The 68788-nt window shown below is 42.3% G+C and overlaps 2 protein-coding genes across 5 annotated transcripts; both read right to left on the bottom strand.

The window, feature by feature from the left end:
* Nucleotides 1–12264: 12264 nt before the first annotated feature.
* Nucleotides 12265–35853, bottom strand: LOC116239426 (monocarboxylate transporter 2-like). Of its 2 annotated transcripts, XM_031609514.2 has the most exons (5): nucleotides 29423–29475; nucleotides 28863–29122; nucleotides 20781–20924; nucleotides 16146–17021; nucleotides 12266–14340 (listed from the first exon to the last, which is right to left on the bottom strand). In XM_031609514.2, the coding sequence occupies exons 2-5, from the start codon at nucleotides 29077–29079 to the stop codon at nucleotides 14048–14050; spliced, it is 1530 nt and encodes a 509-aa protein (XP_031465374.1). In that variant the 5' UTR covers nucleotides 29080–29122; nucleotides 29423–29475; the 3' UTR covers nucleotides 12266–14047. The 2 variants fall into 2 exon arrangements, with proteins under 2 accessions (XP_090004533.1, XP_031465374.1); XM_090148407.1 differs by lacking the exons at nucleotides 28863–29122; nucleotides 29423–29475 and adding an exon at nucleotides 35559–35853 and having other exon boundaries at nucleotides 12265–14340.
* A 9209-nt stretch (nucleotides 35854–45062) lies between these two features.
* KBTBD8 (kelch repeat and BTB domain containing 8) lies at nucleotides 45063–55231 on the bottom strand. Of its 3 annotated transcripts, none has more exons than XM_090148406.1 (4): nucleotides 55141–55231; nucleotides 52958–53168; nucleotides 51330–52444; nucleotides 45063–48678 (listed from the first exon to the last, which is right to left on the bottom strand). In XM_090148406.1, the coding sequence occupies exons 2-4, from the start codon at nucleotides 53104–53106 to the stop codon at nucleotides 48215–48217; spliced, it is 1728 nt and encodes a 575-aa protein (XP_090004532.1). In that variant the 5' UTR covers nucleotides 53107–53168; nucleotides 55141–55231; the 3' UTR covers nucleotides 45063–48214. The 3 variants fall into 3 exon arrangements, with proteins under 3 accessions (XP_090004532.1, XP_031461937.1, XP_090004531.1); XM_031606077.2 differs by having other exon boundaries at nucleotides 55055–55188; XM_090148405.1 differs by lacking the exon at nucleotides 55141–55231 and adding an exon at nucleotides 55003–55085.
* Nucleotides 55232–68788: the final 13557 nt, after the last annotated feature.

The following is a 68788-nucleotide window of genomic DNA, read 5'->3' as shown; positions in this document are numbered from 1 at the left end:
TAGAGGTGAGATGCTACCCGGGGGCTTGACAAGGGGAAAGAAATCACTCTGAGTCTGTAATGTCTGTAATGTCATCCCTCATTGACAGAAAGCGTGTCATGGCTATTGAAATGAATGAATATTTTTAATACTTGTGAACAAGTAGCATTAAAGCTGATAATGTGTGTAATGTTTTGCTCTACTAATGTTTTATCCTGAAATGCTTGCTGATGTGGCAGTTACCTGTTTCCTAGCACTTTACTGTAAATGTAGAAGTTGAGAATCTATGCAAGGCCATGGGTATCTTAAGGGCACTAATTATTTGGCTTACAAATATAGTAGAAAGATTTTAATTGGGAGAGCTGCTCCACATAGCAGATCTTCATAGCTCCAGCTAAAAACCTGACCCTGTTCCCATCAGCGTAGCTGCAGTCAGGTCAGGCTCTGAATGAAACAGCTGTGAAACCAAGTATAAGTTTTCTGACACTGCAAAAATCAGCCCAGACTCCAAGACATGAGCAGCATGGCAGCTCAAGTGCTCATTCACAAAACAGGGCACAGACCTTCCTCCTCCAGTTTTCTTTCTGCTGTGGCTGGGGCAGGGCTGCTTCTTCCAGAGTCTTTCCAAGAGTCCTTTGGGTAGGTGCCACCATCCACCTGTGGGGACACTGCAGCCAAGCTGCAAAGGCTGGCACACATTGTGTCTCTGATCTTCAGCTGAACTCGACCACCCATCAAAGTGGCACGAGTCATATCTGCAACAGGCTGTACTCAGCATTGGCATCTTTTCCAGGTAACAGTGATAGGAAGACATGTAACGGCCTCAAATTGCACTGAGGAGGTTCTCGTTGGATATTAGGAATAATTTCTACTCAGAGTGATGAGGTATTGGCAAAGGCTGCCCAGGAGGTGGTGGAATCACCGTCCCTGGAAGTGTTCAAGAACCATGGAGATGTGGTACTGAGGGACACGTTTGGTGGGCAGAGGGGGTGGGTCAGCAGTTGGACTTGATGTTCTGTGGTCTTTTCCAGCCTAAGTGATCTATGTTTCTACATTGGAAGGCTTGTCCCAAAAACCCATCAGTAAAAACTGCTCCAGGCAAGGGCTGCCAAGGGGTGTCCAGGAGCCTGGTCTCTCCCTTCCATACACTGCTCCTTGTGTACTACTGAGCAGATGCAGCTCATTTTGGAGCTGACATCTGGTGCTGTCAGAACACATAACTGGTGCTGATGTGCAGTGCAAGCTGAATACTCTGACCTTCTTGGTGCATTCATTTGAGATGATAGTGTGTGCATTATAGAGATAAAACAGTCTGTGTGGTGTGTGTGCTTTTGTTTGCAAGGGTGACAAGGAAAGAGTAAATGCACAAAGGGAAGACCACCAAATGTGGCTGATGGAAAACCTTGCTAGCCAGCTGAACCAGGGAAGAGATGAGGATAAATGGAGGATATCATATTCTGATCAATACAGGTGTTTCCTCAAGCTGGGATTACCAGCACTGCTTCTGGGCTCACTCAGGCTTTGCCCAACCTGTACCAACAGTACCTAACCTGGCATCAGCTTGAATGGAAACTTGTATGTGGAGCAACAGCTGAAGGAGCTCAGTTCCCCCTAAAATGCTGTTCCATTTCCAATTCAGTGCAGACAGCCCAAAGGATTCCAAAATCACTCAGAAGGAACAGACAGAGGCGCATAGCAGCACATGCAGTGTGATTGTGTGAGCTTTGCTTGCTTGGGAACATAGGCTAAAAAATAATAAAATGCAGAAGCCTCGTTATCATCACAGCTGAACAGTCCTTTCTGACATATTCTATTAAGTCGCTCCTGTTTCACTCAGTTTTTGCATTACCAGCACTCCTTTCTGAGGATGACCTTTTCCATACCAGGCTGTATAAAGCTATTGCCATTCTTCATTTAGAAATTTGCTAAAGTGTGTTTGCAGAAATCACAGATTTTTTATTATTATTATTTTTAATTCTGATGACTCTTCCCTGATGAGGAAAAAGGAACAAAGAATTATGCTATATATATATATATATATATATATATATATATATATATATATATATATATGTATGTATATGTATATATACATATATATATATATATATATGTATGTATATGTATATATACATATATATATATATATGTATATATATATATATATGTGTATATATATATATATATATTTAACAGGATGTTTTATCAGGCTGAATCTACCATTGAATCTAAGTAGGAGTAGTTCTTCCTATTCTGTGTCAGTGAGTTTATTTAAATGTTTCCTAAGCACAGCTGTAATGGTGTTTATAGCACAACATGGTTTGTGGGGAAAGCTCACTTCCTCATTGCATTTAAAAAAGTAAATGAGGAAGAATATTATTAAAACATTTAAAGAAAAAGGGAGATGTTAATAAAGTGCCGAGGGAGTTGTCATCCTATATTTTGATGAGACAACAGAATACCTCATTTACTGGCATTATATCAGTTATTTTGCAGGTTTGGGGGTATAACTCAGACTTCCTATCTCACGGGCAGCTCTGCTGTCTCTCCACGGAGCAGGAAAGGAGGTGGTGGATTAATTGCTGCTCTACTGTACCTGCACCAGCACAGCCCTGCAAAACACAGAAGGTAAATAAGTTTTAGCCTGACCTCTCACTGTATGCAAGATTTGTTTGGCTGCATGTTCATGAAATACTTGTTCCATGCAGTCTTATTGCCTGCTCTGGTAGCGTTACTTATTACTTAGGTCAGGGGACTTTGTTGGTGTAGGGTATTTTGCTGCATAAAGAAAGCTAGCAAACTGCAACCTTCATCACTGAAGGAGTTGTTCCAGCCACTCTATCACTTATCCAAGCCATGCTACCCTTCAGTGGAGTACCTAAGTTTTGGTAACTGCACCAGGTGCTCTGAGCAATGATGCTTATTAGTGCTTCATGATCCCTCTGTATATGCCTAAGATAGATGGATGAAACTGTGAAGCTCTAATTGTTCCTCCAGCAGCTCCTGCCCAGCCCAAGTGCACCCCTTCCCTGCACCTGTAAGGTCTCTGTGAGAGCAGAGCTGGGCTGGTGACAGTGACATTGAGATGTCATGCTGTGTGTCCAGCAAGGAGCTTGTGCACAACTTTCTTTACAACACTGGCTCCTGGAAGGCTCACTTCATGCCATTACAGTGCCAGTGTGTCAGGGATGCACAGTTTCTGATAGCTGCGTGCAAGGGGGGAGAGATCACTATAAACCACTGCTTTTTCTTTTAGTGAGTGATGGTTTCCCCTCTCTCAGCATCTGGCTGGCATCTCACAGCATTGAGCAGACTTGAGCCATCAGGTTCAGCCCTTCTTTAGAGCTGAATAATCTTCAATATTCTCTGTTTAAACGTGTCTAGGAGAGACTTATTTTGTGCCACAGCCCTTTCCTGTGCGATGGTTCCCACTGATTGCAGCACTCAGTTGCAGAGCAGCTGCTGTTGGAGCTAGAACTAACCGAGGGCTTTGTCCCAGCCACAGAGCAAAGGAATGGCACCAGTAAGTCCCAGCATCTCCAGCACCAGGCAGGTGCACAGCAGGAGTGCTCAGCCCTGGCTGCCAAGTGTCCGGTCTGGTTTGAGGCAAACCTGTTTTGTTCACCCATTTCATTCCATCCCGTAACAATGAATCCCCCTAGGATGGAACACTTAGACCTGTTTCTATTTGGTCAGAGCACATCAGTCTGTTGTTCTTCCTGACTAATCAGATAGAGCGGAAGCTAAAAGAGTCTCAGTTTGTTGTTCCATTTTATTCTATACATAATCACTGCTGCTCGTTTGCCTCTAAATAGCTGCATAAATACACATTAAATGCAGTGACATCTCTTTTGGGACTCGCTCCAGGGCTTCCTGGTTATTTTCTCTCTTAGAAAGAGATGAGGTTCTCAGATACTGCCATGTTTCTTTCAAAACCCTCTGTGCATGTGTGCATGCAGCAATGGATACCATCACACTGCGCCCACACTTCTCCCCTGCAGTCGCAGAGGTTATGGTGACATTAAGTGAATGCATAAGAATCCCATGTGCCCACGTGCCACGTGTGAAGGGAGAAATAAGCTCTCAGTCTGGGCAGTGATGACAGCTTTTCTCAACCAATATTTCTTGTGTTGTTCCCATCCTGTTCTTTCTGGGTTCTTTCTTCCCACCCTGTCGCTGATTCCAGGTCCCATTTTGTAGGGAGCACGTGGGGTTAGAGTATGACCTGCTCCTCACTTTGCTCTGGTTTCCATCACCCATGTGCTGCCACTTTCATCTTTTCAGAGAGTCTTCCTGTTCACTGTGGAGCTAACAGGCAGACATCAGCATTTGCAGCTTTAAATCTTGAGGGACATGCAGGTGCAAGGATCTGAATTTCTTGCCAGCTGATCTTTACCTTTCTGGTAGCCAAACAGCCTTTTGGTGCTGCGTACACCAACCATCAGCTCTAGAAAACCATGATTACAAAAATCTCAGCAGAATTCATAAAGAAATTAATCCTGGATGTATTTCTATGCTTCCTGAAGTCATTTCCCAGGGATGAGCAGGAGGAGGAAATTTTCCAGAACCTGAGGAGAGGAACTTTCAAATTCACCCATTCAGGTTCTTGCCCAGCATCGTTTCCAGGGCAATGCCAACCTGCAGGGATGCTCAGCTCCTCAGGGCTGTGGCACTGGGTGGCTCAGAGCAGGAGGATGCTGAGCCTACATCTGTCCCCAGATCCCACCGGTGCTCTTTATTTAGGAAGATGATCCCAGTTATTAGTAAAGCCTGAGGGTTCCTCAGGGACAAATCCTGAGGATGAACACCTGGGACAAACTTAAAACTGAGATTCTGTGGCAGAAATGAAGATGGAACCCAGTTCCTGGTGCATCACATCCTTTTGTGTTTTGCGTTTTCCTGTCTATGTGATAATTTGTCACTGTTGCCTCCTGATGGGGCAGTGGGTTGGGGTGGCAGTGCCATTGTAGACGAAGGAGAAGTATTTTTTGCTGTTCTGTTTCTGCTCCCCTTCCCAGATTTGCATGTAGCTGAGGTAAATGTAATACCTAAAGATGTAGCACGGTGATAGCAGTGATCTGACAGCAGATAGGAGTCTGGGGGAGAAAAGAAGCCTAAGAGATTATAATAGAGCACAGTTGTGAAAATTAGCAAAATCAAAGTAAGCAGTCTGGGAAAAGAGCAGGAGAAAAACACGCAGTTTCTCTACCAGAAAACGTATCTCTTTTGCTATCAGCTAATGAACGACAACCAAGTTGAAATGGGGGGGGGGAAGGCAAGGGGGAATGTGAAAGTGCCCTGCAAAGAGCGTGCGCATCCAGAGGTAAAAGAAGTTCAGAACGAAGCAAGAGAAGAGCGGGGCAAGGCTGCCCTCTAGCGGCGGCGCTGAGCTCCTGCCCGCAGCTCCGCTCGGTGCGGACACGGGCTGTTTGCGGGGCTGCCCGCTCTGAGCTGCTGTTCAGAGCTGGGTGGAAATTTGGCCCTGATTGATTGATTGATTGATTGCTTTGGTTGGTTTCAGCCTCTGAATAACGCTGTTCGTTTCGTGTGTTCCATTAGCAGTTGTTGCTGAATGGCTTTACTGACAAACTTTGCTTATCACCAAGGTTAGAAAAGATCATCCTGTCCAACCTATGTCTCGAGAGAAAAGCCTACAAAGTTATTTCAGGAAATCATTTTGTCCATCACTATCATTTAAAATAGACAATGATTTTTATTATTTTTTTTTCCCATGTACACTATCACCTTTCTTTGATTAAAGAAGATATAACTAAGATTCCTTCAAACTGACCTAGCACAGTCCATTCAAGAGAGTTTTGCATATCCCATTGGGAGCATTTGTCATTCCACAGCTAACATCGTGTGGGAATTCATAGGAAAGGTGGGTTTGTTTGTTCTGTTTCTCAGTTTCTGATGCTGATTTAATCCTCCTCCCACTTACCTCACTAAGATCCCCTTTTGTAGGTGAGTACCATCTCGTATTATGCTTTCATTCCAGAAAAGCTGGCTTTTCCTGCCTCTTGCTGACATCTTTCCTATTTTTCTTTTCCTAGAGCAGCACCTCTTAAGTGATAACTGCTCATCTCAGCCCTTCCAGATGAAGCCTGTGTGTCATGAAGCTGGAGACAATCAGATGCCCATTTGAGTGGATCTTCAGCCTGGTCCATGCACCTCTCTAGCAACACATGTCCTGCATGTCCTGAAGCCACTGTTCAGCCCTGCACACAGAGGAAGAGCCTATTCCTGAGCCTTGCTGTGGGATCTTCGCTTCATGCAGTTGTTAGAGGTGACAAATGCATGCTTTGATACGCTCTTCTGCTTTTCTAGATCTGCTTTTTCACACACATCCACATATCCAGATTTTCTATGCGTTGCCCAGAGCTGTCCTTCAAATCAGGTGCATAGGAGCTGTGGCCCAGCAGCTTGTCCTCTTGTGCAAAGCCTCTGAACCCACACTGCACACATTGCACAATGCAGGACCTCACCTCTGTGTCCAGGGGAAGGCCCTGCCCACCTGCACCCGCTGTCATTGCTCAAAGGTAATGGCTCCTGCTGAATGAGCCCAGGCACATCTCTCCAAACAGTGCTGAACTGCCTCCAGGCTTAGAGGTACACCACACTTAGATGCCTTGAGCATGTTTCCATCTCTATTTTTATGCATTAAGATCAATTTCATGAACTTTGCTCGGTAAGATGATTGCCATCAGCAGGAAGAATGTAGTAAATTAATTATAGATGTGTGTTAAATTACTTTCATTACCACCTTCAGTTCTGGGAGGGAATCATGTGAGCAGGATGACTGATGAAGCAGTGTTTTTACACGTTCCCCCAGTAATGGGTATTTTTATTTGACTGCCACTGTTGTTTCTCAGTCCAGAGAAGCTGGCATTACACATTAAAGGAAATGGAGGTTCAGTATAAAATTAACGTCTAAATATTGCCAAACAGCTGTAGATAAGGCAGGAAAACAGTCTTTTCAGGGTCTTCTATAGACATCCCAAAGTGATGTACGGAGGTGGGCTGAGGGAGGATTCATCCTCTCTACATCAGACACATCCAGCTACCAGAGGGAGAGAGCCCCTCATGTTCGGGGTGTTCCTTCTACACACTGTCAAAGACATCACAGCCAAACTAAAAGTCAAGACGTGGGGAAAGTTATTTTCCATATTCACCTTATAACAACCTTGGTGCAGGGTATTTTCCAGGGATTAATGACCAGGCCAGTTTAATGGCTCTCTGCTGAACTTCAGGCTATCAACTTTTCACAGCCTATCATTAATCCCTGGAAAATATCTAGGTTCATGATAGATACGGGTGAAAAATAATACACTGTGTGAAGGTAAGTATATTGCTAGTATTTCATCATATGCTGGCCATAATTACTAACTTTAGATACACTTCAAAATGCAAGTAAATTAGCTACAGCTTAGTTACACAGTAACTACAAAGCTACTTCACTGCACATCTATTTATATAGTGTGTAATTACCATCTTCTCTAGTTGAAAGTCGAAATGATGATATGATTTTCCTTTGTGTTTTGTACTGTACTGTACTACATGATGCTGTATTTTGAAGTATGTCTTTAACAGGTAGGTCAGAGGACATACATCACTGAGTAAATGAAGTCAGTATGGTTCTAGGCACAACGTTAATGATCTTTTCTGTTTTAAAAAAAAAAAAAAAAAAAGGGCAATAGTTTGTTAATAATAAGGAAAAGAAAAAAAGATAAGCCTAAACTGTATGGCTGTTTTCCAAAATGTTGAGCTTAGTGATAGGATGACACTAACATTCTATGTGTTTGGGATTTTCTAAGCGATCCCATTGGCAGAGGTCTCCAAATGGAGGCTTTTCTCCAGAGGAGTGGTGTTTCTTCTGTTTAAATATCATAATGGAGATGATTTTTGCACTCCGTGTAGGGGAAGACCCACATGCTGTAGCCCACCCTCCAAGGCAGCAGGGAGGTTTTGCATCTGGTCTTAATTAATCAGCACAGTCTTCCTTATTGATTTCTTGGATGAGATATGAGGTCTCATTCATCTTTCCAGTATCAACCCATAAGATCCTCTGTCAGACAGACTCCTGACAAGCTTTCTGGACAACACAACACTTCATGCAGCAGCATGTGTGCTTGAAAATCCTTCCACATAATTACCCACTGTGGCATTAAGTTGACTTTTAGGAGTAATACTAATGAATTTCAAAGGAATAAGTGAAAAGGGTAATCACAAATCATCCCCCAAGTCATAAGCTAGGATTGATCATGTCGTTGCCCTGGTTGGACTCTTCCAAGAAAGGAGGTGGTCAAGAAACGTGGAGATGTGGTACTTATGGTCATAGTTTAGTGGGCAATATTGGTAGGTGGACAGTTGAACTAGATGGATGTAGAGGTCTTTTCCAAACTTTATGGATCTATGAAAGGAGAGCCCAGCCATGGAGATCCCTCTTGCCTCCACTTTTAAGCAACCCCACAGTCTCTTAACACATTCGTCCTCACATCACTGGGGAGTGCAGCCCCTCAATGCAAGGCTTCAGCTTGTGGGTTTTCCCTTTGGTGTGTCTGAAACTGGGATGTGGGTCATGGAACTGCACACAAGGCAGGGACCATCTTGGAAGCCTGAATCAGAGTTCCTTCCCTACTCTGACTCTGCAGGAGCAGGCCTGATGTGGTTTCCATTAGACTTGTACAAGTGCCAGAAAGAAAAAAAGAAAAAAAGAAGGAAAAAAAAAAACCACCAAAAAACCACAGTAGTCTGCTGGGAAGTTAATTAGACTTGGCAAGTTTGCTCAACAAGCACTTATTATATGTAGTAGTAATGGGTGATAGGTTGAGTCTGCGGTTGTTTCACTTAATAATGCATGGATCTTCCTAGATATCCTAAGGATCTCTGTCTGGAGTCATGTTTGTGATCAGATGGCATAACTAATGGCCGGGGCTGATTACATGCTGATTAAAAACTACTTAAGAATCTCGTCTGTCCAAGAAGGGGATAAAAAGGCCTGCAGTACAAGGGAAGTGCTTGTCCCTATGTATCTCCTTGCAGTGGTATTAGTGCATCAGCTGCTAACAGCAGGCATAGATCGACTCTGCTTTGCACATCAAAGGGAATGCAGGATGCAAAAGGAGGCTGATGTGTCTGAGCTCAGTCAGAATTAGATCTGGAATGACCAGAATTAGACCTCTGGTGAATTAATACCTCCGATGAATGAATATCTTCCCTTCCTCAGAAACTGATGAATTTGGCTAGGAAAGCATAAAAGCAGTGTTGGGGGTAGGTGGGTGGTTGGACTAGATGATCTTAGAGGTGTCTTTTCCAACCTCAGTGATTCTGTGATTCTAAAATCTGCTGTGTGTGTGTGTCTCATTAGGTCAGAAGTAAAATAGAGCTGCGTTCACCAAAAGACTTGAAAATATATACAGGCCTGCTGGGACCTCCCCTAACCTTTCCCACATCATTGGCTGGGACGCTAATTCAGCTAAATGCAAACTTCTGGAGAGATTTCAGTAAGCCTTAAATGGTCCTTTGCTTACAAAAACAGCAAAGCTGAGGCGTCTGGGACAGCTATGGACACTTACAGCCAAATATCTGCCACTGACTTTCCTATATTTTCATATAATTTGGTCTTTCTTACTCAAGGATGGCTTGCAACTCTTTCTTTACTGAGTTTATAGTGTTTCAAAATTGCCAAAATAGGGGCAAATGAGCTTTTGAAAATGCAGTACACTGTGACAGCCACGATCAGTGTGAAATTAGTGTGTCCAGGTAAAGCGTTCTGTGAGAGAATAAAGGACAGCAGAGCAAAGAGGAAATATTTTCAGTTCAAAATTATAATTAGTAGTAGCGTTGAAGAGATGTAAAGTATGTTTCAAAAAGCAGTAATATCTAAATAAGTAAATACAGTGTAAAAAAATGGATTTTTCAACAACGTCCAAATATCCTAACAGCTTGACTGTCAGGCTAAAATCCATGTGTATGCCTGTATTGTTAAATATGTGTGGATTGTATTATTTGTATTTAACAGAAATTATACAGTGCTGCTACCTGTGATGGCATGCTCTTGACCTTGGTGACAATGATGTTCCCATTTACCTGTGTGTATAGGTAATATAAAAGATGATATACATATTATATTTTTATTTATATATATATATTCATATTTATATTCTATATATAATGTGTGAATATAGACACACGCACACACATATATAGAGGTCTCTCTCTCTATATATATAGAGTCTATATATATATATAGACCTCTCTCTCTATGTATATAGAAGTGTAGCAATACTTCAATAAGTGCCAAAGCTGATGGCAGATCAAGTCTTTGTTTCAGAGCTGTGTTACTGCTATGGGAAGCTCTGCTGACACTTATGAATGCCAGTCATCAAAACACTCTCACATGGTTCTGATAAGCCTAAATAATGCTCTTTTATAGTCAATGTCACTGTCACCGTGGAGGGCACAAAAGTCATCTTTTAAATTCGTTCCTCAATGTAATCTGAATGCGCCTGTGTTGTCTACCAGGCATTTTCTGAACACAGTCAAATAAATTTGGTGTCAGCTGCCATGGGAACTGTCCTGAATAATCTCATGTAGAATAACACAATTCCATATTTCAAACACATCTATATGGTTGCCAACCTAGAGATTCGTGGCAGGGTTTTGTGTGCTAAATTGGCTCTTTTTTCTTTCTTTCTTTTTTTTTTTTTTTTTTTTTTTAACTTTGAGGCCGTGCTGAGTGTTGCTGCCTGGTCTGTTGGTTGTGGGGAACAATGGCTCAGCATCGCAGACAGGTTCTTGTAGAAGCTCTGGCAATCCTGGGAGCAATATTCACACCTCTCGACTTGCTTACACTGGTGCTTTCCGGCCTCAGAATGCATGTAAGCACACTGTGTTGTCTGATTTGCCTCCCAGATCACTAGATTAGATGCACAGGCAGCTTCTACTCCTTCACAAGAGCTCTCTTTAATGGATATTTTGTATCACAACAAACATTTTTAATAACTGAAAAATGTTCTTAGGAAAGTTGGAGAGTTTTCCAAGCCTGGATTACACCTTAAGCCTGCAAGGTATTGAATCCCAAGGATTTGATTCAGCAAAGCAGTTCTGGAGCTACTTGTGCTTAAAAGTACACAGTTATTTGGCATTGCTTTGCTGAATTGATCAGCAATATGTTGTGATCTGAAGTTTGAACCCACAGTGGGAAAAGGAGGCAGGGTGACAGGGAACAGGCAGGCAACCAACCTGAAAAACAGCTTTCATCTCCAAAATTACATTAAGATAGTCTGGCTTCCTATGTGATAGAGTACTTGTTTCTGTGACAAGAGGCTTGGGTGGGTTAAGTGAAGTAAATGCTTAATATAAAAGACATTTGAAGCCATAAAGCACTGGTTATTCAGCACAGCATTTTTCTGCTCCAAGTTAACAAAGGTGTAGCTCTGCCAGAGGATTTTCAAAGACAGCTAAACAAACAAGCAAACAAACAAAGCCTCTCTATTAGAAATGTTATCTGTTTCAGCGAAGTTCTATGACCTAAAAAGCTTTACTTTAGGCAAAGAGCCTTAGCACTAGCTCCTGCAGTAAGGAGAGTGGAGGATTTGGGTCATTGTTCCTAGAATTAACTGATGTGACCTGGTGAGAAGATATGAAAATAATCTTGTCAAATCCTCACCAGGTCATTCTCAGCTACTTTCAGACTTACTATGGGCTCCTGCAACTGGAGGTGTGAGTCAGACTGGCTCGAGTCACTGAAAATATGTGAATATCTGAGAAACTGTTGTAAGGAGTTCCTGATGCAAGCTCTGGGGTAAGAGGCTGCAAATCAGAGTTGTATTACTATGTACATGGAGCTCAGGCTAGGGGTCCTGCAAGGATAAAATACTTAGCAAACAGAAAGACAGAGTTGCCCTATGGATTATAATGAATAAGCATCAAATCTTTATTTTTTTTTTTTAAGAGATTTATTAAGCATATCAAAGTATCCAGAAGGTATATTAGAAGATGTTCAGGATCTCCTATTAACAACACCTTTCTTACTGAACATCCATAGATATATTTGGCAGAAATAAGGAACATTAAAAAAAAAAAAAAAAAAAAAAAAACAGCAACAAAATGCTAAATATATTGTACAAATTCTGGTTGTTTTGTTTTGTTTTTCCAAGAAATGCAATATAAGAAATAAATTCAAGTCCTACTGTTGTCAATAGATAAAGACCATTATTCTTCAGTGGAACAAAAGTTTTCACTGTAGGACTTTTCTATCAGATATGAGTGATCTCTATTTAAGAGGACAGTGTATCTGGGGGAAGATTTTTACAAGTCATTCTTCATAGCATGTATGTAAGTGATAATTAAATACAGTTATTGTGTGATAAAGACATGGGAGGAAAAAAAAAAAGACGACTTTATTTGATCACATATGGGTTCCACTGCTGCAGAGAAAGGTGATAGCTGGCCTATGGACAGCTGATACCTTCAGGTTTGGGTCTTCTACCTCCAAAGTCTCTGTTTTTATCTGTCTACTTGGAGCTAAACTCGAAAACACTTATGATTCAACTATGGGATGCCATGCTCAGCATCCACAGCTCTCAGGCAGTGGCTGCTTATTACAAATTATATCAGTGCTTGCTGTCAGACCCCAGATCAACATTATCACCAGCAGAGGAGAGATTCCTACATGGCCTTAGCTCCACTTCTGCAACATTGACCTGGGGAAGCAGTATTTCCTGCAGCAGGATAGCATGAGGCCACCAGGTATCTATCACCATTGGTGATAGGTGGATGGTTGGACTGGATGATCTTATAGGTCTTTTCCAACTTTAGTGATTCTGATTCTGTATATTGCAGCACCAGCAATGGGATGGCGACTGGCTGGGAGGAGGCAGCTGTGTTCAGATTCCTTCCAGGCTGAATGCACAAAGTTCCAGCTCTAGGACAGTTTTTTAAATCATTAAGCTTAAATAGAACAATGCACAAAGGAGGCAGGCAGTGGTTTAATGCACACTTGCTGGTATTTTCTATTTTCCAGCAGTAGGATGCCTGTGCTCACCTGGCAGGATGTCAGCTCCCTTCCTCAGCTGCTGATTGCTTTCTTCTGTATATGGCCAAGGCTCCTGACTCAGGGCAATGGATCCCATTTCAGCTATAGCATGTCTAAGCTTTATTCACTGACTTGATGCCCATTTCAGTTGTACAATTAACTAGTTGTAATTATTGCTTCACCAGGGTGTTGTAAAAAACTAAAAACTGGAAGGCACTTAAATATTGGTAATATGTGATCTCATAGGAGAAAAACAAACAAACAAACTTGAACAAAGTTTAAGAAGTTTAAGAGTAAGTTTCTGCCCTTCCAGACAAATGACCTGGAATAAGGACTCCTGCAGCATGTTAGCTTGATGTATTTCCCCTGAAAAATGCCATTTTGCTAAATGCAGAGGTCCCTGATAAAGTCCATGATCAAGCTACCATGAGCCACTCCGAGTCAGCTCCTTCCTAGCATGCTCTGGCCACAGGGACAGGCTGCTTTGCTGCTAGAACAGGCACGTACTGCCCTTGTGTGTTCAGTTGGCTCTAGCTTGTGTATTTAAGATGAACATCTGGTCTATTTTCTTTTTCCATGAGATAGAGGTGGTACCAAGTTCCTGGGATAATTCTGATGATGCAATCAAAAAGTCAGAGTGTTTGGACTGCCTGGTGAGTAGATACAGCCACCACAGTGCTCAATGCAAAGCCCTTAGAAGCTGGTGGAAGGGCTCAGCATTGACCCTGATGGTCATTGCCCTTTTCACCAAACAGGGAATAATAATAGGGTAGTGGTTACAGGCCCTCTGGAAAATGGGAAATATCTGAAGAAAAATGTTTTATATGCTTTGGTACGTGGATGGATACTGCTCTGTGTGTCCCAGCACTTTATAAGAAACTAAATTTGTTTCTGTTCTAGTCTTCTCTTAAGACAAAGAAAACACATGGCAAAGTACAGGGCAAAATTTAGAAAATCTGATGTGATTTCACAGCTAGTGCCAACATAAGCAACATGGAGGTAATTCCCTGTCCAGCCAAGAGAACAGGTTTAAACTTCATTTGTGCCATTTGCTTCTTTCTTTAGTCCTTCTTGTTCCTCTCTCAGAGGTTCCAACTCAGGTCCATCCTGTACGTGTTCTTTGTTCCAGTTATTTCTGCCTTCGTTTTCTGTCCTTACAGGCTTAGTATCCTCTTCTTTTGCCTTTCTTTTCTTCTCTTCCTTGGCAAGCATACGGTAATTATAGTAGTTCATGATGAACAGGAATGTTCCTGCCAGGACCATCACAGCCCCACATTTAATGAACATATATTTATAGTCCCCAAAAGTATCGATAAGTGTTCCTGTAAAAGACATATTAAAAAACAAAACAAAACAAAACAAAACTTAGAGATGAAAGAAGGACTATTGTGTTATCGGTTCCTATCTGTAAAAGGACACCCTTGTGGCTTTAGGATAAAATAAAACATTCTCAGTACTTCTGATCTCTTCCCCAAGCGCTCTGATCCCACAGATACTTCACACGTGCTCCACTTTACAGCCCGTGGGTAGTTAACGTTGATGTAGGTAACACTACCACAAGTTTGTACAATGAAGTGGAATGGGATAGTGGCAGCTTTCTGAAAACTGTGTGTGAGATGGCACCTGGCCACTGGGTCTGGTCTCAGACTGGTGACAAAGACCCATCAGTTTGTTCCACCATGGGTCGTTCTCCAGCATTGGAGGGGACTCAGCTTTTGGTCACAGCTGCCCTTCCTGCGTTTCTACCTGTGACCTGAGGATTAAAGTGCACCATGTGGAACTGGAAAATATTAGTTCCAGGGAAAGCAAAAATGATGCTTTCAGTGTCAGATAATTTCAATGCCAAGACAAATGTGACAGGTTCCTTTGAAAGGTTAATGCCTCTGTTATGGAGTAACAGAGTAATTGAAGGGAGATGGCTTAATTGAAATGTCAGTATTCTCCATTATGTCAAAACGTAATGCAAATCTTATTGGGATTATGATCCTAAGCATTAATTCCCACTTACTGGAGCATCACGGACCATTCGTAACATCCCAGATCCTAATTAAAGAAAGACCCACTCCTAACCTGGCATTCATAGTGCAGATAGACCTCCTTGAAACTGGCCCATCATCCATTAGCTCTCTGACTTTTTGGAATATGTTCTCCTCCTTAAAGTGAGGGATCTTAATTACTTCCTGACTGACCCTTGACGTGAAAAGCTGATGATTAATTATCCCACTGCATAACACTAACAAGGGATTTTGTGGCCACCAAATACATTTCCTGATCACAAAAAGAGTAGCTTTCAACTGTTTTTGGTCACCAGTTCTTCCTGAATCACTCTTAGATGTCTTCATACTGTTTTCAACGCACAGTGCATTTCATTTGGGTGATGAAACATCAACCAAATGTTAATTGCAATTTTTTTTTTTCCTTTTCTGCTAATCAGGATGACCTAGAGGTCTCCTAAATAGGTTTCAATGAGAGTTTTAATGAGTAGAGTATTGGAAAATACAACAGTAGGATACCTACCTCTTTTCCTTTGAGAATAAGATAAAGCCATAAAACACACTGGGAACAATTTACTTAGTTCATTGAAGCAGAACCCTGCAGTAGGTTATTAAAATGCCAAAGAACCAATAAATTTGCTGCTTATTAAAGTAGCAGGGAAAACCCTACAAAACTAATATTACTGATTATTACATAGAACTGCTTTAGCTTCATTAGCAGTCTCTGGTCATTAAGTTATTTTTTCCACACGGAAAACTATGTAGCTCAGAAAATGTTCATTTTTAAATTGTGTTTTCTGTGTTTGTCATTAATTAAATAATGAATCTCTAAGACAGCAAGAGGATACAGCTGCTTTTGTCACACTGGATGAGCTACATGGTAATATGAAAAATTGAAAGGCTCTGCATCGCTCCCCAAACTGTTGACTTCAGCTCCAGTACTACACAGAAAGGAGTAGAGGAGAATTACTGGATGAGACACCTAAGGTTGCCAGCAGAAGAAAGGAGGGTGGGAAGAAGAGAAAAAAAAATATTTTGAATCACTTCTCACAAACTGTGCTGGCGAAAAGTTACATAAAAACCCTTTGGGGGAGCAACTACCCAATGAAAGCAGGAGGAGGAAGGGCACTCACCTCCGATGGGTGGTCCCAGCAATATTGTGCAGCACTCCGCTATGGTGACCAAGCCAACAGCGCTTGTGAAGCGGGAAGCTCCCACGAGGTCCATGAGGGTTTCAAAAAGCATGGCACAAACCATGCCGAAGGCCAAGCCAAAAAAGACAGAGTAAATGACGAGCCCTGTGTAGCCAGAAGCCAGTGGGCACAGAAGATGGCAAGTGCCATTGAAAGCAATGGAGAAGCTGAAGAAGTATTGAATCCGTGGCCTCACCCACTTGCTGTTTGCAATGATGCCAGTGGTCGGCCTGGCAACCATATCCACAATAGCAAGAATTGAAAGGAGGAAAGCAGCTGAATATTCATCAATGCCAATGTGCTTTGCATAGGGTGCCAGAAAAACAATGGGGGCAAAGAAGCCCAGGAACATGAGCACATTTCCAATCAGGTAAATCAAGAACCCTCTGTGCTTAAAGAGGGAAAAATCAAGGTACTTATTGACTTTTTCACAACAGTCCCTTTCTTCCTCCTCTTCTGTTTTGGTCTCCATATGGATGTTAGTGGGACTGTTCATTTCTATGGCATCCTTAGTGACTTCTTCTTTCAGGACCTCCTTCCCTTCCTCAATCGACTGGGTTTTGACTGAGACTTTGTCTGCACTGATGGGTCTGAAGAGAGCTCCAGCAACACAGCAGTGTAATAAAATTGCCCCAAGAATTAAAAAGCTGCCTCTCCAGCCATAATTGTCAAAAAGGAACTGGTTGAGAGGAGCCAAGGTGCAAAGCATGACGGGGCTCCCTGCCATAGCAAGGCCATTGGCGATAGGTCTTCTCTTCAAAAAGTATCTCCCTATGATTATCACTGATGGCTGAAGGTTGAGAGCAAGTCCCAGTCCTGAAAGAAAGAAAAACAATTGAGATATACAAAGAAAGCTTTGAGACCCGTTGTGTCTTCAAATCATTGTTCTAGGCAAATTCACGGAGAACCAGTAGCTCTTCACTATGAAAGTCTGGTGCTAACCACCAAAGCACATCCTTCTCATGCAAACTGCTGCCAGCGCTCCCTCCATGGGTGGTGGGCACCAGACATGCCCAGAAAGGTCACATCAGACTTCCCAGATGCTCCTCGTTCGGTAGCGTGAGCGAGCCGTGTCTGATGCATAAGATTAAGAGGTCTGCAAGTACACAGCAAAACAGCTACTGAGGATACCAATTACACAGGACCGTAGAGTGTTTCTTCTAATTAAAATTTATTTTTACTACATTTAGATATATAAATGATATTATAAATCTGCATTGCTAATCCAGCTTCTCTTGCACAGCTAAAATCTGAAAGAAACACCAAATGCAGTGATGGCCTCACTCTGTGGTTCTATTTAAGAGCACTAGTGAATGTTAATCTGTTCTTTTTACACATTTCTAACATTTGTAGTATTTCCTTAAAATATTAAATTTGCAAAACTCCATCAAAATGACATTTTAAAATTATGCCACATATTTTTCACCCTATCATCTAGGAAAGAATGAGCCACATTGGAACAAAGCAGAAGTGTAATCCTTGAAGTGATTATGCCAGAGAACATGAATCCTGAAAATAGGGTCATGCAGATTTTTTTCTCGTTCATTAGTCTATATAATTAGTTTGTTTAACTCTGCAGTACATAATTAGGCATATTGCTTTACAGAAGAGAATTTAGAAAGGTCAAGGTCCTCAAAATTAATTAAGGAATGCTATCATTAGTCACTGATAGGGTAGAAACCAACTGATGCAGGAGAATTTGACTGATGTTAGCTTAAATTTGAACAGTTTTACAAAATTATGCTTTTTGCTAAGTCTCAGATGTGTATTTTTTAATTACTTGCAAGTTCACAACACCAAAAAGAAATCAAAAACACATCACTGAAACTAGCCTTGATAGGAAACAGATTCTCAATATGAATTTCTGGTTCTGGAGAGCCCATGCATTTGGTAGGTCATTAGGAAATATAGCTTATTCCTAATTTATAAGGGATGGGGTTCATGCCTATAAGGAGGACTGACCCAAAAACTGTGAAGGCAAAAGACAGCATTGTGAGGGAGCACAGCTGGAAGTGCTAAGAAATGGGAATTATTTTCACCCAAGAAGATGCAGCACAGTAGACTAGAATCTGCTTGAAGTCCTTATTCCCAGGCTGGTAGATATGTGCAAATATTGAACCATCTTTTTTGCAGAATCTTTTTTAGATCTATTCCATATCGTGAGGTGAAGGAAAATCAGACTGGATGCCAGCTGCCCACTTAGCCAATAATCAACTTGAATCTTTTATTATATGAACATTAATTTGCCAGTCAGACAAATCTAATTTAATATTACATCATGCTCTTCCCATTAATTAAATTTGGAGAGTTTCAAATTGGCTGACTGGAATTTCAATTTACTTTAACCTTTTGGCTGGCTTTAGGTGGAAATATTTATTTCCATTTTATTCCAGCTTTTTGAAACTATAGTAACTTTGCTATGATTGAAGTTGTTACTCAAATAACCACATTTTCTCCCCAGGAATATGACAGAAAGGTCTATTGATGGTGTTGCATGAACAGAACCAAGCCCGTGCTTCACTGAACATCCTTTCCTAGATTAAATTCATCTTCCCCAGAAGGAAGTAATGGTGCTGCACGAGTGAGATGAGTAGCTATTGATCTTGTTTTTCCTTTATTAGTAAGGGAAGACCCAACCAGGTATTTAAATGCTCAGCCTCAAGAGCTGAAGCAAAGACTCAAGTTTCATATTTCCGTGTACTTCACCCTAGATTCCATTTTATTTGATGATGGCCCTGTTGATAGAGATTAAATTGAAATCAGAACCAGTCCATATTGGCTTGTGTTTAGCTTTGAAATCTGCTTCTGCTACCTCAGTTATGTGCCTGAACATCTACCCAATGTGTCCAGGCTGGCATCCATCCAGACCCACAGCTTGGACGCCCCATTTCTTTGTCTGAGTGCTATTGGGAAACAAGCAATTAGTGAGGAAGAGAACCTGGGTTTTACAGCACGTGCAGGGAAGTGCCTCATGCAGCCCACAGCTGGGACAGAGCTGCTTCAGAGCTGCCTCCATCAGCATTCTGACAGGAGCCTGGCCCCTGCTCTGCATACAAATGGAAGGAGACAAAAAATCAAGCAAGCAAGCAAGATTGCCTTGTCTAATCCCTGTACTGTAAACAGGCACTTCCCGCTCTGCTCCTCTGAAGAGATTTCTATCAATGTGCCACAGGCACAGGACTGAGGTGGAGACCTCCCAGTACCAACTGTCCAGTTGTGCCTGCATCCCTGGGCATTCCGGGAACACAGACCTTGACATCAGCCCAGAAAGGAGGCTGGAAAATGTGTGATGTTTACAGGCTGCTTTTTAGCAAATCACCCCTGCAGAAGGCTCTCTTCTCGTACAGCAACACTGTCTCGTGTGATGAGCAGGCAGCTTCCTAATTGCCCTTGAATGCTTCCATGTTAGGCCTGACCAGCAACAGCACTTCAGGCATAATTAGAGGCATCAAGCACGTTAGCAGGATTACAAACCTCTTCCTCTCTCCGTCAAATTAATATTCCTTCCCCCGCACAACACCATGCCTGGAAATGATGGGTTATTAGCTAAGACCTCATCCATACAGCCACCCTCATATGCAGCACACAGGAGAGAAGGCATCTCCAATGAAAAATGTGCATCTCTCTGAGGAAACATCCCAGCTCTACCAACAAGGATTTAGGGTTTCCACGTGCTCATCCAGCATTAGGTAGCTTGCTAGAGGATGCTGTTTTTTGTTGGGGAATAACACAAGTCCATGTATCACTACATTTTGAGATGGAATCCTACATGAGGGTTTGTTCAGTACTCTGCAGATTTGATAAAGCAATGCGGGTCCATCCCGATTTGCCTTGGTAGCGCCTGGTTTAATTGATTTTGAAGGGTGGAGTCACACTTTTCACGCTCAGAGAGCAGTAACACCTCATGTGTCTGCATTGAGCCAGGGAATGCTGAGGTAAAGCATATACCTTGCAACCTCAAAAGCCAGTTTTGAACTACTGGGCCTATGCATTCTCCTAATAGAGCTTCCAACATGGAGATTCATATTTCACTACAGAAAATTCAAAGGATAACTTTAATAAGAAAATATAATTGTTGTGGGTCTAATGTATATTATTTTCAGATAAAGACTTCCTAACCTGGCACGCAGGCAAATGCAACGTAAACCAAAACAACTCCCTGTAATTTCATTTCATATGTCTCACAGAGGGAAGGTAGCACACAATTCCATCAGAGCATGGGTGCGATCTTCACAGATGCATTTGTACCTGGGAGGGCTTGCCCTGCCCTGGGCAGAGCACAGTCAGCCTGCATTGACTTCAGCAGGAGCTGAGTGGCCCATCCTCACCATTGCCGCTGGCTGACAGCACTCAGCTGCAAAGGAATACATCCCTGCACGCGATGGTCAGCCAGGGACATGGAGCTAAACTGGGAACAGGCTTCGTGCTAAAGCTCAGCTGCTGCAGTCAACAAGCCAAGAGCCCCCTGCCAGCTTTGCACCACCACGTTCCCGTTGCCTTTAGCCCAAAGGAGGATGCCCAAGCCATCAGAAATGAATTTCAAGTGTGAGTCAAAAGGAGATGCTTGCTTCTTACCTGTAATGAAGCCCACGCATATGTAGAGCTGCACGATGCTGGTGCAGAAGGCAGCTGAGACCATCCCAATGCCACACAGCAGGCCTCCGAGGATAACCACAGGTCGGCTGCCATAGCGGTTCACTAAAATGCTGCTAATGGGACCTGGGGAAAGAGAGAAATGAGGTCCTTGAAGTGGGAGTGTCTGACAGAAGGCAGGTAAAACCAGCAGTATCAGTACCCCTGACAGCTTCCAGTGTAACTTCAGGAAGAAAACAGAAAAAGAAAGTTGATGTGCACTGCGTGGGGATGGCAGTGTGTCCCATGCCACACAGAGATGATGACAGTCCCTGCCCCAGGAATGAACAGCTTCATCACAGCAGGCAAACAGCGATACTGGGTGAACACACAACCCCAGCACAGGAGCTCCATGATTTATTAGGATGCTAAACCACACACACAGAGCAGTGGTTCATATTATGAGGCTGATATCATGAACATTGTTGCATTTTTAATGTCTCTACTTAATGCAATTCCGATACTGCTGACCAGGATTGAAGCTTGAGCAGAACAGTTAATTAATTCTTAATAGCAGCCTCTGTCGGCAGAAACAGTTCGGGATGATGGATGAACTGGTTCCAGGGAACCAGTTTGGTCTTGTATTTATTAAAGAAGTGGTTCAGGAAAACATAAAATTATGAAAGAGAGAAATGGCCTAACAAGGACTGCAGATACCAAAAGGAAGCATTTAGATCTGAAGAAGTGAAACAAGACTGTGGCTTTGGGCAGAAGTTCTTGTTTACTGTAGCCCAAGTTAGCAGTAGGACCTGTAGAAATCAGAACTGCATGTGTTGGAAGGACTGTGGAGCTTTCAGGTCACAACTCCTGCTCGAAGCAGAACCTATTTTGCTGACTGGTTATCTAAGAAGAGCACAAAGCTCTCCCCTGGGGCAGCTTCCCTGAAGGCAGTGTCCAACCACACAGCTCCCTGCTCTCCTGAGCAGTCGGGGGGAGGGGGAGGATCTCAGGCAGGCTTTAGTGCAGATCTGGGTGACCTTCAGCTAACAGTCTTCATCTGCTATCATCAGCGTTATCAGCTTTACAGGGAGATAATCAGCCCCATTTGTTTGCCTGCCTGGGTGGAGAGCTGTAGTCTCAAAGGTGCTATCAGCCCAGGCTGGGCTGTGCCCACAGGGAATGATGAAGAGCTTAGGAGCAGCCTTAGTCTCTCTCCTTTGCACCCAGAAACCTTAACTTCAAGGCACCGTGAGTTTGTTTTGCTAAAGCAGCACAGCATATGGGATCACAATCCATGCTTGTGAGCAGCAGCACTTGGGCTCTCTGACCAATTCACCCACATCACACTGGTGCTGAAGACCTCAAAGATACCAACTGTAACCAGGAAGAGGAGAAAGCCAGGAGTAGGGCATCTGCTCTGAACCTTTCCAGACACTGGAGAATCCACAGCAAAGGTCACAACAAGTGCCCAGCCTGCAGGGAAAGCATCTGCCAGACCAACACCTTATGAGACACGGGAGAATCCAACACATGGCCTCAAACAGAAGGGAAACCAAACCTCCCTATGCTGCTCACAGGGCAAAGGTTTCATAACAGTCCTGAGCAGACCTTTTAAATGCACTGAAGCAAATCACGTTCTCCAAATTACTTCCACTTAAGTCATCTGGACCTACAGAAACGTAGAGGCGATTGTCCATAGTCTTTAAAGGAGCAGCCTTTTAGAAGCTGTCCCATCTCTCAGCAGAAACTCCAGCACGCAATATGTCACATAGCTGTGCACACTTCAGCACACAAACCCTGCCAGTGTGGGCACAAATCACAGACATGCACACCTCCACCCTGCCCAGGTGTCTGCAGCGATCATTGTCACCCCAACAGATGCCAACGCACCGCTCCTGCCCTGCAGGACCCACAGCACACTGCTCATAGGGATCAGCCATCAAATGTGAGATCAGACAGCAGCGTTCTGGGGAGTTGAAGAGAACATCAAATAGCTCACGTCAGGGAGAGGAATTAAGAGGAGGGAACAACAAAGCCAGGACCGCAGTGGTGGGAAATGGGAAACAAGATTACTACTTTGCTTGCAGCTATTGCAAAAATTAAAAGTGTGACAGCATCTGGAAACAGAGTGGAATTGAAAAAACAGGACCTGTCATTTACCAGTTTTTCTGCATACATGAAAAGAATAAAGATGCTGTGCATTACCACACACAAACCTACTATGGGAACTTAGATCCCAAGGCACCTTTGCTTGCTCACACTGCCCTAGCATGCAGGAACCATAGGCTCCTGCCCTCAAACCCACCCCACCTGTCTGAGGAACTAACAGGGATTGGGCTGATTTTGTTTCTTAATTGCAGAGCCAGGTGAGGACAGAACAAGAGAAATAGCCAACTAAGTGCCCAGAAAGCTGCCATTTGCCCAGCCTGACCTTGCAGAGGCTTGGCAAATGGAATGCTGTTGGAGTCCCTGATAAGCCATTCTAAGGAGCAAAAGCCATCTTGGCTGCAGAGCATGTCCCCAGGCATGGCACCGTGGGGACCTGAGCAGCATCACCAAGCCAGCATCCTCCCTACAGAATCCCCATCGCAGCAGAGAGCGCATGGCAATTCCTAGTGGGGAAATTGGAGGTAAGATTCAATCATTGCCTTGCACCACACTGTATTAAAAGGACGAAGCTGCTGACACTGGCTGCCAGCGGGGAGAAGGGGTGGCATATCTCACCCAGAGAACTCTTCACACCATATATCCCCTGAAGATGCTGCTGGGACAATTGCACTCCAGGAAGGCTGACATCGTGCGGAGCGCCGTCCCCAGCTCATATAAATCATCCTGGTTTAGTGCCCTTCCTGCACAAAGCCTCTCCTTTCTCATACCTGTGACAGCTTTCCATCGGCTGTCAGCTGGGGCATGGAAGGCTGTGTCAGAGGTTGATCATGGCTGCATGCAGAGCACAGCAGCTCGCCGCTGGGAAAGCACGCAAGCCCCTGCCTCATTTGTTAGCTTGTCCAATTACTTTTCACCTTGAGTTTTGTGTTTGCAGAAGTGAAAAGGACCCTGAAGAGGAGACTGTAAAACCATGAAGAAAATGCAAAGTGCCCCGGGTTCTCCCCATCTCTCCCCCACAAAGTCAGGCCTTTTTGTCATTTCTTCTTCTTGAGCCACTGAACTATGGGCAGGCAGGATGTAAAGCAGATGTGGCACTTAACAAGAAATATCAATCCAGAGTGGCTTAAACTCCTGCAAGTGTGACAGTGCTCAAGAAATAGACACCTGAATTGCTTTTCTATTTTTCTCAGTAAGCCTTATGAATTTTTTATGGCCAGCAAAACTTCTAGTGTTGGTGCAAAACACCAAAGTATTTTTAACGAGCATTCTACTTCAAGTGTTCTTCTCTCCCTTACCTGTGACCACATACGTATTCCTCATTTGTATTTGTAAAGGCTGCTTTGTGATTTAATTTTAACTTTCCTCATCGTCAGTGGAACCTGGCTGGGATGAACTGCTGCTGAAATATTTCTGCACCAGGCTCAGGCAGCCTTTAGTCGAGAAGCCTTTATGCAACGTGGGCTTATCCCAGGTTTCACAACAGTGACCTTCTGACCATGCAAACACCGTACAAATACGGCTACCAGGACCACGTGATGGCCGTGCAGGTGATAAAACAGCAATGCTTCAAAGTGCGCTCTGCGTGGGGCAGAGATGTGGGAGCAGCTGTGTCCCCAGGACTGGGGCTGCAAGCACAGCTCAGCTTTTCCCAGCTTTCTGAAGAGCTGTGGCTGTGCAGACGTTGGTCAGAGCTGCCCAGATGATAGTTTATGTTTTCCAATCTGCTGTGAAAACACAGATAATGTGCAGAGGCTCAGCCGGACAGGACTGGCGGGGGCTATGTGGAGTCACTGGGGACAGAAGGAGGGAGCGTACCCAGCTGGGAGGAAGGGAGGGAAATCATTTATACTAATAAACCAAAGCCTATTATTACACCAGTAGTAAAACAATGGCAGCAGCAGGCCTGCAATTTCCTCAGTAATAATCTCATTCCCTTGGTGGGATAACAGCACTGCCATTGGCCTCATAATTTATCCACCAGGGTACCAGGCCTTTGTAGCAGAGCAGCCTCCTCATTACCCAGGCAATGAAAGAAGTGCCCTGTGTTATTAACAGGCTGCCAGGACACACGAGGGGCTGAGGAGCACGTGCACCCACCAGACACATCCTTGGAAAGCCAACGACCCTACACATACATTTTGCAAGGCAGCATCCTAAGGTTAAAAGAAGAAAAAGAAAAATAACAAAGCAGATAAGATCCAAGCTTGAGAGAAACAAAGCGTCCTCATCCTTATCCAGCAATCTTATCTGATCTGTGCCCTGGCATTTCAATTCCCAGCCCACACTACTGATGCACTGCAGAGCAGCCACAGGCCAAAAGCTCCAAAATCAGGGCTGGAGCCAAGGTCCTTTGTGTCATTTTGTATTTAAGCAATTAAATAACTGCTCCTTCAAGGGGACAGAACGGCAGGTGCCAAACACACAGCTGCTTGTGCTCAGTGCTTCCTTGGGCTGCTGGGTTGGACCCCAGCACATCACAGCTGCTCAACTTCAGAAGGTCTGGATTTCTGGATTTCTTTCACACGACTTTTGTAGCTGAGCTTTTACTTCGGCAGAACCACAGCTTTTTATCCCTTCCATCATGAAGTCCAGCTCCACATCAGCTCCCTACACATGTATTCCTTCAGATTAACTTCCCTTTTTACACCCTACTCTACCTGGGCAAGTTCTCCAAAGTCTTTGTCTATCTACCAGAAGCTCTGCATAATTGGACTGAGAGAGTATGTATGTTGGATAATCAGAATCATTAAGGCTGGAAAAAAACACTAAGATCACCAAGTCCAGCCATCCAGCCATCCCCACCATGTCCACTGACCATGTCCCCCATTGCCACATCTCCACAGTTCTTGAACACCTCCAGGGATGGTGACTGCACCATTTCCCTGGGCAGCCTGTGTCAGTGCCTCAGAAAATTTCAGAAGAAATTTTTCCTAATATCCAATCTGAACCTTTCTTGGTGCAACTTAAGACCATTGCCTCTTGACAAGTTGGCATCAATTTTCTTGCACCCCTTCCTAGAGAAACACACGAACACATCCTGTACTGACCAAGGGAAGAAGCCTTCACACACATTAACTTCACATTTTGGAGTGAATTATTACTTACTCCTGGGCTTAACAACTGCCTGCAAAACATTAACAATTCCCCAACCAAAAGCAAAATCCTTTGCTTTCTTCTAGTTCATATTAATCTCTGTTTTTATTAAGTCTATCACATCTCTGTTACTCCTGCCCAGTGACCTTTCTAGCTCCAATGAAGGACAAAATGATAAAGCTTTGTGACGAAGTTCACAAACACAGAAATATTTCACCCAAACCTATAGTACTATTATTGCTCCTAACCAGAACAGGGCTATTTAAAAAAATAAAAAATATAAGTACATACATGGTGACCTTGCTGGGTTTGAGCACTTTCTGAGAGTCAGGAGAAGAATCCATAGCATCATCCATTATAGAAATCAAATCATCTTTCACCTGCTTTCCTTAACTAAATAATGATGCTGCTACCCCACGTATTGCCTCGATGTGGGAAGATGCTGTGCTTCAATAATGTGGGGAAGCTCCTTCATCCCTGCTGGGACTCTGAGAGATGGCCACAGTGAGCAGAAGGATGGCATGATTCTATGAGCCAGCACTATACAATGGAGCACCTGGGCTTGGTCCCCAGTGTCTGCACGGCCACCACAGGTAACACTGCAGTGTGCCACTTGGGGTTCCCTCTTGCTTCAGCCTATGCAAAACAGCCAGGCAGAACAATGCACATCCAGTTACAAAAAGTGATGGAAAGACCATACTGCAGCCCCTCAAACATAATGCAGAAGGATAAGCCCTTTGCTCTTTAGAATCACAGAACCATACAATCATGAAAGTTGGAAAAGACCTCTAATATCATCTAGTCCAACTGTCACACCCCTACCATCAGTATTTCAGCAGGACACACAGAACACCGTCCAGTTCCACTGGTTGGGGCCCCTCCTGCCCTGGAGCTGTGGCTATTTTCAGGCAACTGAGTTGAGCAGAGAAACATGTGTGAGGTCTTCTGGTAGCAGAGAAAGTTTTGATGAGGTTTAGACCAGACCAGAAGGGAACATATGCAGCTTTGATTAAGTTAAGAACTGCAGAATCAAACTCATTATTAATATAGCTTGACGCCACTGCATGTTGTAAGGTCCTTTCTAAACCTGTCACTGCAATTTATCATGCCAGCAATGTAATAAAATACAGCTATAAAATTTTGGATTAAATGCTCAAGGTCAGCGGATGACTTTCAACTTCCCAATCTCTTGCTTGCTGCTGTAGCTGATGCTCTATTAAGCACTTATAAGCTCTGGGAGAAAGTTTCTTTGGAGAAAAGACTCAGTTGTGGGGCATCTCCAGAATTAAATCTTCAGATGTTTCATTCAATTTCAAAACAATAAATAATAAATAACTAGAGTAATGAATACTGGCTTCGGGATAAGGTTTTCATTTTAGAAAGACTCTGATTTTTGTTGTGTTTGCAAGAAATGGCTCCCTGTGCCTACCTTTGTAAGACAGGCAGGCGATTCCCTAATATCTGTAGAAATTTGGAGATGTACGAACAGCACCCTGAAGATCTGGGGAGTACAACAGCAGGCATAGCAAGGCAAAGATCAGGACTCAACTGTGCTCCATAGACACTAACAGCTAGTGGTAGTGTAAGGCATCACTTCTGCCCACAGTTCTCACCTCCTTAAAGCCTTAGAGAAACCCAGTGCTGCTACAAGAACAATGCTGCTATTTCATGCATAGGTTGCTCTGAAAGTAATGCCCTCTATTTATTCCTATGGAAATTACAGCAGATACAAAGAGCACAAAAGCACTATTTGATAGAGAAGAGCACGGGGCTGCCTGCTTTGCTGCACGCTGATCCATTTTACTGTTTGTTTGTGAGCGATGGAATTGTTTTCTGCAGCCTCACTGTGATTACAAAATGCAAACGCACGCTCTGTCTACAGCAAGGAGTGCCCCCCCAAAACAAGTCCCTGCATCAAAGAGTTTGCCAGGGAAGTGAAGGACTGATTCCTGGGGATGTTTGCAAACAACAGCTGCTATCTGCAGGGCATTGGGACTCCTGGGGTGCACTGCAGCAGGCTGATGGCACAGCATAGAGGACTGAGCAAGCTGCTCTCTTTGTCTGCTACATTTCAAGCGGAGCAGTGGCACCAAGACTTTGCTCTGGGTTGTAACAGGGAGGATCACAATAGGTTCTGAATTGAGCATTGCTTCCGCTTCACTATAAAGCATCATTACTTTCATTAACAACTCTTCCACATTGCATTATAGGGAAGAAAAATACACAATTTTGGTAACAAAAAACATTTCCAGGATTGATTTAATAACCAAGATAAATTCCAGTGATGTTTCCTGCAATCAGAGAGCATACTTTCTGTCTATGTCCAATTGCAGACTTTATTAAAGGCAGACCAAAGCTCTCGCTGAGTTGGGAATGTGCTATCACAATGCTTAAAAAAAAAAAAAAAAAAAAGAGAGAAAGAAAAAGCAAAGTTGTGTACTACTTTGCAACTGATAAGAATGATTGACCCTTGTAATTCTATTGCTGTGATTATAACCCGCCACAAGAAACAAGCAGCTGCTCTCCTCTGTGCTCACCCTTGGCTGAGCCCCCATCATTTTATACTGCCGTAAGTTATCTGACTTCTGGACAGCAAAGCACCACTACCACCTCCAGCTACATACCCTGTACTGGCTGTACTTTGTTTGCATGTCAGAGGCAAGAGAAAAACCCCATCCCAAAGAAACACCCCTTCATTCAACTACGCTCTGCGTGTGGACACGTTTCCCTAAACAACATTGGAAAACGCAATTAGAAAATAAATTTGCTGATAAAGCAGCACAGATAGGAGCTGGTGCTTTCCTTGCGTGCTGCCCTAGAGCGGAGATATCCGACTGATATCTGTCTTACAGCAAACCCAGCAGCTGGGGCAGGCGTACTCACCTGCGCCGTACGTCGTGGCCAGCATGATGGAGGAGACCCACGCGATCTCGCTATAGGACGTGCCAAAGAAATCCTGGATTTCTTTGTAGAAGATGGCTATGCCTTTGGGGAAGGCGTATGCAAAGCCGATAGAAATGAAAGCCCCGAAGACCACCACCCAGCCCCAGCCACCATCCGGGGGGCCGGCGACTGGCCCCGCATCGCTGTGGGGCGGCATTGCCACAGGACGCGAGCGGGCACCTGGTGCTCCTTGGGAAGCCCTGCAAAATAAAAGTGCAGATGGGCAGGGTCAGTGCTGGCGGTGCTCCCCAGGCTGCACTGACAGCACGGCCCCAGTGCAGCTTCCAGCTATTGATTTTTGGTGTGGCGAATATTGCAAATATCAGCTAGGGTTAATAGTGCATCTCTATGGTGTCTTGGGGAGTTGGCCAACACTGGAAATCCCAGTGGATGAAGCTAAGATTCAAAGTGATGTCTCCAGCCTGGAGCAGCCCCTAGTGGGAGCCCCCCAGGGCATCCCCAACCCCGTATGAGACCCCACAGCCCTACGCAGCACCCACCTGCAGGAGCAGCTCTGAGCTCTGGGCGGTGCTGGATGGGATGGGACAGCCTCCTGCACCACACCCCATGCTGAGCCAGCAGACCAAGCCTCCTTTACACATAATGCTGCTTTTTTTTTTTTTTTTTCCTCCTTATCTTTTGTTCCCTACCCCTACAGCACCAAGAACCAGCACCCAACCACCCTTTTGGGGTTAATTAAATCACCCATAGTAATTTAAACAGGAATTATTGTTTCTTCATGTTTCTATCAGCTTTCTTTCCTTCTCCTTACAAAGTTGTGCACTGTTCTCCTGTACTGCTACAACACAACAGTGCTTGGCAGATGGACACCCGATGTTTGGGGGAAATATCAGTGCTGTTTGCTCTTGCTAGAAAGTTGCAGTATTGCTGCCAGGCTCAAGTCTTGCTCAGCCTTGCCTCCTCCTGGCTCAAGTAACAGCCTGATGGGTCTCAGAGGATATTTCTCAGCCCCAATTTTGTGCAAATTCATATGGATTTCATAGAATTGTAGAATTGTCTGAGTTGGAAGAGATCATTAGAGGCCATCTGGTCCAACTCCCCCACAGTGCACAGAGACACCTACAGCTCCATCAGGTGCTCAGAGCCCCATCCAGCCTGATCTTGGGTGTCTCCAGGGATGGGGAATCCACCATCTCTCCAGGCAACCTGAAATAGCCACCTCCATTTGTATACAAACATGAAAACTGGCATGATTTGGGCAGGTTTGTCCTTTGGGCTTCCCCAAGGACACGGGGAGATGGACCCACACAGCATTCCTTCTCATTTTATCACCACAAATTGCTAACTTCTGGCTCAGGTGCAAACATGCCAACCACTAATGAAATAAGGAGGAGATCCCCTCCTCCCTATCCCAGCCTCCCTCCAGCACTACTCACACAGCGTGTGCCACCATAAATCCCACTTTTGTACGCAGGCAATTAAGAAATAATGGAGAAGGGAAAGGAATTGTTGTCTGGCTCTGTCATTTTCCTGGTGCTGTTAAGCTTTAAAAATCCCCTTACAATACATCTGTAAGATGTTTTACACGTATTACAGCCATTCCTTTCTCCCTATAAAATTGAGTAAACTCAAGCAGAGAAGAGTCCTTGACTCCCAAGTGTGGGGCCACAGCACAGTGACCTGGGGAATTTTGTTGTGGTGCAGCCCAGCACTACTTTATGATCTTCAGGCATTCACACAGCCTGCTTTTATGGTGCAGCCCTGCAAACATGAAATCTGCCCTCACAGAGGACAGTGAAACCTCCCCAGTATGAAAAACCCTGCCTGTGGCTGAACAGGAGAACATGGGGATGGGATGGTTTTCTCCAAGCAGGCACAGCTCCAGCTTTGGCCTGGGCTAGGAAATGAAAGAGGTTCCTTCTGCAGAAATGCTAAATTTGGTGCAATTTAATGAATTTCCTTTGCAACAAACACTAGCATGGCATTTTCTGGGTAAATGTCCACAGAAACTGGATGTAAAAACAGAACTGGAGCGGGAAGTCATAGGTAAAGGAGATACTGGAACGGGAACAAATGATTTTGAACAAATGATTTCTAAAAATCCCTGAAAACCATCCCTTTTTGCATTGGTGTTGTTGCTCTGACAAGATGGGCATAAGCAGAATGCGTCCATCTGAGAGAAAGGAGGTGGGTAGTTCTTCCAACACCAAGCCTGCAGCAGAAATCCTGGGCTGGAGAGAGCAAAAAGGGCTTCCTTGCAATGCAGGGAGATGTGGGGCAGGAGCTCAGCCCCAGGGCTGGACTCCGCTCCTGCATCCATGGGGAGCAGCCACTCCCTGCAGGGCAGGTTTGTTAATTTGTTGGCAGGCAGCAACAAAATTGATTAAAATTGCAAAATACTTTTTCCACTGACTCATTTCCCTATCGCAATCCTCCATGTAAATATATGATAGCTATTGTATTCCCAGCACTCAGCTCCAGAGCTGGGGAGAGAAAAGGAGCAAAAGGGAAAGGGGCTGAGAACAAGCCTGGGGCTGAATCTGTTCCCCGTCTACCCAGATTTTCCCCCTCCGCCTATTTTCCACTCTTTGCAGTCCTTGCTGATATTTTAAGTCTTGATTTTTTAAATCAAGTGTCCTTTGCTTGTTGAAGCCTGAAGAGTGACTAGTGTTGGCCACCTGAGTATTTTCCTTATCAAAAAAAAAAAAAAAAAAAGTAAAAAATATGGGCTCTTCTGAGAATGGAAAGCATTTCTTTTCATTTTTCCAGACTGGATGGAGCTTTGAGCAACCTCATCTGGTGGAGGTGTCCCTGCCTGTAGCAGGGGGGTTGGAACTAGATGATCTTAAAGATCCCTTCCAACCCAAACCATTCTACTATTCCATTCTTTGCAGGCCAGTTTGGTAGTTGGAAAGGATGTTACCTGGAGTCTTTTGCTCAAGGTGTTCTATTGCAGTCAGAGGTGGAAGCTACAGCTCTGTAACTCAACAGTACTTTTCTCTCATTGAGCCTTTCAAAGTCAATTAAAGGTTTTAGAAACTGCTAACTCTTCAAGAAAAGAGGAAAAAAACACCAATCTGCCCCTCTGTCTGCTGTGGGAGAGCACCTGGAGAAGTAACTGCATTTCTTTCAGTGCCCGTGATTCCCGTTCTCACAACACGGTTGTGTTTCTCAAAGCTGTATGCTGTCACTTTCTATTTACTAACAAAATGCAGTAGTAGTGAAGACCAATCAATAACAGAGGTTAAAACTGCTCCTCCATTTATGAAAGAGATTATGAGCAGCACTAGTTGCACAACCAAAGGGCTCTCCCTGCTGACACAGACACAACACTGGTACCTTCTACAGCACAGTGTCTTATGAAAGAGATACCTCAGTCCTCCAAAAATACACAAATGCATTTATTTTCATAATAATTCTTTGTTTTCTAAGGGATCAATCCATCCTAATATAGATCATTATTCAGCAAAACCCACCATATACAGAAAGCATCCCCACTAAAGCACTGAATTCCCAGAAAACACAACCTAAGCCCAAAAGTGACACCAATTCTTCTGCCTCTCCCCTTTGCAGGGTTTTAATCAGTAGCCCAAACAGAAACATTTGTGTTGGTAAGAAGATGGCAACAATTAATTTAAATCTAATAACTGGAATGTTTTCACTGGGGAATTAAAGCAAATTATTCCTTTGCTATTGCATCTTTGTCTCATTTACATCTTAATCCCAGTAGGGCTTTGCTCTGATATATCTGGAAAATCTCTGTTATAAGAGAAAAACAACATAGTTGGAGTCCTCAAAGATGCAGAGTTCAGCTATTAACATCAATGGCAGATGTCATAGAATCATTAAGGTTGGAAAAGATCTCTAGGATCACCTAGCCCAACCATAAACCCATCCCCACTATGCCCACTAACCACATCCCTCAGTGCCACATCTACCCTTGTCCAGCCATACCTAGCACAAACGCCATGCTTTTCCTAAATGTCACCAAATGCAGAGCTGAGTGGCATTTCAAATCATGCAGGCAAGAAAAAAAGCTGGGGTGGAAGGTTGTGCTGGAGGTGCTGTCACACACTGATCAATGCAGAGCATGTCACTTATTTGTACTGACAGCAATGGGGACTCCACTGAAGGATGTGGGGTTCAGATCTCCCCACGTCCAGGCTGACAAATGCATACCTCCTTGCTCGAGGTAAGCATGCAGTGAAGAAAGGCCCTTTGGTATTGGGGAAGTAAAATTAGAGCTATGTCCCATCTTTCTCCAGTTTGAATGATTGCAATTGCTCCCAGAAACCTCCCCATAGTGTCCTGAGAGAAGCAACCCATATAACCTCCATAGGAGCAGGCACCCTTGCCTTGCCCCAAAGACAAGACTGCTCCTGCTACCTTCCATACTGCAACATGGAAGCAAGAAAAAAGAATCAACCAAGGGAAGAGGTTATTTGTGCAACGGGCAGTATGGACAGCTGGGTGCTACATCCCTGCAGATCAGCCCCTGTGCACTTAACACGGGGTGATGCAACACAGTGTTACTGTAGGTGAAAGCAGCCAGGCTCCTGCGTCTGCATTTTCCATGTTTCTTTGCTCTTCTGGCTGACCGTTGTCCAGCAGATCGAGCATGATGCTTTAGTATTAACTTTCAAGGTCTTACACAGATTGTTCCGTAGGAGCTTGTTGAACTTTTGACACTGTACATCCATTTCACCCTATGAGATCAAAGAGAGGAGACGCTGGGTCCAGGGCAGTGTTTGCTGAAGCTTGCTGTAATCCTGGGCTTGCAGAGCGACCTTCCCAATAACCCCTCTGTGCCACAAACATGACCTCATGTAAAGCAGCTTCCAAGACATACTCATCACCTGGGTTGTCCACATAGGGCACTGTGACTGTGGTCTTCAGTGCAGTCAAAATTTCAACCAAAAGCAATATCCAATATTGTTTATATTCCCTGTGCATCCCCTGCACAGCCACGATTCCTCTGACAAGGCTTGCTGCTGCTTCCCTTCTCCCTCAGACACAGCCTCACTGGGTACTGCAGAATTGCCCTATATGTGATGCTCATGTGTGAAAGGAAGATCAAACTGAGTAATCAATTACTTGTTCACAGAATCATAGAATCATAGGGGTTGGAAGGGACCTCCAGAGATCAAGTCCAACGCCCATTGTTCAGATATTTGTATTCCAGGATGAAGCTCCTAAGTCTGTTAGTATTACATACGATTCCCTTTTCTATGACTATGCTGCTGCTGTCAGATCTATGGAGGTGTCAACACCTCTTACTGAAAACAAGATCTGAAGAGAGCCAAGATGCAGGTTTGCCATAGCCAACGTTGACTTGAGTGCTGGCAAGGCAATGTGTGAAGGCAAAGTGAGCCTACTAGGAATGTCCTCCTTTTGCCTTCATCCATGACCGAGCGCATCTGAAAGGAACTTTTTTTTTTTTTAAATCACCACACAAAGATATTTCCTAAAGCACACGATATGTGTGCAGCCCATGGACATGATGCACATTCCACTCTCACATTGCTCAATCCAAACAACTCTGCTATGAAGGATGGGCACTAAGAGGATCCCTCCAGCCACAAGTTGTATGTAATAGTCCTTCCCACTGTAATGACCTCATTAGAGCAGAAGACAGGCTTTGGAACGCATGAGTTGCCACAGCCTAGGTGTTAATCTTTCCACATTTCACCCCTGCAACCCAAACTAAAAAGCACCAAGAGCCAAGCAGAGGCTGCACCTCAGGGGCCATCAGTAACCTACAGAAGGTGGCCCCTCTGCTAACCATTAACAGCAAGAGCCATGCCAGCAGTTCAGATAAAAGCAGCAGACTGATACTCGGCATCAGCATGAGGCAAGCATCCCCCTGAGCACAGCCGCTCAATGGCATCGATGTGACTGAGACCCAGGAACACACACTCAGTCAACAATTTAACTGAAGTGATTGGGGGATGCATTTGTCCATTCAGAAGGCTCCTCCAGAGAGCAATTTAAGATTTAATGCCTTAATGATTGACAGCAAGATTGTAGCACTAGAATTAGGGAATATTTAAAAGCATGTTCATATACAAACTCAGGTTTTACACCAGGAATATCTGACCTGAGCCTCACAGAGCGAAGAGGAATTGTCTGGGGCTGCATATAAAATATATTATATAAAATATAATATAGTTAGTATATATAAGTAAGAAATCCTCTTTTTGTGTATATATTTTTAATTAAAATAAAAAGAGGGCAGCAAAACCATAAAGCTAGCAGGTTGGACACATAAGATTTACATGTATGTATGTCATGCCTGCTCATCAACAGAGCTTTAGTTTTCACTTCCCAGTGTCTTCTCTACAATCATGGGTGCCATAAACATTTTTTTGTTTGTTTGTTTTAAAAAGACAGCAAAGAATAGGAACAGAACAAAAGCTATCATACCAAATATGCTGTAGTGACTGTCCAAATTTAAAACTATTTCCCTATGGCCAAGCATAGCAAGATTTCCAATGAAATAACAAGAGCTGATGACATCATACAAGCTGTCAATAATTACTTGGCAGAAGCGTTTTTCTTTCTTTTGCCAATGCACAGAAAAAGCTTTGTTTTAGATCATAACTTTCCAAGGACTTTCTCGAAGAAATACATTCTCCCATCCTGTATGAGGAAAGGTTGAGCTCTTGCTTCACTTACCTCCCCCGTAGGTGGTAGCGCACATGATGGATGTGATCCAGGCAAGCTGGCTGTAGGAGATGCTGAAAACAGTCTGGAGCTCTTTAAAGTAGATGGTGAAAGCTTTGGGGAAAGTGTACGAGAATCCCACAGAGATGGAGGCTCCAAACACCACTGCCCAGCCCCAGCCACCATCAGGGGGCACGTAGCCCAGGTCCGAGGTGAGCGGAGGGGACATGGTGACTGCAGAGCTTGGAGCACAAGCTGAGTCCCAGCGTCCTGCAGGGCAAAGTCAGTCTTACAGAATGTTCATATTGTGCCAGAATTGTACAATCATTTAGACTCACTCTTGAAGCCTTTTCCCAGCTATTCAAAGCTTTATGGCACAAATCTATGACAATCAAAACCACCCTTTCTTCTCTTGCAACCCCAGCCAGCCCTTCCATCTGCGCTTGAAACACACTTCCTCAGAATCCTCCCCCAGCTCCCAGGGTGAGGACAGACCCCACGTAGCACTGCAGCCCAGCTCTCACCTCACTGCTGGCTGCTGTGGGTTTTCCTCTCACAGTCGCTCAGCCTGTCCCTCTGGGAGGGGGGAGATGCCACACTTGTGCTGTTTTTAGGGTAAACGCTCCATTGTGCATTTTTTTAGGCGTGGGTGGAAAGCCTCATGATTTCAGGTTATCCCTGCTTAAAAGAATAAGTCCCATTACGTGAGCAGCAGGCAATCAGCCCCACAGTGCCTCCAGCTCTCCATCCCGTACGATGGGGCTTTCTGGGCTGATTGCTTCCCCAGAGCCAACACACCAACTGCAACCACCCACCTGCAAAGAGGCCAGAGTTTGGGGCAGCAGTTCTGCTCACGCCTGGTGCCTGCCAGGTTAGCAGATTATGCTCAGGAATAAAGCAAATCAAAGAAGGCATTCACCCATTTGCATTCTTCCCATGTTTCTCAACCATTAAAATAAAATAAGGGTAAAAAAAAAAGAAAGAAAGAAAGAAACCCATGTGCCTCTCAGGAGTTAATCCACAAGTCTCCTCCTAAGGTCAAGACATGAAGCTGGAGGGGAGAGGAGCATGTCCTACAGCTGAGGAACTTGTGGATAAAAGGTGGGTTTTTGCCATTCTCTATTGCAAACACAGAAGCAAGAGCAGCTGGTAAGAATGTGCATCAGCAAAGCAAACAGGAAGCAGAATGCAAAGGGATCAGCCGGACATGCTCTGATGAACCTCAGGTTGCTCACTGGGGAGACAAGGACCTTGCAAAAAAAAAAAAAAAAGAAAAGAAAAGAAAAGAAAAGAAAAGGAGAAAAGAAAAGAAAAAGGCTATTCAGGAAAAGTACAGTGTAATTTGCATCTATCCCTGAGCCCATCACCTCTTGCTCAGCACCTCTTACTGACTTAGAAGCATTTGCATAAAGTCAGGGTTGCAAAAGCATCACTGCTGGTGCAGTAAGAGGTATTGCTGGAGAAAGGTGGGCACACATCAGTCCTGGTCTCACCCTCCTCCCTCAGCACTGCAGCCACCAATGGCAGAAGGATGTGTGGTCAGCCCCCCTCCAACAGCATCAGGGGTTGCACACGTGGACTACAAACTTGGCTCCACCAGGAGCCACGAGTGGACTCACTGATTGCTACCCTGAACTCTCACTGGAAGATGAAAGCATGGAGGAATAAGTCCTCAACTAATTGCTCTTCAAATTCCCTTCCTTGTCTGCTTCCTCGCTTGTAAGCACTCTTTAAAAGGTCCAAGTGCTGCTGCACACTTCAGATGGATGTTCTGAGGACCACTGGCAAATGCACACTTAACTGCTCAGCTCTCTTCTAGCATGAAATAAATACCTTAGGGCCTGTCCAAAGCAGGTGAGAAAAACTTAGATGTAACTAGAGGACACATTAGCCCCACATGCCAATATTTACCAAGTCCAGTCCTGAAGAACTCTACCTGCTTTGTGAGCTGTTGGGTTTGCTTAGGTTTCATTGGTCTATCAAATTAAGATCAACTAGGGAGCCTCAAAAATTAACAACAACAAGTAATAATGTCCCATTACTCTATGACACCATGCCAGAATTTCAGTAGCAAAGACAACAACACCTGCAAAGTTTCTCCCATTCTGACATCAGGTAACTAAGCAATCAGATAGAAATTGATGGAACATTATTTTTTCCATTACAGAGATACAGAATACATGGAAGAACTTACTCTGACACAGAATCTATTTTTTCCTATTGTTGATTTTTTCCAAGGGAACAAAAATACTGTGCAGACTTTTCAAAGGAATTTTAATGACATTACTGCAGGATAGAACTTTAGAAGGAGATTAGTCTTAAAGAGTAAGAGTGGTGATGTTGGAACGATCATCCAGCGACAAGAAATTTAAGAGGTTTTATTACTTATCAAATACATGTTTCGTTGCCCTGTTACTTCCACTTAAATTTACACTATCCAGTTTAAGCCATTCAAATATTGTTGAGCACCTCAAGCTTCCAAAAAAACATTTACATATCCTAGAGGCTCTGACATTAGACAAAATCAAATTAAAGGTTGAGCACAGGGAGGACACGTTCCTTATTTATTATCATAATTGATATTCATAGTTTACCAAAGTTCAGGCTGTGCAAAAATTCTCAGGCCCCTCAAATCCAAATTTTTTTTTTTTTTTTTTTTGGATGTCTTTAAAAAGGTTGAGCCTGAACTTCAAATATATTTTCAGGGATTAACAAGAAAGGTTATTTTTTATTACAACCAATTTGTTTTAGTTGTAAAACCGTGACTAATTGCACACCACCTTTAAAGTCTATGCTGTGAATATCTTTGTTCATTTCATTTCATTTTCTGTTTAATGGGAGATTTATTGAGAAGACATTTGAATGGAGTCAGATGGTTGTCCAGCTTTTTGACATCAAGCCTAACTTTCACATAATGCTGAAAACCAGAGAGAAATTGAAAGTAAGTGAAAATGTGGTGTATGTTAAAAACATATAAAAATCACAACAGGTTTATACATATACATACATATATATACATACATACATATATATATACATACATACATATATATGTATATGTATATATATATGGTAAAACAAGGCTTCCAGAGGCTAACTTGGAAGAAGTACAGCTTTAACGATTGCTTGAACAAGGCTTAATAGCATCAGAATTAAGAGTCAGCAATGTGACACAAATACATCCTTCCCTCATTTCTCCTGTGGCAGCCCTTGGTTTCTGGGGATATCAACACTAAGGACAGTGCAGGACTTCTCCCTCACTTGGCATTTCCCATTCTATTGCACCCACCACTGTTCCTTTTAGTTACATCTCTGTCACCTTAACGTTTCCCTACACCGTTCCCCATCTGTTACAGTTTAGTTCTATTTAGCAACACAATAGCTCCTTCTACAATATCCATTTAAAGGAAATCTTCTACGTTTTGATTCTCCTTTCTCAATAACTGTTCTCTAAAGTCTGGGAAGCCTTTCTTTCATACACCAATGCTTATTTACCTCCAGGACCACTTGTAGTTTTTCCCCTCAACATCATTCAAGTCTTCCCATGCTAATTAAGTGGAATTACAGACCTGCAGCTGTCCAGGTCACATTTAAAAGAGGTATTGCATAGTTTTCCAACTTTTAGTGTAGCAAAGGAAAATTCTGAGATTTATCACTACATAACCACAATATAACTCAAATTCTCTGTAGGGGCCCTCATTTCATTATTATTTTCTTTTGTGGTTCTACATGTCTGGATTTCCCATTTCTCCATCTACCATTCTCCATAGCCTTCCTGCTTTAATACTATTACATCTGAATCTTCTTTATCCATTATTCCTCCCTTCTATTTAGAAAACTGGCTGAGACTACAATAAAAAACTTCCAGTTAAAGAAATTCCAGATTTCTTGCACAATCCTAAGGCCACTAAGGCCTTAATCCAGAAAACATTGCTAGTTTGGCTCCTTGATTTATCGAACTTTTCCCTTCTAGAACCAGATGCACAATTTCAGTCCTCCATTTCTGTAAGCCAAATCAGCTTCAGAGTATTCTTTGACTGTAAAATTAATATTATTTAATAAAATGAGAGCACCATGACAAATCAAACCCAAGCCCAACACAACTTCACCTGGCGTTCCAGGGTCTCCCTGAGGCCAAGCTCCCTTCTCGACAGCTCTCCCCTCAGGCTCCCTTCCCTTTGGGGTTCCAGCTCTGGGTTCCCCTGGCAGCAACCCGCTCAGCTTTTTAAGCCAAATGCTGAACTCTTCCCCCGCCCCAGGTTCAGCTCAGATCAAAGGTTGAGATCAGAGGCTCAATCCTCGGATCCAAGACTTGTCTGTAACTCGCAGCACCCTCTGCTCACATCCAGCACTAACAGCATCCCACATCAACTAACCATTCACACCCTTCACAAACAGCGATGGCTCTTAGCCCACCAGGGACAAGTTCAGGGCAAACTCCCCATTTGCAGCATTTTGAGCCCTGGCTTCACCCAGACCTCTGTGGATGTTAATAAATTATTTGTTAGAGATCCTTTCTCCTTCCTCCCACTCCCCCAGTACATATTAACTTATTCTTTCTTTAGGACAAGTTTCTGCAGGCTCTGCTCCCGCTCTCCTCTAGGCAATCTGCACAGAGCACGCCCCTCTTTTGCCAGCCTTGCTATGGCAATCTTAACCTTCTGGCAGAAATTCCCTTCCATGACCCCCGGGTCACCTAAAATCCTGCGTCAGACTTATTTTGATCATTCGAGAACAAAGGAAGGGATTCATAGGCCACAGTGACCCTTAACAAGGGGCTAAATTTCACCCTGGAGTGATGGGAGGGGATACGGAAAGTTCCTGAATTTGTTGCCAGTATCTGAGCAGTGGAATTGGATGAGGGAAAGAGGAACGTCCACGATGTGAGCACGCACCGTGCAGAGGTTTACATAACCCAATTTCAGCAGGAATGTTTCTGTAAGACGTACACTGCAAATCCCCATTTGGGGATTTAAAACATTCCCCCGCCAGGTTTATAATCCAAGCACTGCAATATGCTACTTAGGCACAAGAAAAAACAGGAAAAATCTGACCGTAGGCAGGCCTGTGTAACATCCTCAACCAATCTGATTGGAAAAGCCAGCAGAAAGGTAAACAAAGAGAAAAGTGATTCACCCAATCTGACTTTGCAAGTCAGCATCTGCTGGAGCCCCTGCTTCCTGCCTTACAGCCACATGCACCATCCGTGTTGTTCAGGATTGCCCAGCAAAAACTGCATCCCTATAAGGACACAGAAAACTCTGCTATAGCTCTCTGCTGGCATTAATAAGAAAGGCGTCTACCATTTAGTCATTTATTACCTTTCTTAAAAGGTTTTACAACATTCTCCACAAGGGATACAAGCAGATCTGATGCTTTTCAGTGTTCCAGAAGGAATAAACAACACTGTCATTCTGCTATGAGGATTTGGTACAGACTGATCCAGGTGCACGTGGTCCTCTGTTCTACCACTAGAAGCTGCCAGTTAAAGAGACTTCAGTCACACCAGCCCGAGTTCACAAGAGTACTTTCTTTCAGCATCAGAACTTCAGGAACAAAATTATTGTAATAACTTAATGGCATTACAAATGGTGAAAATCCTTTTGATATTTAGAACAAAGTAGCTTCCACAGTTCTGGACCTTTCTTCCAAAAATGCATTTTCTCTTCTCCCTGCAGATATTAGCTCAATAGCTTCCCTGGCTCTGACCCACTCTAGAATGGTGCTTTACCATCTGTATCAAACCATGAGTTTGCTTACGTTAAATTACATTGTCCCTTTTCACTTCAGTACTTAATCACATTCTAAGGTTCGATCTGATGGAAAAGAAAACAGCATACTGGTCACAGCAGATAATCAAGTTATTCCACAAGATCAAGTAGTAGAGGTCTGTATCCACTTGTACTGAAACCTTCCAGTTTCGCATCATATTGCCCATGTGCCAAAGGTTGTTACGTATCCACAGTGATAAATCCATTTCTATTCATTTCCAAGGAAGTGTCCCACACTATATTGCAGCACTGTAATTACATCTCAAGGCTGGTCGAATGACAAGGGCTTTCCCATCCAAATCATTCTCTATTAATAACTGCATTTGAGTCTTCAAAGCAGTTATGTTACAACGTTGGGAACTTGTTATCGTCATAAGTGCCCTTTATAAACCACATTTAATATGCAATTTCTAACAAGCCATTTGACAAACATCACCCGCTCTCATCTGTGGGATACCTGAGGAAGTGGGTTCTCAACACGAACTTTCTTTTTAAGAAAATAGCAATGTCTGAACTGCAAAGTTTGTCTGCTGGTAGTTACTGAACTGTGACTATTAGCACGCTTTCCAGACATAACAGCAACTCGAAAGTATTCAAACTGCTTCTCAAAATGAGTTTTGGTCAGTTGCCTTAGCAGTTGAGATAGATAAGAATAGCAGCAACTCTTCATTACCCTATGAAAAACTGAAATTTGAATGATTGATTAGATAGTTCTTTTATCATTTGCTCTCCATGCATTAATTTTTTATGCAAAACATAGCAGATAATGTATTCCTTTTATTGAAATAACAAAAACACAAAGGAAAATTATATTTGCTCTGCAAATTAAGTGTTTCACTTTATTTATTGGTTGTGGAAGAAAGCTAATTTGACATTCCCTAAATATTCCTGCCCATGAACCTATTTCTCAGAGTGTTAGAGGAAATTTGTAACTGAAGGAATACGATCAGAATCAAACTAAAAGGGCATACTGCAAAATTTACCTGCAAGTATTTTTATGCAAATGATGCATTACACACCCCAGTTTTAGTAATTAATCTGCAATCAAGGTGATTACAGGTGATCCAATGCTACTCATTCAGCATCAAAAGAGAATCAAAACAGACTAAGCAGGCCATTTACACTTCTTACATTCAGACTGCCCCTCATCAGCTTCTGTGCCAGAAACAGAGCTACAGATCACATGCAGAGCTAAGGCAATGGAACACAGAAAGCATTCCTTTAAATGGGTTTATTTGGTACTATTTTCGTTGATGTTTTACAGAAATGTTATCATTGCTGGTACTCAGTGACACTTCAAGATCTAAATAAGCACATACTGTCTTCTAACAGGTCAGACTCCACACTTCAGAGTCAGTAAGCAAATCTGTCAGGGCACACAGCCTCCTCTGCCATTCCCTGCTGTGGGGCCAGGCTAAGTGAGAAGGAGCAGCCGTGAGCCATCTGTACAGAACTGGCTGCTGCAGCACAGCCATGCATTCTCCAAGTGAGGATTTGAAGCATTATTTCATGGCAAAATGCACACGAGTTTAGTACCACTGCTCAGTCACTCCCAGTGTTTCCTACCATACACATCTCATCCTCTAAGGTGATACCAGGTTTAATGTATGGGATTGCAGGCTTTTAAAGAAGTAATAAGGCATATGTGAAATGAGATGGCTAAGGAGGACTGAGGTCCCATTGTTACCTCAGGAGAAGGGAAAGCTGACAACACAGCCCAGTGCTTCAGAAAATCCACTATGGAAAACTGCAATGTAAACAGTTTGTTAGCTTTCCTGCTCTCGAAATAACATGTTAAACAGCACCCTGATGACCTAAAGTTAGCTAAAGTTAATAGATACCTTCCTCTTACAGGGGATATTTCCATTATGATTTATGTGAAGTTCAGAAACAGGTAGATCAGTAGCAAGGCTCATGGGACCTTAACCAGATGTTAAGCTAAACAGAGCTTGAATTCTGTTTCTTAACTTGTCCCCTTTGCAAAGGCAGAGAGAGGACTACATGTTGCCAAGAGATAAGGAAAAGGCAACGCCTGGGTGTGTATTTCTCTGTATATTGCCTGCATGGGTGCCCTACTGCCAGATAGGGTCCTGAGCAGCATACACTGATGTGCTTCTAGGGGCTGAACTGAAGGCTTAGGGGCAACGAAGAACCAGTAGGTGGACTGCCATGGAGTAAACCTGATAGATTATTTAAGAAACACCCATTTGGTTTATTAAGGTGTAAACATTCCTCCAGTGGATCCTTCCAAAATAACATGCCTCTCCCCAGCCATTACAAACCAAGAGTGCCTTCCAGATATGACTTTTATGAGTTGGCTGAGAGTTTGCAGACATCTCCATAAACATTTTATAAACCAGCTATCAGCTACTACTTAGCTCACAGACATGTTTTTGAAGTAGCCCTGAACAGAGCATAAGAACCATTCAAATTTATCTGAAGAGTGAGGCACTCACCAAGGCTTCTGCTACAACTGCTCAGTTATTTCCTTTTCTGGCTGGTGGAAAAAAAAAGTTGAGATAATTCCAGCAAGCTTCTGCAGTTTTAGCTTTGTTGTCCCAGCTACAGACCCTGAATCAACTTGTTCCAAGGTGCAGTTTGGATATCCTTTCCTTGCAGTCTCATTATTTTATAGCGATACACCTTTTTCCCTTGAGGAACCACAGAGGGAGGTCTTTTTCCCCCACCTTCCTCAGCTTCAGCTCTTTAACTTCTTTATGTCCCAACAGTTTATTACACACTAACACATTGCTAAACCATAGTCTAGCAATAGATCATCTTTTTCTGCAAGTCCCTGAAGTTTTGGGCAGAAAAGAGGTGCTCCAACCAAAGAAGACAGCAGACAGGAAAATTGAGGGTAGGATGCTTTCACTGTTCAAGTATTCGGTAACTACAACCGTGAATTTCATCAGTTATAGAACTCTCAATCACCATTTAATTAGCAAACTCCAGAGAAAGCATGAAAGTATATCCAAATCTAGTTAGGCATGTCTGTGTCCAGGCAGAGTCCTTGGATGGGAAAGCAAGCAAAGAGTGCATACTGTTGAGCATGCAGTGCTGATTTATTCACTCACTTAAAAAAAAAAAATAAAAGTAAAACAGCAAGCCCATCTCCTCCATGCTGGCTCTATCACTTTTTGTGCTAGTTCTTCAAGAGGAAATATCTTTGATTTTTAACAGAAATTGGTCTTTAGTCTGACAAAAGGAAGTGTACTGTTCCAAACTGCAATCAGAAGCAATCATTTCAAACTCACCCAGGATGATTTAGGATCATTGAGTAACATTCTTCAGAAGGGTGCATGCCACACCAAGTAGCTCACAGCCTGGACATCAGCATGGTGGCCTGTGCACAAGGAAGTAACTTCTCTACTCAGCAAGGACAATGGGAAATGCATTAAGTGATATTTTCGGGTTGGTCAATATACAGACTCCTTAACATCTCAGCAGAAGTATCAGCTGCAGGTCCCCACCTTCAAAGAGTGAAGGGGCAAAATGTTGGCACTTGTCCAAGCAAATGTGAAGTTAGCCACAAAGAATGAGACAAAGAACAAAGCACCTTCCACCCCAAGCAGTGGTCTGGAGCTGCCTTAGAGATGTGGCATTACAGGAGCTGAGCCACAGGAATAAATAGAAAAAAATTAACAACCGTTAATTAACAAACCGTGAAGATTATATCAGAGGGTCAATTTTCAGAAATCCACCAAAACTTAGGCAATATATTTACCACAAAACCAGTTGCCCTCAATTGTATTTCAACAATAGGTTTATTTTAAGAAACATAACATGACATTAAGTAAAAATGCAAAATTGTGCAATTATGGCAAAATGTTTAAAAATCCACACATTTGCCCTCATAGGACTACAGTACTTCTTACTAACATACCTGAGCACTGAATGTTGGGTGCCATTTCTAAACAGCTTTACAAACAGGGAGCTCATCAATTTCTTGTAGAACATACAAACACTGCATGTTTGGTGCACCAGAATTGCTTTTAGTTATCCTAAATTTTACTGAAAGAATCAAGCAGAAATTACAAAACACTTCCTTCTAAAGTAATTAGTAATTTTGGAAAAGATTTACACCTCTGTAAATCCTTACAAGAAATTAATTTCATAAAGGGGAACAAATGAATGCAGAAAAAGTTACTAAACGGGGAGAAAACATACAGGTTACTGTTTAAATATTATAGCAGTACCTTTGGTGCAATTATTTTTTCCTGTGCTGTGCAAGGTTACTTAAGCTCGACTCTAAAGCAAAAACTTTACCAGGAATCTGACTTTCAGCAAAATGTAGAAGCATTTAAGAATTGGCAAAGTCTCACAGCTATATTACCATCTCAACAAACTCCTCATGCAAAAGATTCAGTATATTCTACTCCCACAGCAAGTTCTAGGATTTAGCTTTGAAACACATTACAGGCCTGGATCACACCCTCAGTTTGAATGGTTAAACAGAATGGAGATCTTCGTACTTTAGTGCAGATAAACAAAATTAACAAACCTACTGCAGAATTAACCACAGCATATTGTACTTCTATACATCACATGACCAGTCAATCGCTAACTCAATTCTATTTCATAGTTTCAAGTAATATATTGAAATTTGTTCTACTAAATAAATATAGAAGATTGTCAAAAAGCAGCAAGAAGTCTCGTAAATATTCAACCAAGCTTAAAAAAAAAAAGGAAAGTTATATAACACTTTGCAAAAGAATGGTTTTACACACAAATGCAACACTGTTAGGGAGGGTGCTTCAGAAAGCTTGCAGCTAGAGGCCTACAACAGCGCAAAGAGAGCCAAGGACTAAGGATAACTTTAAAAATGAAATTAGTTGTACTAAAAAGAAAGCTCTTATTCTTGGCTATGAATATATATAAAAAACGGTATCCAGAAGAAAACTAAACAAAGAAACAACACGCCTCAACACTTTTGTAAAATGCAGTCTTAGCAAACATCGGCTTTACTTCAGAAAAAAAATCCGGCGCTTGCATCTGAAAGAAGCAGTTTGGTAAATCTCTGGAAGATGAGGTATGTAATGCAAAGAGGCTTTTTTTTTTTTTTCCTTTTCATTTCACAGTTTTGTTTTTGTCTTTTTAACGTTTTGTGCAAGAGTTGAGAAATAGATCCAGGTCGGTATCTGTAAATCAGAAAGATTTCATTTGGGAACATAAAGACCACATGGCGAGTGAACGTTATCCAAATCCTCAGCCATGCCAGGGGGATAAACATTAGTGAGGTCACTATTTGGCTTACTGAAATATCAGCTGTTAAGCCAGATAACAGCAAGAACTTAGAGCCAGTGATGGCCACTGCCATTTCAAGTTAGCTGGTTTATTCCTTCAGTAGATTTGAGAAATAGAAAAGAGTAAGATGCACACCTGTCGCTCTGGAAAAACTAGACTTGCAGCAAACCAGATGTGGCAAGTTACAGCTGCTAAGGTTTTTAGGATTCCTCTTTTCCCTTTCATGTCGAGTTTCCACTATTGAAGTAGAGGCTGAACTTGGAAATTTTTTTTTTTTTTTACTTCTGGAAAAGTAAGCTACATGTTTAATACATAGAGAAAAGTGTTGCAATACATGGGATTCCTATTCTAGATTAGCATCTAATATTATTTAAGCCATGGACACTTGTTATCAATTTTGCTTTAATACACTGAATAACGAAGACAGCTCAGTAGTGCAAAATTTTCACATTATAGATCAGAATGAAACAAAGTATTTGAGGGCTCAATCACAGGGAGAAAAAAAATATAACTTGTCAAGTTAAGCTACACATTTTAAAGTTACTGGAGCACATGCTAACACTGCACACAGCACTGTACTTTAGTGGAGACAAAATGAACACTCCACAAAAAAAGTCAATATTAAGGCCATATCCTGTCACCATCCTGTGCAAGAATATCACTACAGTAAAAATGTTATGTTAGAAAAGACAATATAATGACAGAACAGGGCCTGGAAACAGACACTCAATGAAAACTAACAGGCTGTCTTAAACAGCAGCATAACGTTAGCCCATTTCAGACAAACAAGTATTAAAAATGTACTAGCACCATCAACTTTTGGATTAAAGCCCTTTATGGGATGAAAAAAAAGTTTTTAAGCAGTGTTATAAATGTTTTTACAGCACTACACCTAAACGGCAGAAAATAGGTGTTGGGATTTGTTTTCCATATCTTTTAAGTTCAAATTTCAAAAAAAAAAACCATGGACAAGAAGTGGTACAGCAATCTAAACAGGCCTCCTTCCAGGCAAAGGTACTCCATGTTCCAATTCTGACTTGAGTTCTTGAGTTTGTCCTCCCAAACTGTAGTGCACAAACAACAACACAAAACATCTTTGCAGACTTCAAAAACAGTACAAAAAAAGATTATGAATCAGGATCTATCATTCCTCTATGCAATTTTAATTTCAAATGAAAAAAAGCCAAAAAAATCAAACAACTTAGTGATATTGCCTCAAATTTTACCCGTATTTAAAAAAAAGAAAAAAAATGAAAAGTCACTCCAAAACAGCTTGAACATCCTTAGCTATTAATGCTAGATTTTCTTTCACTGTAGTGCATAGTTATCCTGACTCTTCCACTTAACTTGCTCTTACCACAAATACACTCCTCGAGTATGACATGATTAAGTGTTTACCAGAAAAAAAAATGCTGATAATTGCACTTCGTAACCTCCTTCTCATTTCCCAGGAAAATATCAGTAAATATGAAACTGAACCAGTAATACCTTCCACAGACTGCAACCTTTAAAGAGCACCCATCCCCACATACAAAAAAAACCTGTTCTGTTTCAGCTTACAATAAATACTGACAATTTCTTTGTTTTAAGACGTTTTCTCTAGCATCGGATCACCACTGAAATCACTAAGGCCTGTTACTGAAAAAAAGAAAATTAAATAACTTTCTGAAGACACTGTGGATACAACTTAGCAACTACACATTCAAAATGCCGGCCTAAATCCCAGAGCCTATCTGGAGTCTCATATACTTTTTGCCATTGGTCATTGACCTCATCATACTGATAGAGCGAATTCTTCCTGCTGGTTCTGAAAACGTGTTCTTCAACAGTGACTTGAGTAGCTCTGACAAACAGGTGGAGTTTGTTTTTGAGGAGTACGAGTTTTATGTATGGATTAATGGATTGATCACATGGGAAGTCTTTTTTTCGAGTCCACTTATTTTGTTCAATGTCATAGGCCTCTACGGTAAACATACGTTGATGGTTTCCACAGGTTCCAGCTATGTAGTAGATGGAGTCATTGTACACAGTTGCCAAGCCTTGGATTCTAGGCACAGTCATTGGAGTCAAAAACCCCCAATAATCCTTCTGAGGATCATAGCAGAGAAAAAATTCCCCTGAAAAGAGAGGAAAAATAAAACATAACTTATGCTTTATTTCCATAACAGCAATTCTGCAGCTATTAAGTTTACAGTTATATTCTTCTACATATTAATGTCTACAAATTCTTAAAAGCTCTGATCCTAGAACAAAAATCCAACATTGTCTGCTTTCTTCAAAACCCATAGAAATACCAGCAGCAAAAGCTACTTTAGGTTTCTATGCTACCTGAAGAAAACCAAATTTGAAGTATACCACAAACACTGTGGTGGAATGCAAATTTCCTACCTATTCTTTACTGCCTTTAAACCATGCTTAAGAATTTGGGATAAAGCCTGTCAAGATTCCAGCCTTCAAACATCCATAGTATTTGTTCTGTACTCTGGTATCTTCATAAAGTGTAACCTAAAGACAAAATCTCAGAATTCAGTACTTGAAAGTTGTTAAATCTGAGCAAATAGCGTGTCTTGTGCTATAGACTCTGAAGCTGTTTGCATCACTTGGCTGGGTTACACAGGTTGATTGGGTTTCAAAGGATGCCAGGTGAATACTTGTATGAAGCTGTGATTCATCATTAGTTTTGTGACTGGACTATAAGGCACCTCTTCTGTTGACTGCACAGAGCAGCTTATGCAGACAGTAGATAGCAGAAGTTCAGATGATTGAAAGCTCATGCTCTGCAAACTTGGTAAGAAGAACGTGGATAAAAATTACCTTGTCTTTCATGAAGCTCTGGAGAGCAAAGGGCTACAATTTGCCAAATATAAGCACAATTCAACTTCATGTATATTTTACATGGATATTTTAAAGCATTTTAACTAGGCTGCACTCTAACCAAGCTCTTCAAACATGACAAAGAATACAGACATAATACAGTAAAAAGAAAGGAATGTAGCTTAAGACGTTAAGTCCTACAGGTAATGCATTTTCTGATTATTCACGTTTGTTCCACAGTGTAATCTCCTATGACTGATGCCTGCAACCAAGTTGGCATTTTAAGACTCATTAATCCTTACTGACTACTTCAAACTTATGAGTTTTCTCTACAAAAATTATTAATAGTTAACTTATTATAGACTATTACAGTGCAATTCAGTCAAGGTTTTCACCTATCACACAAATAGGAAAGTTACTCATTTTCTGCAACACAGATTATTTAATTTGCTGGTTAGTGCAATGACGTGGTTTATTTATGCAACCATTGAGTTGTCATTAAAACCACTGAAGCACAGAACTATTGCAACTAAAGTCTGTAAACAAGATGCATTCTTATTCTATAAGTCATAATATCTCTATAAAAATTATCTGCTTTATAGTGGTTCCAAGAAACATTTGAAGGACAAACAAATATTCTAGGTTAAAGATTCCTCGGTGTCCCTCTTCAGTGATCTAAAGCACATGTCTGACCCAACTGACTGAGAAAATTAGCATTAGTAACAACTATTTAGAGCCACAACCAGGATCAGATTTAATATGGATACAATGAAAGAACAAAACCATCTATAGGTCATGTGGAAGCCCCCTAACCTTGCTGAGTGGCAGGAGTGGAATGTCAAGAAATCAGGTTGACTTCTGATAAATTACAGTGAGCTTACAGATCTAGGACCCAAGTTCTGAAAGTGTTTGCACAGGGATGGACCTTAAAAAATAAAACTAAGATACTCCACCATCCAATCTTTCTTTTCACTTGAGAGTCTTACTACAACCTCGTATACAGCCTCAGCACTTTTAAGCTTAGAGTGCTACAGGGCTCAAGTACATACAAAATTAGGCATTTCATGTAAGCTACACAAATAAAGTTAGAAAGGGAAGAAAAAAAAAGATTTCATCCATTCCCATAACAATCCTTTTCAGAGTCCTAAAGTATGATAATTACCAGCCTAAAAGAACTGCAAACATCTTTTCCGTCACACCACTTTCATGTGCATGTACATCTTGGCAATACATCATTAAGGACATGCTTGTTTTAATCCTTACTGATTATTCTGATGTACCTCTCAAATATGGATATAAACAATGCTGGTACTAGAACTGTGTTTAAATCATTAAATTAGGCATCAAAATACAGTAAGCTTGATCACTTATTGGAAGATGGGATGGAAAGACCACACTAATTCCCAACTAAATAAAACAAGCTAATGAGAAAAAGATCAAGCACCTTCCTTAGTTAGCTAAAAAGCTAACTAACAAAAAGCAGAGTGGGACAGAGGGAAGGCCTAATATGGCTAATTCTTTTTTTTTTTTTTTTTTTTTTTTTTTTTTTACAACTCACTACGAGACTCCAGGAATTTTCACAGGGTTCAGTCTAATAAAATGTAAAGTACTTTTTCATGACAATAGCTGTTCTTCAACATTAGTGCATTTCACCCAAATAAAGATGTAATACAGAATCTTCACCGTACAATTTAATACTGAATAGTTAGCAGAAATGGCAGTTGTGGCAGAATTTGATACAACTCAGTGACATTTACCCAGGGCCTAAAAACTCAAGCAGCAACTTCATTCTTTCTTGCTCACTGCCCTCCCCAACTTTTCTCCCATTCTATTGTCCTAGGCATTCTTTAGATGTCCCAGAAACTTGGGCTTTCTAAGGTGCTTTAAAGAGACAGTTGGCTTGAACAACCCCCACTTCCAGTAAGACACCATAAAGCCAGTCAAACCGCCTTACCCTGTAAAACATAGATGTTATCCTTATATTCCACAGCACTATGAAACTCCATTGCTACCGGCATTGGACAGACAGCCGTCCAACAGTTCTCTCTGCTGTCATAACACTCCACAGACTTGAGAGAGTTTCGCCCATCTCCTTCATAAACACGACCACCTATTGCATACAGTTTACCACAGCAATGAACCAATTTGCAGCCTATTCTGGCTCGCAACAAAGGAGCTTTCGGAATCCACCTATTGCCAGAGTGATCATACATCCAGAAATCACTCTCTGCTCTGTGATCAATGGAGACCTCACTGCTGCTTGGTCTGTAACCACCCGCAATATAAATATCATTATCAGGAGATACAAGGATTCCAACCTCCCTCAAGTCATTTGGTGGCTTGCATAGTTTAAACACTCTCCCTGTGACCGAATCTAAACAAGGCACTGTTTGCTTCTTTCCTGAGTGTTTGTGGGCAGCATCAAAGCATATGATCATTTCAGAAGCAGTCATTCCAAGCCGTTGTGTATAGCCATTGGCACTATGTTGTCCCTTTTGTACACAGCTTTTGGCCATAGCCTGTGCAAACATGGGAGGGATTTTCTCTAAAAATGTCTCTTCCAATAGAGGCATACGGATGCATTTGGCAAATATTTCTGGAAGGTGCACTTCTCTCTTATTTTGTTCATGCTCAAACCACCTTATAATGCTGTCATAAACATGTTCTTCTTTGTCTACATTTAAGTCATCACTGTCGAGTATACTTATGAGCTGGTCTTTTCTCAACTGAAGAAACTCTTGCTCTTTGGTGACACTCAGAAACTTTTTACGAATGTAGTCTTGTGATCTGTCTTTGAGTTCCTGATGACCATAGTGATCAGCAAAGATAAACACCCCAATGGAGTTCTGTGGGTCCAAGTGACTGATCATGTATTTAGCACACTGGTCTTGTATGGAAGGGATCTGGAAGATACTAGCTGCAGTGAACAAAGCTTGAACGTTGGCCTCTGTCAGCATTACTCTGGAGGTATATGCATAGTTCAACACTAAATGCATTGACTCTGCTTCAACACCAACTATACGAACTTCTTTCTGGGTACTCTCTGTAAGGCCGCTAGTGAACATAGATCTACAAAAGAAAAATATTTAGCAGTTTATTTGCAATTACCTTCTAACTACAGATCTAAGAAATTATGCTATACAGCTAACCCCAACACCTCTGTCCTTCTATGAGCACAAACGCATTTAACAGTGATGTTACACTGTTCTGCTTGGGAACCTAAGCTTAAGATCAGTCCCATATTTAATAGGTCAAAAATGGCATTACTTCCTTAAAAATGGAATTACTTCCTTAATTATCCCACTAATCCCATATAGAAATTCATTCATTTTAAAAGCAAAGCTCTTGACATATCCAAGTCATCGCACTCAACTTTCAACATGTTATTCTTATGCATATTCCAGCATGACAGAACACTTAACTTTAACTACCGTTACTGTAAAAAGGTACTTACTAGGTACATTGTAACATCAATAGTTACATGGAATATTAGTAAAGGGCGTGCTTTTTTTTTTTTCTCATTTAATGAAAATAATTTATATTTCCCCTTTTATTCAGCCCTAGAACAACAGACCACTGTACCTGAAGTAAGGACTGATTGCAGCAAGAACATTTCTATGACAGGAGAATGTTTTCCCATGATCCACTTCCACTACAATATCTGTCAGTTGTCCTTCATCATACATGGTTTTAAGTTGTTGAAGAATACTGCAAGCATGGAAGGGGTCCATTCCACTGCTGACTGTGTTTGAAGAAGGAATTCCATTCACTGTTTGTGAAAACTTACTTGGTTCTATAAAGCAAAATTGAAACCATTTAAAACAGAAAAAAGAGAAAGCATACATGTGCAGAAAAAATATTTAATGCAAGGTTAATACTCCATATGGTCTGTCATCATCCATTAACAGCAAGTCTAACATTTCCAAGGGTGAGTAAATATACAAGAATATATGGGAGCGGGTTGAGTTTGTTTGCTTGAGCTTTTTTTGTCTTTTTTTCCTCCTTCCCTAGTTTACTAACTTTAAGAAAAATACAGAATATTTATATGAAAGTCCTACTAGATATCTCTTGGGAGGTGTGTTGAAGGGAAGGAAGTATCACAATGTTTACTGACTTCTAAAATGGGAAGAACAACGAATGCAGAAGAGTAGGACTAGCCCGCAACCTAAATCACCATTTCACAAGTCTGTATGCATGTACTTAACTTCACACTGAAACAGGAACCGGCTACTGGCTTCCACAAGTGATGACTAACAGAGTAAGAGAATGAAGAAACAGCCTTACAGTAAATATACAGAGCAACAAACCTAGTAGATGAATTCACATGAATCTGTATATATGGTTACATGTTTTTATTTACCAGTGAAATGCAATTACCATTTAAGACTACCCAGGTGTGAAAGTACTTGCATATCACTGTAAAAAGAGAACACACTCCTAAGTAACATGTGATGTGTTTAACGAAGTAAATCCCAAAGTGAAAATTGCGCAATACCTCAAGCACAAAAATCTGTTTCGTAATAGCAACAAGATTTTTACGCAACAACAACAAAGGAGAACTCAAAAGAAAAACATTAGGTGGTAAAAGCTGCAAATCAGGTGATGCTGCTGACTGCAACTGAGAACCTTCAAGAAATTTAGGGCAACACAAAGGGGAATAAAGGACAGTGAACAACAACAACTGGGAGACAGACATTTTAACACACAGCAACATAGAGGAGCTACAGCTTCTCTTACTTAGACACAGCCTTGAGCACTCTCAATTAAATCAGTGAGGATCTGCCGGTCAGGCATGCGCTTTCCTGGTAGGCTTAAGGCCAAATATCGTCAGTGCCTCTTCAAACTACTGTTAGGAGAAGCCCTCAACACACCCTTTTTCCCCCAAATAAGTTATAAATACTGTATTTAAGGACAAAATCCAAAACAGGGGGATTGACTGCAGTAACTAAACATCAACATTCAAAAAACTAACCAGCCACAGGGAAAGTGGGGAATTCAGACCTTTTTCAGAAATGGCGTTAGTGATAAAGTTCCAAGGAAATAGTACCTGGTACACGGATGCCAAGGTTTCCTACCTGGCCAAACCTTAATGTACAGAAACACAGCGATACAGCTGCCACTGCAGGGGAGTTTCAGTTACATTCTAACACTGAAAAGGTTCAAAATAGCCCCTCCCTGACCCTGCCAGTCACCCAGGCAATGAGCACATGCTATCAAGGCAGCTTCCAGCACTGATAGAATCAAACAGGAACGCTCTCATCCACGTATACGTTTTGCTGTTTAACCCTTAACACCGTGCACCTCACGGGTCTCACGCAGCCACTCTCACTCACCACCTCCATCTCCCTATCACAACAAGCACCACTCTCACTCACCACCTCCATCTCCCTATCACAACAAGCACCTTTTCCTTCTACTAATATTCTTCCCACTCACACCCCCGTTCTTCCCAACACCCCCCAGGACTCCCCACGCTCACTCTTGACACTTCCACCACACCACACTCCCCTCCAGAGCAGCCCCCCATCCCTCCCAGCCCCTCCCACTGAGACCCCCTTAAACCCCACTCCCCCAAACCCACATTCCCTCACGCCGCACCCCAACCCCGCAGGCCTTACGGGGCCCACCTGCTCGGCCCCCACTCCCCATGCCCCGGCAACCCTCCTCCGCCGCACCGACCTCCTAACGCTGCCATTCTCGGGGCCCCAGCTCCGGCAGCGGGAGAGGGGGGGAAGGGGGGAGGGCGGCCCGAGAAGAAACGTCACCTGCGCCGCTTCCTCCGCGCCGCTTCCTCTTCGCTCGCTCCCGCGGAAGCCAACCCCCGCTCCCCGCGCCACCCAACAAGAAGGGCGCTGATTGGCGGGGCGCCACCGAGGCCTGCCGGGTAATGTAGTGCTGGCGGCGGAAGGCGCACGGCTGGGGTCGCGTGGGGAATGCTGGGAGTTGTAGTCCGCAGAAAGCGGAGGGGGGCGGCCCAGCCTCTGTTTCTCGCTTAGCAACGAGGAGGCGGGAACGGAAGGGCGGAGCGGCCATTTTGGGGCCCTCAGGCAGGGTCGTGAGGATGGAGCGCGACCGGGAGGGAACTCGCTCCCCTTTGGACACTGCACAGAAATGGCCCTTCTGTATAATAATAATGCCCCCAATCCCTGCTCTGTCAGGCGTTGTGCTGCTTCTCTCCTTTTCTCACTGACCTGCAGCTGCTGGCAGCAATTCCCAGCCCTCAAGGGAGAGCAAAGATGGCATCCAGCAGGCAGGCGCATCAGCTGCCATGGTCCCTGCTGGAAAAGCAAAAGTTGGCAGGAAAAAAAACCAACCAACAAACAAACAAACAAAAACCAACCCAAAGCAAATACAGTATTTGCTCCTTTCCTGATGCCACAAGGGCAGGGTGGAGTGTGGTTGCAAGCCCCAGATCTTTCCAGCCCCTTAATTAGGAGCAATCCACAAACTCACGTTTTTTTTTTTTCTGACTTTCTGTAATGGTGACCCTGGCACATAGCCAGCTGTGCCCTGCGCAGAACGCAGCTGGGTGACCCCAGCAGACAGACCTCATCTTGTTGCCGATGCCCTTTAACATCACAAGGCACCTTTCTGCCCCGAAGATGAAGCAGCTGACAGTCACCAGCTTTTTTTTTTTTTTTTGGTGTTTGGCTATGACTGGCCCCTGGTTTCAGTTTTGATAACTGAGCCATTATCAGCAGTGTACTGTGGAAGAGTAATAGTGGAAAAATAGTGGAAGCATTTTTGAAGGACTGCATATTTTTTTCTATTGTAAATCAAAATAGATGTAATGCAACTTTGTGATACAGCTGTTTGCTCAAGGAAAAATAAATGCAAACAAACCCAAACCAATTTAGATAAGATTTTTTTAAGCAACGTTTTCTTTTAGCTCTCAGCAACAATGTGCCAGGGGTATATTACGGTGCTCTGAAGCAGATGAGTTTAGAAGCAAAAATAGCAGCGCTCAGTGTCTTCTGACTGCTTCTTAGGTGGTTTTGCTTTCACTTGCAACGAGTTGCTTTTCCCTAGTTTAGCCATTATCAGTGGTGTCCAGGCTGCTGTCAGTAATAATGCAACACAACACAGGAATGATGGGGGCTCTGATGAAGGAGGTGTGAAAGAAAATAGAACTGCACGTCTGCAAATCGATTCTGCAGTATTCCAATTTCCCCATTCAGTAATGGCATGGCCTGTGAAATTGTCCCTAAAAATATAAAACTAGGGGACTCCACTCTTACCTTTTAGCAAATGACATTGCCTAATGCAGTTCATTTCCTTTGGTGTGGACAGTGAGGCTGGGCTGGATTAGTGTTCAAAATGCAGAAGTGAAATGGAAAATGTTTTTTAATATAAATACTGCTTTGAACTGGTACTTTGGAGTGAAGTATTTCATGAAATAGCTTACCTTTGTAAGGTTCCTGTGAAGAAAATAAATTGCTATACAAACAGGTTTCGCTATTCATTAAGAGGCACTGATATCAATGCTTTCTCTTACTCTGAAATCCTTCTCAGGTACAGTAAATACACTGTCATCCACTCCCCTCTCTGGAAACCTTCATTAGCACTCCCTAGCACTAAGAAGATTTAGCACAGAGTGTCACATCCATGGTAACCCAGGGACCAAACTTTATCATCCAGGTCTACATACTATTTAACTGGTTTTCTTGGGTGCAAAATGAGAAGCGCATTGCCAATGCAGACTGCTCCAAAATCTGTGGCAATCATGATGTTAAAGCTAGGCTTCATAAGCAGCACTTGCATTGCTGTTTATACACAAATGCTAGTATCAATGCTTTTAGAAATCGCAAAGTGCTAAAAGAAAAGGAATTCCAGCTCCCTTTGTTTCTGCTGCATTTATTTCTATCTCTCTTCTGTATTTTGTTTGGAAAGCAATACAAGCCCAAGATTTGAGCATGGAACTAGAAGTCAGAAAATTGGAATTTTATCTTAGCGCTGACACTAATTTACTAGGTGCCATTGATCAAATCATCTGATTTCATGGATTTTGGCTTCCCAGAAGACAGTGGGGAGTTGTGAAGTCCTTTAAGATATTTTGACGTAAATTTCTTTATCAACATTGTAATAATTTTTTGTATGGTGTTTTGTTTGGTCGACTTTAGATCTTCTGTCCAGCAATCCATTAGAACTGCTGGTATCATTTAAGATTTTGCAAGAATACAAAATGTCCTGAATATTAAGATACTAGGATACTTTCTTTTATGCTTTCACACCTAATTTATCATTCCTGCAGATACCTCTTGAAAAAATTACAGCTGAAAGTATTTGGAGAAAGTTCTTCCCATTTGATATTCCAAAAATTCAAACGTAAGGATTAAATAATATCGACAGAGAAAATGCAGAATCCAAGTCTGCTTTTTATAAGTGATTAGAAACATTGCCCTCCTTATGAACTCTGAGCTGGCACTGCTTGTTCTGGGATTCTTGCCTTTGGAATAAAGAATGTCTTTGTCATGAGCCCAGGCAAGAAAAGAAGGAGAAGGAAAAAGTTTCAGGAAAGAATGAACAAAATATACACTTTTTTTTTTTTTTTTCCCCAGATATTTGAGAACTTAGAAGGTACCAGAAAAAAAAAAAAAAAAAAAAAAAAAAGTTTGAACAATGAAGTTACTGAAAAAGTTTCCCTTCTTCATTACATCTACAGAACAAATTAATTAGAACGTTTTGGTTCATCTACCTTCAATGAAGGGACCGAGAAAACATCCCATCTTCAGCAGATTTTGGTTTGGGTCATCTGATGTGTTAGTGCTGCACAGACAGTGCAGAAAGCAGATTTGGAGGATCTAGTTACTGATATAAAACATCAGATACGATTTTTCATTTTTTTCTCCTGACGACCAAAAAAAGATAATAAATGCAACCAGACCAAAATGTAAAGAAAAACATGAATTCAAACAGCTTTTTTTAAAAAACAGCTTTTCATTCATATTAATATTTCCATTTTTTAGGCCTTGTTTAATTTCAATTTGTAGGAAGACAGTGCAGAACCCTTCTTGCCTTTGTTTTTGGCCCTTCCCTGCATAGTGCTTTTCACTGAAAGGTGGAAGCTATCATGGGAGTAAGGACCAACCTCCTTCCACATGCACAGTGTACCCTAAACAAGGGGAGCCAGGATTGGCAAAAGCTTGGCAAGACTTTCACAGCAACATTTTGAACATTCCTTTTTTTTCTTCATGAATCTCCAATTAAAATTTAAAAAAAAATAAAAGCCAACTCCCAGTAAAATTGTTTAAAATTGTTTTACCATAGAATTTAAATACTAGTAGAAATGAACAATATTACTTGCCCTCTTCAAAATATGCCAATTCTAACGTTGACAATTGCTTAGCTGTTTGTACAAGTTAATTTGTGCTGTGAATCTGTGAGAAGTAATACACCTGACACAACTGCAGTCTGAAAAACCTTCATATTTTAATTGGAAAAATCTCGATATTCACTGAGGAACAATCTAACCTTGGAAAACAATCTTTTCCCAATTTGTCTTTAATGCATAAAACACTGCTCATTTTCTGCAGCTCTGTCACCAAGGGGCACATTAATTTGGTTGCACAATAATTTAATACATCGATACATTGATTGAAGCAGAGAGTTTTTATTTAGCGGTTCCAAGAAATAACACATTTCTTGCAAAATCTTTAAAAAGACTCTTCTTGCTGCAGTTTAAGTAGGGGGAATCGCAGATCATTAGGGGAAGTTGCCCTTCAAAGCCAATTGATCGTTCCATACTGAGCACAGTGGGCATTACATCAGAACAGAGCGAAGACTGGCAGGAGGCAATTAATGGGGCAGATACTGGAGTGTCTTTTCTGATTACCCCATACTGTACTGTGGATTTGGCCTCACTGAGACAGGCTGGTAGAAACAAGAACCCTAATGAGATATGGCTCTGCTAATGTCAAGAAGTGCCACTTCCTAGCAGCAGGAGCAACTTTATTGAAACCATCTGTTGTTTTGGAAGACGCATATGCGCGCACACACACACTTCTTCCTCCCAGAGTGTTTAACCTTTCTCTTAAGGCTGACTGAAATCGTACAGCTAATCCCTCCTTAATCTCAGAATGACAGGCCCTACTGTTTTCAGCAAGTCCCAGCAGCTACTGAAAACCTGGATGACTGGTGGTGTTTAAGTGACGTGACAGTGATGCATTCTGGAACAGTCACTTTGGAACAGAGTACCCATTCATCCACTGTCACTGCAGCTTTGTGAGGGTTGGGTACCTGCACAGAGATGAGAAATCCGTACTGTGCCAGATCTGCTCAGCACAGGGGACAGGAAGGAGATTCTTCAAGTTTGGTCTCAGGTCCCAGTGAGACCTTCTCAGCAGAGATAACCCAACAGTTATATCAAAGGAAACAGCCTTGGCTGTGTTACAGCAGACTCAGAATATGACTTCTGCTACAATTTGTCAGTTCTTTAAGCATATTTCTGTGATGTTCCCTCCTTAACATTGTCAGGACCCCGGAGCTTCTGGCAGCTGTGCTACATGGGCAACCTTCAAAGCTCCAGCTGCAAGCAGAAAGCATGGCTCAGATCCAACAGGCCCCTGCAACTGTAGGAGGGGTGGCAACAGAGGAGTAATGACTTCTTGATGCTTCAGGTCTCCACTATCCATGTTTACTTCACTATGTGTGCTTGTTACGAAGTCCTTCAACTGGTGAAGGAGGAGCCCCCCCAAAAAACAGTTCATTGATGTCCTAGCCAGCTCCAACAAATAAAAGATGGCTCTTTATTTAATAATATTAATGTTAAAAATCCAGCTGCCACTGAGAATACAGCTCAGCTGCAGGAAAGGTGCAGATGGTCCCCAAAGAGTGCAAATGGGCAAATGGTTAGTTTTTGCTCTCTGCTTTCTCTAAACTCCCTTTTCTGCTTCAAACAAGCAGAGGAGACAGAGCAAATTAGTTTTCCTTCCAAACTAGTGGAGCTGGCAGAGCTGCAACCATACTTGTTTGTTCTAAGGAGAAATACAGTAAACTCAAATCACTCAAAGCCATCCTATATCCCTGAGCAATTCTGAAGTTACCACTCAAAGCTGCTTTGTTTTCTACTTCTTTCTCTCTACAGTAATTTTTTTCCTTTTAAAAAAGAGCTAGAATATGGAAAAGTCGCTCTGGAGCCACAACTGGAAGGAACGTCTCTCTTTCCATCATACTTTCATACTTACAACCTGAAGAACACAGGTAGCTTAATATAAAGGAGCCTTTTTTTTTTATTTTAATCACTTCAGAGGCCCATTTGGGGTTTTTTGTTTGTTTGCTTGTTACTACTAAATAAAACAAAAAATCTAGTACTGCTGAAGCAGGGTGGTTTTACAGACTCAGCCACTGAATAGGGAAAGGAAAGAACAAACAGCCCTAAGGTAATAGAGAGGTTTGGGTTTTTTATTTGTTTTTAAATAAAATTCCCTGTATATTTTTAATGGAGAAGAGCGCTCAATGTGACAGCTCTCATAAAGAAATCAGTTTAATGTGTTATATTAGGTTTTCTACATAACATGCTGTGATACAGATGTCTCATTACCTGCCATTATCTTACTTGGCTCATCCATGTTCAGTTGCATAATTTATATTGTGAGATTCAATTTGGAATATTTGACTGTTTATGAAAACTTCAGTTTACATTTTTCTTGGCACTGGCTATTTTAATTTTCTATTTGTGGCTTTAGATCCTTTTCTTATTGTAGTCAATAGCTTTATTATTGAATGGAAGTAGGAGGAGGCACCATTCCTGGTCTGATATTGACTGCAGAAGTGTGTTTAATATTTACGTATTAAAAATGAAATGCTATTGCCTCTGAAATCTCTGTGCAATGGAATAAATCAGTCAGAAGGAGAGATTCCTAGAAGTAGTCTGCAAATACACTTAGAAATATAAAAGGAAGATGGCTTTTTCTGGAATTTCAAACAGTCAGGTGGACAAAAGGGTTTTCCACTAACTCATCACCCCCCTCCCAAAATAGTCAGGTAGATTTTTCTCATGGTAGCCTTGCCTAGCAAATAAGAGTCTACAGTCAGATTACAATTGTATGAATCCAAGATGCTCAAATTTTCCACAACTTTAACCTGGCCCAAGGAGATACCAGCAGCAGCAGCACTGCAGTAGTGCCAGCTGCAATACAGAGCTGCCACCCTATTCAGCTCCAAAAGCATCAGTGGTCAAGGTTGGGTGTCAGGGCTACGGGAACTTCAGCCATAGCTCAGCTGTCCCCACACACCCTGCCAGTGCACCTCTGAAATAGCAGGTGAGCCCTTCCAAACAGTCTTTTTAGGGTCATTATTTCACCTCTAAAGCCGCTCTTGATGATATATGGGAAATAATTGCCAGTTTAAAAGGCCATTTTTGAGAACTGTCTTTTTTGAAATCCTGACACATGGTGCGGCTTTAAAGCCTGGAACTGTGTTCCTCGTACAGAAGGCCTTGAACTCTCCCTGGGCAGACTACTTTCATATCCTCTTGGATGGAACACTTTCATATCCTCTAAGCTCATATATTTCATGGTAATAAGCTGTGGGATTTAACTGCACTCTGACAACATGCTTACTCTTCTACCTAACAGAATAAAGAAGAGCTTTCTTAGCAAAATAGTTAAGGTAAAATGGCTCATGGTACTTGCAGCTAACAGAGCATTCACTGTTCGCTACTGGGGGGAGAGCTTCCAAGATTTCAAAGCTAACTACTAAGGAATTACACTGATTATTAACATATCTCAACTACAGAACTTTCCTAGACTTGTTTGATAAAAAGATAGTAAACTGACATAAAGGTAAGTAGTGATCCATATGTAGATACCTGCATTATCCTGCAGTAACATCTATTCACATTTAAAGTCTTTATTTCTTTTGCTCTGCTATGTGTTAATCTAAGAACTATCACCCAAGGCCATGTTGCAGTTGGAAGTCAGGATTCTTACTTGTCAGGCTCAGATGGGACTATGCTGGGCTGCAACCAACGTGATACCAGCCAGAATTCAAGTCTAACATCACTGTTGGCTCACCTGGATCAGGTAGGGCCCTGCACACCCAGCAGCAGACTCACCACTTCCTCCCAAAATGTGGCTTTAAAAGCATATTTCCTCCTGCTGGGCAGTCATAGGTGGATCACCATTCCTTCTGCCCCATCACATAGGAAGGAGAAGTGGAAGGAGTATGAGTTAGCAAAAATTGCTTTTTCAGATTCATCATGCTTGCATGCATGGAGAACACTTGGAGCCCAGTTTGTACTCAGTAGAATAAAAGCGAAAAGGGAAAGTAGTTTTAGTGCCACTTCCGTCTTGCAGAGACCAGTCTTATTTCTAGCATGTGCTGTGCAGGCAGGATCTCAGGGCAGTCAGTCATATTCACCATTCTTTTTACACTTCAACTGAGGGGAAATTAAATTTATCCTCTATTTGCCAAAAAATAACAAATGTGCTTCAGTGTCTGATAAGACAGTTAAGCACCATTTTTAGCAGCCAGCGTATCTGCCCGTTTCAGATAGGAGACTCAGATCTTTATAAATAAGGATTTTATAAGTTCAGATTTGAATAAAGATTCATCTTTCTATCATTAAAAAATTTAAATCCAATTCTACCATCATCAGTAAGAAATGTCCCTTTGACTCCAAGGGAATGCTGGGAGAAAATTCTCTGAGTGCCAAGGACTTTTCCCCTGAACAGGGGAGATAAAACTTTGAGGCAGAACTTAATTAGTCCAGTGACAGAAATACCAACACTTGGAGAAGCAACAGCATACATTTACTGAGGTTTGTTTTCATCTGCTATGGTAATATTGTTTTCTCTCATTTCTAGTGTATAGGCAGACGGATGATGCTGACATCAGTTTTCAATAAAGAGTCATGAACCAAGGCATGCACATGTTATAGACAGCAGACATGATGCCAGTATATTTAAGACACACTATTGTACATACTTACTATTTGCCTCCAGCATGCAGGCATTCCTCTAAGCAGAGATGGACCTGAAATAGATAGAACACATGCTTAAGTGCAGTGCACCTGTTTCTTTCAGCATACAAAAGCCTTACCTCTCAGACAGAGGCCAGGCTTAGCTCCCTGCATCATTGTTCTCCTCTAAAGCTGAAGTGTGGGATTAGTTCCACTCCCTGAATTCAATGCATAGCTAAGCTTACCTGATACAACTTGAGGACAGCTACTCAGCAGGGAGGTTTGAAACCTAATAGTGGAACAGGAACAGAGAAACTCCCCAACCAATACAGTGCACCAGTGTGTGAAAGCTGGAGCTGTCATTCCAGCAGCACATGAGCAAGAGATGTGGACTGGTTCTTGGCAACTGTGTACAACAGAATGAGCTGCAGTTCCAAGAGAAGAGGAACAAACAATATAATGAGAAGGAAAAATAAATAAATCAATACCATTATTTTGGAAAATTAGCTTGATTGGAAAGTTTATATTGCAAGTTTGGGATTTAGCAGTTTTTCAAAACCTGGTTCTGTTTTTCCAGAAGAACCCTGGTTTTGATTCTTAAATGTAATAGAATAAGGGGGAGAATAGCAATAACAAAAGTGAGATAAGTGCAGCAGGAAGCTGTGAATGCCACATAGCAGTGCTCCGCACTCAGACAGCTGTGCCACATATCGACTTTTGTCACCTCTGTCCTCTGCCAGAGATCACCTGTTGTGTCAGAGAGGGGTTTGCAAAGAAAAGGCATTAAAAAACAGAACAACAGAGCAGAAGTGCCTGCAGAGATGGGGGGATTTGTTTCCTACTGCAGTGATCTCACTCTCCTCCACCAAGTAAGCCTACAGAATTCTCTGCACACATGGATGCTGGTGTTAGATCTGTCAGCACAGAAACCCAAACATCCTCCCCTTCAGGAAGATGCTCTTGCCCACATGCCAGTGATTTTAGTTCACTCAGACAGAAGAGGCTGCTGCAGATCCCCAAAGAACTGTGTCATCTATGTAGTATCATTCTGGACAGAAGGAGCTCCCAAGCTGCTATCAGCCTCTGCCTCTTATTGACATCCCATCAGCTGCAGGAGATGGAGGTGACTCCAGAGAACATCTTTCCTTTGCCTTTGCCTTGCCTCAGAAGAGTCAGAAGGATCTTTTCCCTTCACTGGGCTTACTTTCTGTTGGATCTACTTGTATTAATGACCTTGTACTAATGTCACATCACACCTTCAGAGATCATGACTGTGCCAACACATATCCTCCAGACATTCTCATCAGCTTTGCTTGCAGCTCTCTGTGCTCAGTAACCAGGGTCAGCACTAACTACTGGCAAATGACCTCATCTGAACTTCTTCAATAGTTCATCATCTCCAAATGCCTCTTGGCACTGCTTTCTGCAGGACACTGGCTCTGTCATTAGGTTTTGCAGCAGCTCCTTAGCCAACAGCCATAATTCTGTTGTTTAGGATGGCACTGTCTGCACTGACAGTGGATTTACCACTTCTGTTCAGACAGAACAAAGTGTTTTCTCACAACAGGTTAAAATACCAAATGCCAGTGGGGTGACGCATTTTGATTATCAGCAACTCTCAGAGCACCGGACTGGATGTGACTTGCCATGTAAAGACCACAAATCAGACCCTGTAGCAACAGGCAAGACATGTATTTGAACTAATTAAAACAAACAAAAACCTAATGACCAAACACACAACACCTCCACTTCCCAGCCAGCTCACTTCACAACAAGGAGGACTGACAGGTTTGAAGTGGCACCAACTTCCCACTATGAACTTGTGGTACTGTTAAAATTCAAGCAGAAACATGTTGATTTTGGTAGACTGCATTCTAAGAGATACCATGAGTTATATTTAAGGCTAGATGCTGGATTCCAAAGTATAGCTTGATATATATATATACATATATATATATATATAGTATGTATATGATACATATATGTATTTCCCTTTATAAAATTTGCCTGGCTAATATACCTGGTCTCTGCTCATCACAACAATACTACTATTTGATAGTTTCCATAGTTTCCACTTTGATTCACTATTTTGTATCATTAATGCAATTCTTCATTTTTAAACTTCAAGATTAAAAAAAAAAAAAAACAACAGTAAAACACACATAACATTTGCTGCTTTGCATTAGCCTAGAATGAAAGCAGAGCAAAGGAAGCACCAGTCCTGCATCTTCAAAGGTTAGCATTGCCCTCTCACTCTGCTCTGAACCAAATCTTCAGCTTTTACCACTGTCCTGTTGATTCTGAGGCAAAGTATTTCATATCTGCAGCTGTGAAATTCAGCATCACTAGAGAGCCATAACAGAGCTCTGCTGTTTTACACCACTGGAGCATCCCATCCTAAAGACAGAGCTCAGAAAAACTCCAGCAGGTAATGAACACAGTCCCATTTCTAACAACCAGTATTCATTTCAAAGCAAGGATCTTTCAAACTCCTTGTACTGCTACACGTTACCTGCCAAACCCCCACACTTGCAGACCAGTACAACACCAGAGAAGCTTATTAGAGCTAGTTGGTAAATAACATGGGATGAAAACAAATTTGGTAGTAAAAGGGCCCTTGAGAAATTAGGGAAAAAGCTCTATAGCCTTTCAACTTCTTCATGATTTACTAGAAAATTGTATAATATAGTGAGCCTGAGAACTAGCTAACACACTTCTAAAGCCAAAATGTCCCAATTTGAATAGCTAAGTTGTATACTGAAAGCCTGGGGAACTGTTTTAAGTAAGCTAAGAAGAAAGCCAACATTCTCCCTTCCGCCACCCTCCATTCTCCCGCTCCAAAACTTTGATTGAAAAAAAAAAGCAACAGAAATGCTAATCTTCTGTGGTTAAGCAGAAAGGCTTAAAAAGTGGCTAACAAACACTATGAATTATTCAGGGGCAAGGTTACTGCTATTCTACACACTTCGCTTCATAATGCGAGCTTCAAGCCATGGAAGCAAAATCATTTCTGTGAATGCTACTGTGATAAAATAAATCCAGATGAACTCCTTTAATTGCATCAACATAATCTGTCCTTCCTGCATCTGTAAAGATCTGTAGCTTTAAATATGGAGGGCCCAATCCCAATCTAAATTAAATAGGTTTTATATACTACGAAACTCAAGCAGGACAAGTATTCCTTTACTACATCTAGTGGTAGTCAGAAAAAGACCAATATTTTCAAACTAATATTGGCCAACCACCTGGGAGTGCTTCAGAACCATGAACCCATTTAAAGCTTCCATGGTCACAGTCAATACCACCTTCCAGAAATTCAGAAGAAACTTTGTCTGCTTGCAGCCTGAAATTCATCCCAATTGCTTTCTGCATTGCTGCTGCTGATGGTCAGGTTGGAGTAAACACACTCAATGGCTAGCCATGATACTGAAGTGCTCCAATAGCAGAGTTATCAATGGACAGGCCAGCAACTGGCCCTGCTAAACCAGGGATCTAGGCAAGCAATAGCTCCCTGGTCTCCAAGGCAGGTAGAGCAGGCTGGGTGCAGTGCCTGGACAGGAGCTCCAGCAGCACCACAGGCAGCTTGTAATGCACTTGTCACAGACACCACAGGTCATCAGAGTCCTGGCAAAGCTTGAAAATATATATAACATGCAGATACATGGCAGATTTCTTTCGTAAGAGATGGGAAAGAGGAAGCAGCAGGCTTGTGGCCATCCAGAGAGCCCATTTCAGAGCTCAGTAGCCAGAACCGTTGCCCACATCACAGACCACAGTAGGGAACCTGTGGGTTTAGCTCACTGTGCATAGCTGGAACAAGGGAAAGCACAAGAAGCCTCCACAAGCCTACCAATGACCCATCTTCCCACCTGGGCTCTTACTGAGAGATGCTCACAGCCTTTGGCTCCCCTATATCCTATTTGTCACTCACCTGGAGGTCATGTTCTGCTCTTCTCAGAAGGCTTTGGGCTGCGTACTGCTCCACAGAGCTCCTTGAAGAAGGATGCACATCCACAGTGGGGGAACCAGTATCAGAGCCTCATTAAGGGCAATGTTGTTAACTGCACAGCTGTGTGCAGTGATTTGTTTTCTGTCAGTGCGTTTTGGGAGGGGCTGGGAAGTAGGAAAATACGGAGAAGCTCGGTTACAAAAATCCAAAGGTAAAGCTCCCAATTAAACACATAGCAGTCAAGTTAAAATTATAGGTGACAATTACTGTAACTTGATTAGGCACAATAGCAAATTCACTTCCCTAAATCACTTTCACAACTCTCCTAGGAGGTCTGAAAGATGTAGTATATGAGGTTCATTTAATTTCTAATGTAGTAATTATCACTACTGAATAAAAAAAAAAAAAAAAAATAGCAGTGACAGACCCAGGAAATAAATTTAGCACTTGAGGTTTTAATAAAATTTTTATGTGCAACCCCGTTGGTTAGAAATTGTTTAATCAATCTTATCTGGTTCACAGCCTTTCTGCTGAGCTTTTGCTTCATGTTATTACAAGGCAATATGCTACAGCACCTTCTTAGCATCCCAAGTTGCATAGCCTGAATGCTATTGCTATCCACAGCCACTGCAAGCTCCTGTTGGAGATGTGAACACCCAAGGTTTTGTTCATGTGCTGCCTGTTGTTTTCTGGTTAGGTGGAAATGTAACACTTCCAAAGGGATCCATCTCAGACTATCGTGGGCTCATCCCAGCTGTGATGGGCAAACCCAAAGGGCAGAGCTGTGCTTTGCACAGAGGCAATGGAGGAATGAGAAGAAACTGAGTCCAAGATCCAACATTATTGGTGTTTCTGAGATTTTCCCAATACAGGAGGTTCTGCTGGGCTTGTCCAAGCTTCTGGGTACAAGTAGTGCTGAACCCAGACCTCCAGTCCTGGGTCACTGCTCTGTGTATGTGAGTGAAGCCAAAAGGATTTATTTCTGGTTGTTCCTTGCTGCGCTCTCTACCCAAACTCACACATCAATCATTCTGTTTTGGGTTTGCTTTTCTGTTGGCAGTTAGTGCACTAATAATTTCTGGAGTGACACAGGGGTGAACAGGTAAATGGATAGCTCCTAAATCAATATAGAAATCGATGATATTTGGGTGCTATCATAAAAAAGAAGAAAAAAAAAAAAAAGTTCAGGAAGTTAAAGCATTACAGCGCAGTCATGGTGAAGTGAGCAAATTAATGCAATGTTCAAGTAAACAGTGTTTCCACTGATGCATGTTGGTATGGTTTATAACCTATCTTGAAAGTTTTCTGCAAGATCCCATGTTCTCCACCTTCAAGGGAGTTTTGCTAGAGTGCTCTCCAAAAACCCAACCTAAGACATGGATTTTCTCTTTTGCCTTGAAATGTTGGGGTCTGGGTGTCGTTTTGACACACGGAACAACTCCAGCGTATAGCTGCTCTGCGCAGTGATGTTCTGGCAGCCCATAAGGGTGCAGGATGCAGGATGCTGAGCGATCCCCAGCGCAGGAGGGCGGAGGGAAGCCGGCTTCGGATAGCCGGCCGCGGG

This window comes from Phasianus colchicus, chromosome 11 (genome assembly GCF_987193195.1).
Source record: "Phasianus colchicus chromosome 11, bPhaCol1.hap1.1, whole genome shotgun sequence".
NCBI classification, from domain to species: domain Eukaryota; kingdom Metazoa; phylum Chordata; class Aves; order Galliformes; family Phasianidae; genus Phasianus; species Phasianus colchicus.
Note: the sequence above shows the minus strand (reverse complement) of the source record. Positions and strands in the feature narration are given on the sequence as shown.

Coding starts and splice junctions, on each gene's coding strand:
- KBTBD8 (XM_090148405.1), bottom strand. CDS start 55,024: ATGGGGAGTGGGGGCCGAGCAG. Junction 53,169..55,002: donor GGGGAGTGGGGGCCGAGCAG/GTGGGCCCCGTA, acceptor TTTGCTTTATAG/AACCAAGTAAGTTTTCACAA. Junction 48,679..51,329: donor TAACATCTATGTTTTACAGG/GTAAGGCGGTTT, acceptor CTCTCTTTTCAG/GGGAATTTTTTCTCTGCTAT.
- LOC116239426 (XM_090148407.1), bottom strand. CDS start 35,775: ATGTCCCCTCCGCTCACCTCGGACCTGGGCTACGTGCCCCCTGATGGT. Junction 20,925..35,558: donor CGCTACCACCTACGGGGGAG/GTAAGTGAAGCA, acceptor CTCTTTCCCCAG/GTCCCATTAGCAGCATTTTA. Junction 17,022..20,780: donor ATGCGTGGGCTTCATTACAG/GTAAGAAGCAAG, acceptor TCTTTCTTTCAG/GACTGGGACTTGCTCTCAAC.